This window comes from Chenopodium quinoa, unplaced genomic scaffold (assembly GCF_001683475.1).
Source record: "Chenopodium quinoa cultivar QQ74 unplaced genomic scaffold, ASM168347v1, whole genome shotgun sequence".
Classification (NCBI taxonomy): Eukaryota; Viridiplantae; Streptophyta; class Magnoliopsida; order Caryophyllales; family Amaranthaceae; genus Chenopodium; species Chenopodium quinoa.
In genome coordinates this window covers 233,799-298,502 of record NW_018742206.1, presented here as the reverse complement: position 1 = coordinate 298,502, position 64,704 = coordinate 233,799, and the positions used below count along the sequence as shown (strand labels likewise).

The following is a 64,704-nucleotide window of genomic DNA, read 5'->3' as shown; positions in this document are numbered from 1 at the left end:
TATGAGCAAAACACTAAACTCGGCCCAAAACCAACACTCTTCTACTAAAACGGCCATATCTTAAAATCTGCAACTTATTTTGACCTGATTCTAATTAGGTTGGAAAGTAGACTTGATAAGATTTCCAATGATATATTATATGCCTTATTATGAGTTATGAATCAAAAGTCATGATGATTTTTAAAACGAGTAAAAATTGGAATCACCGCGCACAGTGCAAAAGCACCGTGTCACGGGATAAGGCCCCGTCTGACGGTGCCTGGCACTAACCTCGTATTTTTATGTATTTTTATAAAGTATTTAAGTATTAATAAAATGTATTGTCAAGGGCTCAAGTATTTTAATTAAATATTTTAAAGGGTTAAAGTATTTTAAATATAAAGTTTTATAAAAGTAAAATATGTTTTGGGCCAAACGTTTATTAATTATTGGGCAATGTAAATTATTCCTACATACTCTTATTGGAATAACCCATTCCAAAACCCATAACTTAAGCCCTATCCCATAACTCAAGCCCACATTTTTATAAGCCCAAATTTAACCCTACACTCTCTACTCTATAAATACCCCATGAATCCCCAAAAATTTCCCACACAAAAAGGTTAGGGCCTGTTCATATTTACTGAACTGAACTGAACTGATTGGAGCTGAACTGAACTGATTGGAGCTGAACTGAACTGAAAAATTAAAATGCATAAAAATATATGAAAATATTTATGAAAATTAAAAACTGAGCTGAACTGAACTGAACTGATTAGAGTTAAACTGAACTGAACTAAACTGAACTGATTGGAGCTGAACTGAACTGAACTGAACTGAACTGAAAATAAGTAAATATGAACAGGCCCTTAGTCTTATTTTATCTCTCCTTTGTTTTATTAATTTGTGTAATTATAATTATTGATTTATGGGCTTTGATTTTATTGTTTGAAATTAATTTAATTAGTATCAAATTGTATTTTGATGATTAAACTTTATAATTTTCAGATTTTGTAAATTTTATAACCTAGGGTTTTTAATTATTGAAAATCATGATTTTAGGGTTTTTATGAATAATTGATTTAGGGATTTTATAGTAATTATGTTTTGAAATTTTGGTGATTATAACTACTTATTAGTTTAACTTAATTCCAGATTATTTTGAACACGTAAATTCATGTTTTAATTATTAGATTTCCGTTCGTTAATATTAATCCCGTTCTAATCCCGATCAGGTTCTGAACTCCTCTTATTTTGATAAAACAAAATAGTGTTTTTCGTGTCGAAACAACGTTTTGAGAAAAACACACCACCTTTGGTAGTGATTACCACCCTCTCGTGGCCAAATTCAGCCTCTAAATATGATTTTCGAGCAGTTTTTTGATTTTTAACGAAGTTTTTTTTTATGCTTTAAATTTTATCCTTGAGTTTAAAAGGGGTAAGAGATAATTTAATGTTTCTATGGATAATTTAAGTATAAAGGTGTATTTTGATAAAGTTTTAAAGGGTTTTTGATTAGTTTAAAATGCTGGAATTTTATTTAAAGTAGTATAATTGTGATTTTAATAGAAGGGTGTGATTACCCATTAAAAATGAATTTAATTAGGGGTTTTAAAATAAGTTTTAGATTATTTTAAGTAGTCTAAAGTAAATTTAAGTTGCTGGAAATTGTGTATATAAGGAGAATTAATGTAGTATTATTGTCCCTTTATGTAGGAGACTTAATTCGGGAATTGTTGTAGTGTAATCAGCTACTTTAAGGGCTTATTTGAGGTACGTTCGTGTACTTAGCATATTTTGATGATGTAGAATCATGCTAGGCTTGATTTCAATCAATTACAAGTAGTATCATGCTAAGGTTTATGTAAGGAATTGTGAATTAATGGTGTTGGTGATTGAATTATGAAGCATGAATTATTTGTGATGGTTTATGGATTGGAAAATTATATTTTGGGCATGTCGTGTATGAACCACACTTTTATTTATGGCATGTTAGAATGCATGATTAATTAAACTACTTGTTTAATTATGTTTGGAATATTGAAAAGGAATTTTATTATGGTTCAAATAATTTTTATTGATGCTTTAAGCATGAGGAAGGAGCTATATAAGTGTCTATGTACACAAGGGATAAATTGTATGTTGGTGCCTTTGTGCACTTAAGGTGTTTTAACACCGAGGGATAGGATTTTTGGCGCTTTATGCGTTTAAGGTGTCTTTGACACTGAGGTAGAATTAAAAAGGGTTCAACATTAAATAATATGTGGTCACTAATTATTCAAGAATTAAATTGGTATGTTTGGTTGATTGAATAATTATGGTTGATTGATTTATTATGCTTTGAGAGTCATCACCAAGTCCAATAACAGGTAAATAACGTAAAGTGAAAGAGATTACGCATTGGAACGTATATACCTTGAGTATGAACAATGGGGGGAGTTTTGGGGTTTTATATTTAACCATAACTTCTAATGGAGTACAGGACACTGTACATTCCTTTTTATTTATTATTATGCGCAGAAATTCCGCCACCTTTGAGTGGTTTTTTCGCTGGCACGGTTAGCTCCCGTGTCAGTTAACCTCAATTTATTTGGGGGAGGTATAGTTGGAAACCCGTTCCATGCGTAATCAACGCTAAATGAATTATTTAGTGTCTAGTTAATGTGTTTTGTTGATTGTTGTGTGTGCTTGTAAACAGGTGCAATGAGGTAAGTGTGTGTTGATAGGTGAAAGCATGTTAGTGTGTTTAATTACGCTTATGTACTCAGCTTTGCTGATTGTGTGTGTTTGTGTGTTTGACCATGTCTTTACTTTGGCCCTACGACGACCCATTTTCTAATGGCGAGTACTGGGACATAGAGAGGAGGTTTCAGGTGATGAAGCATATTCATGAATGGGCATGAGTGAAGAGCGAATCATGCTAGTTTCTATAAGTATATGATGTGTTTAATGCTTTAATTATTTATGATATTATTATCATGCATGACTCAACGCAAAAGTTTTAAAGTTGGTTTGGTTTTAATAAGGGCCTACAATGGTTCCAAGTTGTAGGATGGTTTTATTTTACTTCGTTTGACTTTGGTTTTGACTTTATTTTCGTTGGTTGACTTTTCAAGTTGACTTGTTTTGAATGGTTTTGAAATTAGTCTTCCGCTGTGTGTCTTTGATGGTTGCCTTAGCCGTTTTCACGGTGGCGGTAATATCTTAGATATTCCTATTTAAATTTTTAAACAGATAAAAACAGGTATTCTAAAAGAAAGGAATAGGATGTTACAAAGTGGTATCTGGGAGCTTTGGTTGAGATTTTATTACCACTAAAGCAAAAAAAAATGTATTTTAAAGTGTTTGGTTTTAAAACTTGGCCAAGTGCTTATTTAATTAAACGGTGTTAAATTAAATTGTTTTGAATTTTATTTTTGTTTTTATTTTAGGAATGACCATTTTTTTTTATGAAGAACATCCAAATTTTTTTTTATTAAGGATGTCCGAATTTTTTTAAGAAAGCCGAAAATTTTTCGGTCTTTTTCAATGCTTATTTTTGAATTTCTTTAAAAAAAAAAAGGAGTCAAAAATATTTTTAGTTTGTTCATGTTGCAGGAAAGCAAGGATTGAGGTAAGAAATATGTGTTAAAAGCTTTTATAAGCATGTTGGTGAGCTTGGGTAGGAGAAGAAAGGGCATATAGGCTAGAATTTAATTTCTTTCCTATGTGCATATATATTTTTTTAAGAGGTGTTCAAGCATGTTGTTAACTAAATGTTTATTGATGACAACATGTAATATGTGAATCATTATATGTGAGTGTAGACACCCATTTGTGTCTCCCCAAAACCAAACCCAGTGATGAGTGCCTTTCGCGTCGAATCATAATCGAATGAAACGAAAGTGTGGAAAGGTCTAGTGTTGCGGAAAGTTTTATTTCTTTTCTCTTTTTTCTGTTTTTGAAAACTTTATTTTAAGAAAACAGCCAATCCTGTTTGGTTGGTCCATGATATGGGTCCAATGGTGGTGTAGTTGGATGGCGCCAATGAGCCAGGGCTGGCGCCAAGGTGGTTTTGTGGTTTTTAGACTCTGTTTTGATAAATTATCTTTTTTGGATGATTTTCTCTATAAATATCGTATCAAATACTCCGTTTTCATCATCAATTACCATTCATTAATTCAACTATCATCATCATCTACATCTATCAATTACCAATAATCAACTATCTTCATTCACAAAATTATTCATCAATTACCATTCATTAATTCTCTTCATTCATCATCTACATCATTCATTCATCAATTTTCAATAACATTAATTCATTCTCTTCTTTCTTTTCTTTGCTTTTTAATAAAAAATTCTGCATTCACAAGATCTAGAAACACCTAGCCATATTCGAAGTTGCCTTCGCCCTAGACGTGAAAGGTTTAATTTCTGAGGGTTTGGTCCCAATTCTCTCTTTAAATTATTTAATTTGATTGTTTGTTTTATTATTTTTCCTTGAAGTTACTAACGCGTGTATTTTGTAATTAGAAAGAGGTACGAGGCATCCAAGTAAGTACTTTAAGGGATTTTATTGATTAATTGATTTATGATGTTGATATCATGCTTAGATTGTTAGTTTGATTCCTAGTATCATGTCTAGGGTATCTTTAATATTAAGTATGATTAAAAGTACGATGCTTCCTATGTTCTTCCTAATGTTAATTCATGTTAGTATCATGTTAGGGTTAAAGATTTGATTTTTATTGCTTAGTGACATGCTAGGGTTTGTTATTAATCTTGTTAGTATCATGCCTAGGATCTTGCTATGCTTTAACATGATGATTATGATTATGATTATGATTGATATTATTATTATTAATGATGATTATTTTATTATGTTGCTTGATGCATATTATTTTATTTGTTATTGCTTGATCACCTTTTATGCATGTTTAAAGGGAATTGGTACTTGCAATCGCGCTTAATAAGATAATTAATAATCTTGTTAGGGTTAATTGTGATTATAATTCAAGTGATCTCCAATAATAGTTTATTTGTGCATTAATATTCAACCAACATAGTTTAAACAGGTTTAGGGTTAATCCTATTGATTGCATGTTAGTCAGAAAGCGCACATGAATACGATTAGAATAAAGTAGAGGCCTATTATTAGGGCAGGTTCAATCTCTTTTAGGTTGGATTTGTACCATCATCCCCGAACCCTTATTTGGTTCATGACCTTATGGAGTTGACGATCTCTTGGATCGTTAAGGGGTGTAACCTTCATCCTATGAACGGTTTACAAGTTCCTAAAAAACTTGTTGGCGACTCTTTTGCTCTATCTTCTTCCCTTTTGGACGCCACCGTACTTTAGTGTATGATCACAGTGGGGTTCAAGCTAGTGAGATTTTTTAAAGGCTTGAAATTATTCCCTACAGTGAGCTATCAAGATTGTTTGATTGAACATCGAACTTAATTTTCTGCAAGAACTGTATTATATGGTTATGGGAAGGGTTTGCTATTGTTAGTTAATCCCGTTTTCTTGTAGGATCCCTAAACCTATACCCTGTGAGTTTCTATGATGACAATTTTGAGGAATGTTAAGGATTTCGAGAGTTCAATTGCTTATGTTAGGATGGTTCGCTTCAATGGTCTTATTTGAGATGTATTTTCGAAGAAATTTTGGATGCACATCATCACAGGAATATGAGTATTGTTTTTGGGATAATTTGTTGTTAAGATACGTTGTCTAGATATTAAAAATGAGTAATTTGAGTTTTGTACACTTGTGTATGGAGACACCAAGTTATAAGGATAAAGAGATTGATTTTAATGCATATGGTTAAGGAGCTTAAGGATGAAATCGTTTGGGATATTATCTATTCTGAGGAATATGTTTTGTCTTTGAGTATGAGTTTGAATTGGAATCGAAATTCAACAAGAACCCAAGAGAGGTGAGCATAGGAATTGATTAGAGATGAGTAATGATGAAAGTTATTATATGAGTTGAGGGATACTCAATGCGGATAAATTGAAGTTTGACATTTTAAGCTTAGTGACTTATCATTTCTTATGATTAAAGTTATTTAATTTGGGATGGAGAATTGAGCATATATATTTTAATATATGGTTGGAGTTTTGAGAAGTTATGATCTTGTTGGAATATTGAGGACTCTTGTTATGTTGGACCTTAAATACATTGTCACATGTTCAACCTTGAGAATATTGACATATGTTATTTAGGAGTTGTGAGTATTTATTCTTTCACTTGGGATATGAGGATAATTATTTTACTTCAAGGAGTCATTATGGGTAATAATGCTATCATTTTGGAGAAAATTCTTGAATTTATTCACCTAATCTTTTAGAGTTGTTCAACAACCTTATGATTTCTATTGTTTTCCAAGTGCTACTCATTTCTTTCTTCCTTTTGTGAGTAGCAGTTAATGGGGATATTTTTTTTTATTTTTGATTGTTTGTTTAAGTATATGAATTTTGGTTGTTTATCAATCAAGATTTTATGTATTCGAAATATTGGGAATGAGGACATAATTTTTCTTTTACCTCAAACCTTAATTCGAATTTAATGATAATTGTTTCTTGATTGAGTTTAATTTAGTGGTTGGTGTTAGTTGATTAGAATAAGAGGAAGCTAAGTGTTTCAACCCAACCTATATAGCAACCAGTTTTATCATCAAGAAAGTATGGTAATAAGAAGCAATTTTAGTAATGGAATTATTTGAACAAGGTAGTAAGGCAAGCTTGACAGATTGCCAAGGAGACAAGGATGATATAACCACCAACAATCCCATAGTGGGAAAAAGGTGAAACAAGATGGTGTTAAGAAGTGAAAACTATATATATACCAAAGGGAGATCAATTCCTGAAGTTTTGACGGTTGAGTTAAAGAGTTATACAAGTTGTTTAAAAACAATTTGTGTCTTGAGAATTTGAGAGTGAATAAAAGTTTGTATGGTAAGTACTAGAGAGAGTTGATTTTTACCATGTCAGTGGAAACGAACAAGTTATGAATACATCCAATCTTATTTGGAGATGTTTGAGATAACAAACCCGAAATAAGTTATACCAGTTTTTCATGCAGATAGAAAGAAAAGATAATGAGGTTTAATTAAGTGGAAATGAAAAGATTACTTGGTTTCAAGAAGTACTCCAAGTTGTTAAGATCTCTCGGTATTCAAGGAAATGATATTGCTTTAAACTTAAGGGAATGAGTTGAAGGATGGCGAACTATGAGTTTAAGGGTGGTTTTCAAGACATAAAGTCTTTGGGAGTTTGATTGAATTTAATTATAAATAATCAATTCATATATTAGCTAAAAGAAAGGTGAGATCAAAAATAAAGATAAGGAATCAAATCAAGATACAGTATTTTTCTCACCGTGCCACGGTGATTTTTCCGTGTAATTTCCGCGTTTTCCCATACCGTGACACGGTGTACTGTATTGTGCCACGGTGGACACTGTCGTGTCACGGTACATGTGCCGTGTCACGGAATTTTCTCGTGTCTTTTCTGCATAAACCCTTCACGCGTTTTCACTTCCCGTAGGTCAAATATGTCCCGCGTCACTCCTGTTTTCCCCCGTGTCATGGGAGTGTGCCCCGTCTGACGGTGCCTTCCCCCGTCTGACGGTGCCGGGTGCCGTGTCGCGGTGTTCTCTGCCGTGTCGCGGTGTTTTTTTTAGGGTTTTTATCTTTTTAGGGTTTCGTGTGTTCCCTCTACTCATTTTCCCTATAAATACCCCTCCTTTCTGCAGTTCGGGGCATCAAATCCTTCTCTCTTTCTCTCTTTTACACCGAAAATCATTCTCTTCTCTTTCTCTCATATTCTAAGCCTCAAACCTATATTTCTAATTACATCATTCTTTCCCTAAGCACTCCAAGGAGTCCATACTTGACCCGAGGTTTCATCGTTAAACCAAGGCGTGAAAGGTACAAATAACTGAGGGTTTGGACCAAATCAACTCTACTTTTTATTTAATTTAATTTTCATTTGATTTATATTTTTTATTGACGTTACTAACAGTTTATTCATGATGTAGCAATTTAAAGGAACGCGCAGAATGTAAGTAATTAATTAATTTAATTACTCTTATTTTATTTTTATATTGCTAGTATCATGATTAGGTTATTTTATTATTCGATTTAACTAACGCTATCATTGTTAAATTACTTCCAATATTAATGTTTATTCTATTTTTATTTTATTGATCACCATATTGCATGTTAAAGGGAATATGTAAGTGAAAATCACGCATAATAAGATAATTTGGACAACCGGTTTAGGTTCCTTTTTAATCTTCTTATTAATTCAAGTGGTCACAATATTTTAAAATAATGTGTTGCATCAATATTAAACCAATTTAGCCTAATAATACTTTGGAGCAAATTGAATATTTTGTTTGCATGCCTTTGAGATCGCAGGAATCATTTTTCACTATAAGAATCGAGTAGAGGCCAATACGGGCGAATGTGACTCCATGACTCACTTCGTACCATCATCCCCGATCCTTCTTCCGTGATTCTGAACCATATGGAGTTAGTAATCTCATGAATTATGAATGGGGTGTAACCTTCACGGGCCAATCGTTATCCCTTAATCGTGGTTGCATTTTGTGATCCGTGAACGGTTTATAAGTTCCTTAAAAACTTGTTAGCGACTCCCTACTTTATTTGTCCCTAATCGTATTATGTCAATTCCCACTTCCTAAGAGTGTCAAGCATATTCACATATGCTTTAACGTAGGAGCACTTCGAACGACGCCTACAATTTGGCGACTCCACTGGGGAGGATTCTCGGTTATTTATCGATTTGAGTGATCGGTATTTAATTAAGATGAGTGGATGAGACTTGAAAGATTCTTGAAAAATATTTTTGTGATTAATTTGGCATTTTTGCATAAGCATAGACGTTTTAACGTCGCGTTTAGGTTTGTCCCGTAGGAAAAATTGAATAACTTGATTGCGTACGAAGGAAAACATGGCACCAGTTAGATTTTCTGACTGTCGTGCCACGGTAGAATATGTCGTGTCACGGTGTAATACACCGTCTGACAGTGTGCAGCACCGTGACACGGTGCTCTCTGCCATGTCACGACAGTCCTAAAATCAGTCCGGTGGCTTGTTTTCTCTTCTCACAGTCAACTTCCTTTGATTTTTCGGAAAAAACGTGTGTGTTCTACATGCGTCTTAGCCCCGAAGGATTTAAGCTCTATCAACCCAAAAACGCTCATGGAAATAAGGTTTCATCCGAGTTATTTAATCCACCCAAACCATGGAGTCGAGTTCGATTTCATCACGAACTCACGGAGCCGCCCGCTGGCATGCACCCTCAAGGGAGGCTGCCTTGCTAACGCATCCAAACTCTTAACCATGGTACCCTTTTTGACACCAAATAAACCTGACCATAGTCGAACATAGAGCTTGACCTTAGGTTGCGAACTATTCTTTGCATCACTGTGCCTACGTGTTTTATGTGTGTATATTTGGTCGTTTTGATCCTAACCTTAACGATATTTCTTTGTCTATGGTGGATTATTTTATGACTAACGATTGCCAATGGACCGTACTCACTTAGTAATTAGCGCCAACTAAAAAAAAATCATGTGCCACGTCAGCATCCACTGTGCCACGGGAAAGTTCATCGTGTCACGGCAGTTTCCACCGTGGCACGGTGGATTTCCAGCACAACAAAAAAAAAATCTCGTGCCACGTCAGCATCCACCGTGTCACGGCAGTTTCCACCGTGGCACGGTGGATTTCCAAAAAAAACATGGAAATGGTCACCGCGTCACGGCAGCTTGTGCCGTGACACGGTATAGTTTGTCGTGTCACGGTGCCTAGGAAATAAGTCCAGTCAGTTTTTTTAGTCTTCCGTGTTAATTTGGTCCTCGCGTCAGTCATTTTGGTTACTATTCACATGTCTAGCCATACGATCATACCACGAGTCTTATAACATCACTTAATCACTCACGAGTCAAGTATAGTCCACACACTTTCTTTATGTTCCGACTTGAGTCATGCACCATGACGTTTATGATCGTATACTAGGTTCATGCACCTTTTTTTTCGTCATAATAAAAAAATGAGTGGAGTTTATTCACACCTATTTTCAAATGAATTTTTCCCCTTCCTTTCCTATCTTGAGCAATGTGTCAAACAATTAAGTGAACTTGTTTTATTTCACAGTACTTGGTCAAGGAGCAGGGGTAGATTAATACGATTTAAGTCATTACCGCATCAATCTCTTAAATCCAAGAGGCGTTCAAAGAGAACTTCGCCATCTCCACATTAATCATCACATTTCAATGACCACTAAGGAAGATATTTAAAACATCAACAAATCCAACGAGGCACTGTCTGCCGTGATGGAAACCCTTACCACTAGGGGTTACTACCATGGAACAAAACAAGGTCACTGTTTCCACCCTTCACAAATTAAAGGAACAAATGAGTAAGATTTATGAGGATTTCACTTATATGGAACAACCTCCCACTCCTTTGGATGTGAAAGACAGGCTCCCTGAAAAGTTCTCCACTGCTGATATTCCAAAGTTCAAGCCTACTAACAATCCAATATTCCATTTGAAGGCGTTCTCTGCAACCATGGATCTTAAGGGATTGGGCATAACACTCTTCCCTACGGTGCTCCCTCTCTCCTTATAACATGCTTGCCAACAATGGTTTTATTCCCTAGATTCCAAGCGTACTGCAACTTGGCAAGATGTCACCGACAGTTTGATGAATCGTTACAAGTGTAACATTCAAACTAAAACTTCTGAAAGTGAACTCTCCATTCTCAAACAGAAAGAGAATGAAGGCTTCACCGTTTATCTGAACGGGTGGAGGGAAATGGCTTCACTCTTGGTAGATCCTCCCAAAGAAAGAGAGATGGTTCGCCTCTTTATTCAAAATCTGACTTACAAGTATAGGGAACATCTCAAATTTCTTCCACTGAACACTTTCGAAGCTGTATACGACATCGGCATCAATATTGAGGATGAGCTAATAAAGACTGCTGGTAGTAACAATAATAACACTTGGAAAAACAAGAAGAACAACCATCCTTCTTCTTCATCTTCTAAGAACGAAAATATTACCAACAATATAAGCCAAGTTGATCTCAATGAAGTGTTAGCTCTTGATGCTCCATTGCCCAAGAAAAAAAGAACTTACACTCCTTTAGGAATGACTTATGATGCGGCCTTTGATCGCCTTTATGGTCAAGGCTTGATCACACCTATTAGACCATTTCTAGAGCCAAAACCTAAAAAAAGGAGCGCCAAATGGAATCCCAATGCCCATTGCAAGTACCATCAAGGAAGGGGCCACACTACGGAGCAATGTTGGAATTTGAAGGACGTCATTCAAGACTTGGTGGATGCAAACAAACTTCATGTCCCTCAAGGCGGCAAGAAGTAATGAACACAAGGCGCACAACAGATCCTTTGTGCAAGATTTCATGATTTTTTTTTTATCATTCATCTCCATTCCCCCATTCATGTCTAGCATATGTTTCCCATTTTGAATTTTTATATGTGTTTCGTTCATCTTTTCCATTAATAAAATAAGCAAATTTTCTTTACATCTCGATCATAGCATTTTTCATTCACTCATTCTAAAAAAAAAAATCAATTACCGAACTAAACCCAAGGTACACCAATGACTTAAGGCACCTTTGCAACCCTGTCATTCCCTGTTAACCGTTCAATCACATTCCATTTCTTTATCAACCATTTTGAGCCTCGTCTAACGTTTGGCCTTCATTTCTTCAACCCACATTCACTTAACCCTGGGATTGGAAGATATGTATAACATTCAAAAAGAAAGTAAAAAAAAAAAAAAAAAAGCAGCAAAACAACAATAAAACAATGTCTAAATGCAAGTGTTCCAATGTCTTTGATATGAACACGTCTCAAATTGCGTCTCTCATCGAGTGCTTGGTACCGTGCTTGAGAAACATGAATGCTAAGTGAGTGATGGACCGCATGATTTGATATTGCCTACATTGATTCAAAAAAAAAAATTCAAAATAAACTTGCAAAATTCAAAATTTTCAAATTCACAATTACACATCTTGGGGATTCTCTCGGGTCTTGAGCCTTGTACCCTTTTCTTCTTTAAACCATCAGCTTAACCACATTACAACCCTTGGAAGACCTATTTGAGGTGTACATACACTTGTGCAAAGTTCGGTTAGAGCTACGTTTGGCCTGATTCCTAACGGATACGTAGGCAACCTCACATCGAGGTGCGGCCACATTCATATGCATGATCGAGTCAAAGAATATCCAATGCTTATCCCTATGACCCTATCCATATAGAGCTAGACTTGGGGGCTTGAACCTACGTAATTTAGCCTACCTAGCCTAAAGAGTCACCATCTCGACTCTTCTCACAGCTGTTTCCCTCACCATAGCCTTTGCAGCCTCACCTTAGTATCACTTTCACACACTTCTTTCACACATATATAGCCATATTATCTTTCCCTTAGGAACCCTTTATCATGAAACCTTGTTTCCCTACCATGCATGTTTTATCATCTTTCAAGACAACATTCATTAAAAGAAACATTGTATACTTGCTTAGCTTCCTGACCTGAGCAATGTTCATTGTTTCACGCATCGCATAATGTGCTGAGCAATATTTATATATCAATGATTTTTAATCATACAAATCATATCGCGCTTAGCTCCTTGACCTAAGCAACATTCATAATCACTTCATCTATATATGTGCTTAGCTTCCAGACCTAAGTGACGTTCAAGATCGTTTCTTTACACCATATATAATGCTTAGCTCCATGACCTTAGTTCATTCATCTATCGTGTCACATGATGTAATTGTCCTTAGCCTCCTAGCCTAAGAACATGCATCATGCATACAATCCATGCGATTCATTTCATCTTCCTCAAGGAGGAAGTTCAAAACTTCTTCCCTTTTTCATCATTTTCTTTTGGGGAAGCTCAAAAAAAATTTCAAAATTTTTTCTCAACGAGGGAAGTTCGAAAATAAAAGTTCAGTTTTCACATCTTTATTTTTCGGGAGAAAGTCGGCACCCTTCACTCGTCTCACGACAAAATTGACGGAAAATTTTTGCTTTTTGCATTGTTGATTGCTTGTGTTTGCCCATACATTCAAATCATACTTATACATACACAATTACAAGTCATACACATGTCATGTCGTGTCAAGTCAAAGCTTGGTCAAGTCAGTTGGTCAAGTCAATCATAGTCTATACGAGTCCCTTGGCAAATTTTATTTTGCAGGTCTCAATTACAGCCCACGTTCGGGGACAAGTGGACCATCTACAGCCCATGTTCGGGGACAAGCGAACCAACTACAGCCCACGTTCGGGGACAATCGAACCTTCCAAAATCAGACAAGTCTTTCCTCAAGCATGGAAAGTGTCATCTGGTGGATTTCTTCAAGCATAGAAACCCGCCAATTTCATATGTCGACTTTCCTCAAGCATGGAAAGTATTATCCGGTGGATTTTTTCAAGCATAGAAAGCCACTAAATTCATATGTCGACTTTCCTCAAGCATGGAAAGTATCATCCGGTAGGTTTCTTCAGGCTTAGAAAGCTATCAAACTCATTAGTCGACTTTCTTCAAGCATAGATCGGAAAGTATTTCAACAAAGCGTCATTCGGCCGATTCCTTCAAGCATATGAAGCTACCAAACTCATTTGTCACCGATACACTGGTGTCAGATAAACATTCTATTCCTTTACTCTTTTATCTGTGGAACTAACATTTTTCTGCAGGTATCGGCGTATATAGAGTGATTTAGAATCGCAAAACGTCTTAAATCATTCTCCTTCCCTATCGACTACTTTGACTATTGTTTTCGAAACTGACGTTTCTACAAACTCAGTCAAAGTGGGGGCTTCTGTAGACACCTAAAAATGTCTCCCCAAAACCAAACCCAATGATGAACACCTTTCACCGCCATTATTGTTGGGTTTGAGTATTTAATATTTGGAGTGCTTAAATCCATGTTTTATCCAATACATTTCATAAACCAATACATTTCCTAGGTCATTTCCCTAAACCATAACTTGTTATCCAGTTTTCGTGTCCACGTCGCAAAACCGAGAGAAACTGATTTTATGGGTATATAATTTTGATCCAATTATTATTTGGTCGGATATGACTTGAAATAATCTTTCCAACCATATATCATAAGCCCAATTCCGAGCTATAACGAAAAAGATATGAGCAAAACACTAAACTCGGCCCAAAACCAACACTCTTCTACTAAAACGGCCATATCTTAAAACCTACAAATCATTTTTACTGATTCTAATTGGGCTGGAAAGTAGACTTGATAAGCTTTCCAATGATATATTATATGTCTTATTCCGAGTTACGGATCAAAAGTTATGATGATTTTAAAAATAGGTAAAAATTGAAATCACCACGCACAGTGCAAAAGCACCGTGTCACGGGATTGGGCCCCATCTAACGGTGTCACGGTGATGAACATCGTGTCACAAAGCTATTTTAGAAGCTTTTTCGCTTCAAATTCCACCGTGGCACGGTACCTGTTGCCGTGACACGGTACCTGCTGTCGTGACACTGTATTTCTCACTGTGTCACGGTGCTTTTTCCGTGTAATTTCCGCGCTTTCCCATACCGTGACACGGTGTACTGTATAGTGCCACGGTGGACACTGCCGTTTCACGGAATTTTCTCGTGTCTTTTCCGCGTAAACCCTTCACGCGTTTTCACTTCCCGTAGGTCAAATATGTCCCGCGTCATTCCTGTTTTCCTCCATGTCACAGGAGTGTGCCCCGTCTAACGGTGTCTTCCCCCGTCTGACAGTGCCTAGCACCGTGTCGCGGTGTTATTTTTAGGGTTTTTATCTTTTTAGGGTTCCGTGTGTTCCCTCTACTCATTTTCCCTATAAATACCCCCTCATTTTTGCAGTTCGGGGCATCAAATCCTTCTCTTTCTCTCTTTTACACCAAAAATCATTCTCTTCTCTTTCTCTCATATTTTAAGCCTCAAACCTATATTTCTAATTACATCATTCTTCCCCTAAGCACTCCAAGGAGTCCATACTTGACCCGAGGTTTCATCCTTAAACCAAGGCGTGAAAGGTACAAATAACCGAGGGTTTGGACCAAATCAACTCTACTTTTTATTTAATTTAATTTTCATTTGATTTATATTTTTTATTGACGTTACTAACATTTTATTCATGATGTGGCAATTTAAAGGAATGCGCAGAATGTGAGTAATTAACTAATTTAATTACTCTTATTTTATTTTTATATTGCTATTATCATGATTAGGTTATTTTATTATTCGATTTAACTAACGCTATCATTGTTAAATTGCTTCCAATATAAGTTTTTATTCTATTTTTATTTTATTGTGCACAATATTGCATGATAAAGGGAATATGTAATTGAAAATCACGCCTAATAAGATAATTTGGACAACCGGTTTAGGTTCCTTTTTAATCTTCTTATTAATTCAAGTGGTCAAAATATTTTAGAATAATGTGTTGCATCAATATTAAACCAATTTAGCCTAATAATACTTTGGAGCAAATTGAATATTTTGTTTGCATGCCTTTGAGATCGCAGGAATCATTTTTCACTATAAGAATCAAGTAGAGGCCAATACGGGCGAATGTGACTCCATGACTCACTTCGTACCATCATCCCCGACCTTCTTTCGTGGTTCCGAACCATATGGAGTTAGTAATCTTATGGATTATGAATGGGGTGTAACCTTCACGGGTCAATCGTTGTTGTCTATCGTTGTCCCTTAATCGTGGTTGCCTTTTGTGATCCGTGAACGATTTACAAGTTCCTTAAAAACTTGTTGGCGGCTCCCTACTTTATTTGTCCCTAATCGTATTATGTCAATTCCCACTTCCTAAGAGTGCCAAGCATATTCACATATGCTTTAACGTAGGCGCACTTCGAACGACGCCTACAGTAAGAGTATTACTTGCTTGAGGCTATTTGTTAATGCATGCAATGTAGGAGTAGTGAAGACTTTTATACCTTAGCACAATAAGGAGAAATGAACTTGGAGCCAAGTGAGTTTGCCACGTTGACTGGACCCTTGACTTGACTTGGCATGGATTGGAGAGTTGAACATTTGACCTTGGGCCCTAATTGAAGCATTTATGGACTGGCCCAATTAGGCTTGATTGGACCCGAACACATACATTCATATCAATTGAATCCTAAAAAACAACAAAAAATGGCAAGAAAAAATCACACTACTAATCAGCGACATATGTCATCTTTAGCAAGTATTATTGAAGTTTTCATGGATTGCTAATTGATTGAAATTCTAATCATAAATTATTCAAGGAAATAACAAAAGTATCGTTTGTTAATTTGATATTCGCATTTCATTGTTTAAGCTTGTAACTTATATTACATAATTAAAAAAAATCAAGAAAAAAAATTATATAATATTGTTGTAATCAACGTATGTTGTACATAATTTATATCTTTCCTAAAAAAAATAGTACATAATAAATGATGTTAAGAATATTATTTTCCATATTTTTGCTTAAGTTTATAGTTATTAATATATTTATTTTTGGAAAGATACATCAAATCTTCAATTATAATTATTACCTTATAAATATATGTAAAAAGATTTATTTTTGAAATTGAATTTTTTTCCAAAAAAAAAAAAAACACTAGGAGATGACATGTGTCATTGTTGGTGTGTCTTTTAGTATATAATAATTATTGATTGATTATTGATTGATTGATTGATGGGTTGATTTTATCAAGCCTACATTCATATTAAATACTTTCTCCGTTCTTTTTTACTTGATCCGCTTTGACTTTAACACTATTCACCACCTCTCCTTTGACCGTCTTTTGTGAATGATATGTAAGAGAAAATATATTCATATGATATCTTTTTTAATTCATCTCAATAGGTACTATCGTAATACACAACTTTTATAATTTTTACTTATGAAGAATTAAAGTTATTGATTGCTAAAATTTTGCATTGACAAGCGTAATAAAGGAATCAGATCAAGTAAAAAAGAATAGAGGAAATACAGTATAATCGAAACAACTCCGTTTCCAGCTTCATAAAGTCATTTGATTAAGTTGGCTAGAAAGCCTAGAATCATATTAGGTCCATGATAAATGAAAGTGGGTACTAGTGAAAGACCAACCATAATGGGCTGATAATACAATGTGGGTTTTGATAGTTGTGTTTGGTCCAATTTAAATAACCAAGAAGAAGAAGCCACTAGGGTTTTGTGATAGTATAAAATGGAATCTAATGAAGTCATTTGTCACTGCGCACTCATAGTAGCAGCAGTAGCCGCTAATGTTTCCATATTTGTCGATCCATTATAATTTATAATCAATCATTTTTCTCTCTCTAAAATTATGCATCAATTTTCATTGAAATTGTTTATTAAAAATAGTGGCAAGTTGAGGAGTTGAAAACTGGCAAATGATGAGAAATCTTATTATAAAATGGCGAAGCTTTGCAAAAAATCTCAATTATTATTGAGATTGCTAAGCCATGTTGCTTCTTACTTCCATGACTCTGATGCCTTTGCTCCCTTTTTATTTTTCTTCTGTTTTATTACTTTTATTTAATTTGTCTGTAATTAATCCTTTTGTTTTGATTTTTAATCGGTAGTCTAAGATTTACCTGTATAATGTTGATTGTCATTTACTAAAGATTTTTTCCCTTAAAAAAAAAAAAAAATCGAAAGATTTTTTTAATGTTTTAATTTGTGAAGAGACTGGTATCAGGTTTTTTTGAAAGATGAGACTGATAGTCTGATACCAGTTGATTAACTCGTTAATGTGAATTAAGTTGCGCAGTATTATTTGAAAACCCCATCTAGCAAGTACGGAGTAGCAACCAAATATTGTTATTGGGCGTGACAGCACTTGCTACTACTCCGTATCATTTTTGGCTTGGGCCGATCTATTGTTTTGGACTTGTCGTAATTAATTACTGGTACAAACGTACAAATAGTGGTTGTCTTAAGGCTCTACTATAGTACTATCCCTAATTAATACGGATTAATCACCCAATTTTGCCTTAACTCAACCCAAAACTAGGTTGTGTTCTTTTCGTTTAAAACAGTTTTGGGGGCTTTGGTTTTATCCAAAAAAAATGATTAGATTGAGAATGAGAGAGCAGAGAGATGAGGATGAACTTTTGATAGTGACTAGTGAGTGGAATCACTCAAGTAGTGGTGTTTCTAATTTAACCGCCATCTCAGATAGCGGTTTTGCCAATACATAGAAAAATTAACATAAATTTATTAAACGGCTGACATGGACAGCAAATCGGGAATTAGAAAAAAAAGTAGCTGTATTACTGTATATATGGAATTATAATTCTTCCCAATAATATTAAGGGAAAGCACCCTAAGAACACAAACCATGTCACCTCATTTAATTTTATTTTTTTTTTAGCATACGGAAATCAAAAATTTGGATGCTACTCCGGATAAATAAAAAATGGTCAAGTAGCAACCAAATATTGTTAATGGGCGTGACAACATTCAATGGATATGTATATAGCATACGGAAATCAAAAATTTTGATAGTATTAATTTAAAAAATTGTTAATTAAAATTACTGTGCATGACATAGCTTTATGATCCAAAAAAATACAAAAACTTTTGTATATATCCGGTTTACACTAACATCAAGCTAAGGGTAACTTTGAATCAATTTAGGGTAACTTTTTGCGTTTTTTGAGTAATTTTGAACATAATATGTTTTTTTTTTTAATAAATTAACAAGAAAGTTTTACAAGGGTAACATTTAAAATGTGATTCTTTACCAATAAAGCGTAAATTATTTTTATTGAATAAAGTAAGTTTTATTCATTTAAGGGTAACTTTTGATAACCAGATCTTTATAATGGATGTAAATATTGTACACCTGTTTTTTTTTTTAAAGTTTGTGAAAATAATGTTTCATCAAAACCACAAATTCACTAATCCATGAATCATGATTGATTCCATAAGAAGTATTTACTAAAACAAAATAGGTTAATCTTTGACCGCATATATGTTTAATATGATATGAGTGAAAATTAAAAAAAAAAATTGATAGAGCAATTGTGGCCTATTGGTAATTATGTATACTCGAATTATATATTAGTTGGAACTTTTTATGCAATTAATAAAAATAAAACCTTACTCTGTATTTTATAATATAGTAAATTAGGAGCGGAGCTGAGCAGTGTCAAAGGTGGGGTGAGAATCAATCCCAGGACCTCCTGCAATCGGAAGGGAATCTCTAACCACTTGAGCCATCCCTCACTCTCTACTTTTGTTAAGTTTAAATAGCAACAAAGTAGTAGGTTTTTATTTATTTATTTATTTATTTATTTATTTTTTTAAATGTTTCACAAGTCACAAGTAATATCTCTTTTATCACAACTAAAAATTAACAAGTAGTAATATAAATAATATTTACTCGTTTTTCAAAAAAATAAATAACATTTGCTGTCATTATAATCTATAATACTCAATTGTAAATACTCCGTAATACAAGTATAGTTAATTTGTTAATTTCTAATATTTAGAAACAAATAGAGTACTTTGTTTGGATCCTCCCCCACAGGCTCACCCCAAAAGATGTATAGGTTTCCTGCCAGTTTAGAATTGTGTGAGATAGAATTTTGTTTGCCAATCCAACTCCATCCAAAATTCATGTTCCAAACCCATGTTCACCCTGTCCAACTCAAATTGTCCAACAATTAAGGTGACTAATAAGATAAGTTTAAACTACGGAGTGATAAATCGTTGGCAATTGAAATAGACATGATTTAATTACTATCGAATCTAACAAGCTTGACAAAAAAAATGTTCAATCAGAATGTGAACTTTATTTGAAATTATATAAATTAAATTTTGGGTCAAACCCATGCTCACTCTACCAACTCATTGTTAAACAATGTATCTAATATGGAGTATATTATAATAATGATAATGTCAAACATCTATTTATGATTCAATTCATCAACTCGAACTTGAAATCAACCAATTGTAAACAATCAACTCAACCTGAACTCAATCCAAATGACATGATTGCCGGGCAAGACAACTGGCCAATGGATGGAGGTTGATTTTAGCTTGCCAATTCCACCCACTATCATCATCCCCATATCAGCATCTATTGAACCAGTCTCACCATCCTCAACAGTCTCTCACCTCAATAAGCACGTCTTCCTTAACAAAGTAGCAGTTACCATATTGTTAATGAGAGTATGAGTTACAATCACTGTATTAAACGACAAGGCCCATTAATAAATCAGGTAGAAATAGTACTATCTCACAAATAATATCCCAAAGTTGCACATAACATTTAACGGAGGTAGTAGAATACTATGATGCATCATTGCATCCATTAACATGGAAAATAGTAGAAAATAGTCTTCACAGACTGTGACATTGAGATATACTCCGAAGATAATCTTTAACATTGGGGAGTAGGAGCTGTGTCTGCTCTGTCATATGTAGGCAGATCAGACAGTTTTTGTCTTAGTCGAAAACGTTTCGAGAAATTATTTGTACGAATCAAGGGGAGAAATTATTATTTAGAATACTAACAAAACAATCCAAGAATGAACAAAAAGCTAATCTTCACTGAGATGCAAAGATATTAAGATGGTGTAAAAATGGTACAATTTCACTTAATACAAGATATACTTCAAGAAGCATACAAACCAAGAACAACAAATTAATATAATGCAAGTAATATTTTCAATTACGAGTGATCAAGATGGAAAAAGGAAATTGAAAGAGAAGCATATGACAACAGTTTGTGTATCACTAGCCCTCGTAAGCCTCCTCAGCTTCATTCTCATAGTCTTCCTCATAATCGGCAGTTGCATCCTGATATTGTTGATACTCCGCCACAAGATCATTCATGTTACTCTCAGCCTCGGTGAATTCCATTTCATCCATACCTTCCCCAGTGTACCAATGCAAGAAAGCCTTGCGCCTAAACATAGCAGTAAATTGCTCGCTCACCCTCCTAAACATCTCTTGGATGGAAGTTGAGTTACCAACGAATGTGGAGGACATCTTTAGACCAGTGGGTGGGATGTCACACACACTTGACTTCACATTGTTTGGGATCCACTCTACAAAGTAGGACGAGTTCTTGTTCTGGACATTGATCATCTGCTCATCTACTTCCTTTGTGCTCATCTTACCACGGAACATGGCAGAGGCAGTGAGGTACCTTCCATGTCGGGGATCAGCAGCGCACATCATGTTCTTGGCATCCCACATTTGCTGAGTTAGCTCTGGGACAGTGAGGGAGACATACTGCTGGGACCCACGAGAGGTAAGTGGGGCAAAACCCACCATGAAGAAGTGAAGCCTGGGGAATGGGATGAGATTCACTGCAAGCTTCCTGAGGTCGGAGTTCAATTGACCAGGGAATCGGAGACAGCATGTCACTCCACTCATTGTGGCCGAGATCAAGTGGTTCAAGTCACCAACTGTCGTGCCAAGCAGACATCAACCACATTAATAAACCAGTCAACCTTTTCAGTACATTAAAGAAGTTGCAAAACAACTGACTCCAGATGAAACATTAAATTATGAGCATGTTCTTAAGATGCGATCATGAATCAACTTGGCACGAATTTGTCCTGACCGAACTTTTTTGACAAATAATTAAGATGCGATCATGAATCAACTAGCAAGAGATCCTAACAAATCATCAAATCAAAAGAACCGAAAAATGCTTACAGCTAGGGTTGCTGAGCTTCAAGGTCCTAAAGCAAATATCATACAACGCCTCATTGTCCAAAACCATACACTCATCAGCATTTTCGACCAACTGATGAACCGAAAGAGTAGCATTGTAAGGCTCAACAACGGTATCAGAGACTTTCGGAGATGGAAAAACCGAGAAGGTAAGCATCATCCGATCAGGGTACTCCTCTCTGACCTTGGAAATCAAGAGAGTACCCATACCAGAACCTGTACCACCTCCAAGAGAGTGACATACTTGAAAACCTGCCGCCAAAATATAAATACACAATCTTAAGTAAGTAAGATCATAACTTAACACATAAGGTACATATATAGTACATGGTCCTTACTTTTAGAGCATATAATTAACAAGTCAAAACCAAAAAGTCTCAACTTTTTATTTTTAGTCTAACCCATAAAGTCTTCTTTATGTTTTTTGTGCCAATATGATCAATTACTATACATACACCAAAGTGTTATAATCCTATCCATTTCCGATCTTCAGATTAGAACACCTCGCTACCAAAATAAATTTTAAAAACCCTTTTTTTTTTTTTCCCCTTCATGCAATTCCCAACCGTTCATTTAAGATATCGACTGGTCATTTCATGAATAAAATAGAGGGGATCTCGTTCATAACAATAATGATCACCGACAATAAAAATTAGTAGAAAAGTCATTTACAAAGCAAACCCACGTATGTAATAATGTAGATCAACAGTGTTATAGCATTATTAAATTAATACATACAAAGTATAACAAAATTAACAACAACAATGAGAATTAAAATCAGATTATTAACACAACAGATTTAAATCCTAAAACCTTGACTAAATCTAATCAAATACCCACCAAAAAAAACTGATCAAACAAATATTACACATAATGAATAACATAAACATGATCATATCTCATTAAAAACAATTCTTATAAATTAACATGAAATACACAATCTAATTAATATAAATTACATTGATAAAAATAAAAAAAAAAATACCTTGAAGGCAATCACAATTCTCAGCCTCTTTACGAACAACATCAAGAACAGAGTCAATAAGTTCAGCACCTTCGGTGTAATGACCTTTAGCCCAATTATTACCAGCACCAGACTGACCAAAGACAAAGTTATCGGGCCTAAAGATTTGGCCCAATGGGCCGGATCTGATACTATCCATGGTACCGGGTTCAAGATCCATGAGGACAGCACGGGGGACGTATCGGCCCCCGGCCGCCTCATTGAAATAAACATTAATACGTTCTAACTGAGTATCAGCTGAACCACCTTCAACAAGGCTAAACCTCCCAGTTTGATCAACACCATGTTCATCACAAATTACCTCCCAAAATTTTGAACCTATTTGGTTACCACATTGCCCTCCTTGAATGTGCAAGATTTCCCTCATTTTGTTTTTTTTTTTTTTTTTTTTTTAGTTTTTTGAAATTTTGCTAAAAGGAAATAAAAATGAAGATCTGAAAAACAAAAATGGTTGCACAAAAAATAGAGAAATGTTTTGTTTGCAGGGGAGTTGAGGGGGTGTAGGAGAGAGAATATATGGGGGAAGAGTTTTTGGAGGGTAGAGGGGAGAGTGCTGACAGTTGGCACCAGGGGTAAGAGGTGGAATTTTTTTTTTTTTTTTGTTATCCTTTAATTACAGCATTATATTTGTCAATGCACAATTTGTAAGAGTAATGTTTCATCTTAATTACTCCGCATATGTTTTTTTTTTTAATATTGTATTTCAAAATTATATGTCTTCCATTTTCTTATGTTATACAGCTTATACTGTAATCCGTAGCAATCATCATTTTAGTAATTTTCATAAATATTGCAACATTTTTTATTTGCGTATACTTACTCTCTGTCTCTTAAATTTTATGTCTTTCTATATCTCTTTTCATGTTAAGATCCTTACAATACCCTGATGTTACAAATTTGTAATAAACTAGCCTAAAATAAAAAGTTCAACACTTCAATCTAAAGAAAATAGAAAAGTATTTTAACTTTAAAAAAAAAATTGTTTGGGGTGATAAATTAAAAAAAAAAAAAAAAAAACAATAAATGAAGAGGCGGGATATTTTTGAAGAGTAACCGCTTGGTTTATTTGGCAGTTGTAATTTTATTTTTTTTTTAAATTTTTTGGTTGTTGATTAAGGAAGGTGAGGATGAGGGTGAGAGTGTGGGTGTGGGGTCCCACGTTTTAATATTGAAGTATTGATTGATTTTGATATTCATGGGTTGTATGGCTGACCAAATTGGACAATTTCAATGGAAATTGTAGCAAGAGTACAAATTATTAGCAGATTGGATCTACCTTTTGCCAGATGCATACATATTTTCATAGTTTTATCACTGTTTTTGAGAATTATTATTACTCTTTAATCATTGATCGTAGAGTACTTCACCCGTTTTACATCATTGTGCATTGTTCACAGGTTGGGCTGTCAAGCTGGATGTTTGAAGTCGGGTTATACGTAGTTGGGTTCTTTTTGTTCGGGTTATAGTTGGGTTCATATTGGTCTACAGTTTTATTCGGATCCCTTCTAGAATTTGTCATATTACTTACATACACTCGAGTGTACCATTCAACCGAGATCATTTGCTCGTTTAATCAACAAATAAGCATTTAACTTAATTTTTTTTTTGGTGTTTAAAGAGCCACCAAGGCGGGTGATGAGAATCGATCCCAAAATCTCTTGTAATCGGGAGGGGAGCTCTAACCACTTGAGATATCCCTCACTCTCAGCATTTAACTCATTTGTTGATTGAATGAAAAAATTAGACCTGGTGTACAATGCACCTGGATGTACATACTTCGTATTAGGTTCTCGATCTCTTCTAGTTATCCTTTCGAGATTTAAACGATTTAGTTCAAGTAAAATATGAGTCAATGAAAGTCAAATGTCTATTAATCACTAACAAAAGATCAATTTTATAACAGTGATTTAGATCTATAACAAGTTAAATTGAATTGAAGTTGGGTTAATAAGTTGAGTTGGTCAAATAACAAATTGGATGGAATGCCTCAAGTCAACAAGTGAATTTAGGCCCCATTCATTTCACCTTATTTTTGCTGAACTGAAATTATTTTTAGTAAATTGAATTATTTATACTGATTTTCTTTTATATTTCTTCTTTAAAATTACTGATTTTTGCTAAACTAAAATTAATTTTAATGAACTGAAATTATTTTTACTGAACGTGGCATGTTTACTTAAATAACTCTAATGTTGGGCAAATTTTAGGAAGGCTTGTTTAGCTGCTAGAGTAAATTAATAATTTCCAATGGAATCATGGTAATTATCAAGTCAATATTACATTGTCATATAATTCCACCTAAAGAATCACTCGTCAATTTAAACAAAAGCACATATGTGAAATTCATTGTTTGAAGATTTGATAAAGATTCCGAAATAAATTTGACATACAAATTAACTCTATTATGAGTAAATTGGAGTAGCACGATGAAAATAGAAAGGAGGTAACCACTTATAAATTTGACATAACTACTCGGTTTAAATAATGAAATTTTGATAATAACCTCTAAGTAGGGATTTGATATTTCGTACGAGATTAAGGGGGCATATCTCGTATTAGAAGTACTCCATTTGTCCCTTATTTTTTGCTTCTTATGACTCATAAAGCTCTCATAAACAAGTGGGTCATGGAGCAAACAAAAAGAGATTGAAAAAGTAGTAGAGTAGAGGGTATTTGGTTCATAAACGAGAAAGGAAAAGAATCTAAGAAATAAAATTGAGGATAATGGAAAACAAGATCCACCCCCCCCCCCCCCCCTCCTTCCCCTTCTTAAACATCATCACTTTTTCTTTATGTTCTCACCGCTTGTGCACAGCCTCTCTGACCAACCACCACCTCCCTCCTTCCTCCACCATCATCATTCCTCACGGCAGTCTCCTATTTCCTTCTCTCATCAATGATCTCCTTCAACTTCAACACCTTGCCTCTACCCGTATTTGAACACTCACTGATTTTAACGGTTTAACACGACCATGCAAAGTTTGGATCTAGAGTTAAGTTTTCATAATCGAATTCAACCACCTGACCTCTTAATTATCAATATAAAAAAGATATCTTTCCTTTTATTTTGTACTCCGTAATAAATTTATAACTAATACTACCTCCGGTCCATATTACTCGCAACTTTGGGTATTATTTATGAGATATAAAATATTCCAAAGTTGCGTGTAATTTGGACCGGAGGTAGTATAAGTATAAAATTACATATTTTCAGTATTCCTTTTCATTTGTCAGGTCTGATCTTGAACAACTAAATTTATTATTTTTAAGTCAATATTACCTAAATGTTCAAAGGTTGACCCGACCCTAAATGACCTGGTTCGAATTGAGTCCGAAGTCTTGACCAGAAACTCGACTCACCACAAATGAATCAACCAAAAATGACTTAATTCGAAATTGACCCGAAATCTCTACCTAATCCAAAATAACCTAATCAGAATTTGACCTCAACAATTAACCCAAAGCCCAACCCGATTGTCAATTGACAGGAACATATACAAAACCCAAAACCCGAGTTGAACCAACCAAACCCACCTCAAACCCAAAGGCGGCCCAAAAGAACCCACCTCCCGGAATTTGGTGAAAATTCTTACACCCTGGCCATGGTTATTTGTTGCTCATTTGATGATTAAATGAGCAAAATAATCAACATGAAGAAAAAAATACCCTCCTGGTTATTTGTTGCTCATTTGACTGACACCTTATACTCGCTTCCCTTTATCCTCCCTCGCATCTTCTTCTCATCTCAATATCCTTTTCTATTTTGTCCCCCTCTTTCTTGCTATTTGAACTCTAATCATTCACAATTTTGGTCACAACCCAAGCTCTTGTTGCAAAATTGCAAAAGAGAAATGAGTCAGATGACATCTCTTTCCCTTAAATTTTGATCTGATGCAAACCCTGTTACTCTTTCAATAATCAAGCCACCAATGTGTGAAATGGATAGAGCAACTAGCTACTAACCAAAACATAGCTTAGTAACCAAAATTTACCCAGAATAATATTGATCAAAATCAACATTTATGCTTTCGTATTTATGTATAACCAAGAAAAAATTGCAATCAATCAATTAATCATGATAGCCCAACCCGATCCCTCAAGAGAATCAAAAGTAGAGAGGTACAACTCTTTAACTCATAACATAGAATGCTCCAGTCATACTCAACAACTCAACACAACCATAAGAGCTAACACATCAAAGGTACTGAGGCAGACCTGATAACCTCAATACAAGACTAAAAATCAACATCAAATGACAGTAAAAAAAATTTGAAGGGAAAAAAAAAAAGAAAAATGATCAAACCTCTAGTCCTCTACCATTTATAACAATACCAAGAAAAAGATGAGATTTGCACACATAAATTTTGGGCGAACCTAAATGATACCCGCAAGGGAATCATTCTCAAACAAACCAACCTAATCAACCAAGACGAAGTAACTACACAAGAACTCCAATCTATTTTTCTAACCTGGGTCGCCATGGAAGGATTGATTTGTTTAGATAAAGGTTCTTTTGAATCCACCAAAATATATGATTTCTCCCCCACTGCTAAAATACGAATGCTGATTGCTTCGCTAACCACTGAGAACGAAATTAAAGATAGAAACTGCTACTAACACAATACCATCAACAAATGCATTATTTTTCAACCGAAAGGGAGAAAATTTTGCACAAGGGAAAATTAATCGAAAACAATTACCAAATTGGGAATAGCTGAAAATCTAAACTAATTAGTACCATCTTCAATTTCTGAAAAACTCTATGGCTTAACGTTGAAGAGCATCATTGCAAATCTTCTTGAAATTGGAAGACTCTTCTACCACGAAATCGCTGTTCCATGAGATCCAAAAGGCACAAATGCAGATAAAATTAGTAACATAGGAGTAAAGCAGTAAACTTCAATAGAAATAGAAAAAGGGCAAACGAAGACTACAGGGAACATTACAATATCCGTGAAGCCATTTCTGAAAGTTCCCATCTAGGACTCCATGGGTACTCAGACATAACAGGTGACCTGACTGGGACCCCTTGTGTGTTGAAATGCTGCAAAGATAAATGTTGAAACAGCATATCAATAACAAATCCTGGTGCTGTGCAAGAAGATATTTAAATGAGCTTTGTCTCATCTCAAAATGACTGATATTAATATTAACCCACCTATTTTAACGACACACGATAAGATTGTTACAAGTAGATAACCGCAAGTTGAAAATTTGATAGCAAAAGAAATTAATATATATAAATAAAGAGGAAGACATCATTTATTTCAAGGATCAAAATATCTGTCCGGAAAGAAATTGATATCTTGTTTCGACAAATGCTCAATTTCCAATAAAAACATGGTACTCTATCTACTACCTCCGTTACAGGTTATGTGCAACGATTTGACAAAAAGTAGAGAGGGAAAATGTCTAATCGTTGCACATAACCTGTAACGGAGGTAGTATTACATACATCAAACTCTAACTCTTAGATATAGCTCTATAGCCTTTATGTACTCACACAAGAGAACAAATTCCCCCTAAGCCTAAGTTTAAACTTCTAAAAGGCTCTGATAGCTTCATGTAGATGAATATCCAATTTATTCTAACACCTAAAATTCCATTTAAAGGTTTATACTATTGTAGATCAGACGATGTCAGCACAGGGGCTGTGATAATGAACCGAGCTCAAGCTTAGGTAAGCTCAGCTCAGCTTGCAACAACTCATAATGTGAGTTGGGTGGGCCAAGCCCAAGTAACTTAAACAAGGGTTACAAACTCCAACCGAGCAAACACTACAAGTAACAGAAACCCTTTTAAAATAATCTGTTAATACTTTAAGGTCCTTGACAATTAAAAGTATGATCGAGATTCTTCATACTACCTCCGCTTCAGGTTACTCGCAACAAAGGACATGTCTGCGGACTCCTAGGCAAAAGATTGAAAACATGATTTTTAAAAAATAAGGGTATATGCTTAACTATTAATCCAACCCAAATATATATATATATATATATATATATATATATATATATATATATATATATATATATATTCAATCTTAATTAAATTAAATAACCCACCACCACCGACACCACCAAGCATCACCGAAACCAGCCACCACCCACTCACCCAGCATCACCGAAACCACCCAACACCGAAACTGATGAACTTAGCACCACCATCACCACCGACACACCAAGCACCACCCACCACCCTTGAACCAAGCAAAACCCAGCCGCCGCAACCCACCGTACCACCCTAGAAAACCCGTAGATCTGGAAAACACACAAAACCAAGAAAACCCTTGAACCCACTACCACCACCAACACAGCGAAACCACTCAACCTCAAACCCACCAACCCACCCAGCAAAACAACTCACGATCCTGCACAATCAAAACCCAGAACCCCAATCAAACCCACAACCGAAACCAAAACCAAACCCACATTCGAAACCAAAACCGAACCCTCAATCAAACCCACGATGCCACCGCACCCACGAACCTAGCATGGCTAGCAACCACGAATAAACCTTCGACGAACCCACAAACCTTTCTCTATCATCAGTTAAAGCTTTAATTGGTCAAATTTAACCATCAAAACACTAGATCTAGAGTTTTAATGGTTAAATTTGACAATAAAACCTTCGACAAAAAGCAAAGGAAGAGAGAGAAAACTGAGGCGGTGATGTAGGTGGTGGTGGTGGTGGTCGGTGGTAGTGGCGGTGGTTATGGTGGTGATTGCCATTAAAGTTGGGTGGATTATGAAGGAAGAGAGCAAAAAACTTATGAAGGAAGATGTTGAATGTAGATGGAGGGGAATGAATTAGGATGAATGTGGTGGTAAGGTAAAATTAATTAACCTTAGGGATTAATGTAATAAGAATAGATTTATAATTTAATTAGGATGTTTAAAAAAAAACTAAGGGTAAAATTGTCATTTCGTAGCCAAAAACTTACTAAATAAGGAAAGAAAAATATTTGTTGTGAGTAATGTGAAGCGGCCCTTTTAGGAAATTGTTGCGAGTAATATGAAGTGGAGGTAGTATCTAGAAGTGAAAATGACTGACCTAAAATACACAATCAACTTATACTCATGAACTTTTCAAATTTCAAGTCGTTCAGTTCAGTTTGGCAAGGTCTCAGGATGAGACCAAACTTGAGTCAATCTTGCTTGATCCAAGCTTTGACAGAACTAAACTCAGGTAACTAGAGCAAACTCAGCTTATTATTACCCATAACTCTTTACACAGTTAACGCATTAAACAGAGACAGAATTTTTACTTTTTAGAAACCATGATAACTCCAACATCCATCAATAGCAGGAATTATAAAATCATCAACCATGACAGTGTCACATGATACACACAGTAAAGCTAAATTCTTAAAGCATGTGGATAAATTTTTGCATTCGTCAACTTAACTGCTCCGGTGCTAGTAAAACACACTCAAATCATGCCAATATTTTCCACTTAGGCTTCAGCATACATATTAAGAAAAGTAGCAAAGGTGGGATAAAATGTGATTACTTTATATATAAATGTTCTTAAAAAAATAATAAAAAGAAAGAAAAAAAAAGGTAGAAAGAGAAAGTGTAAAAATTGAGAATAGAGAAGGATTGGTTCGACACATAGTAGTACAGAAAAGTGGAGCCTTCACAAGGGACGAGGGAATAGTATAACTGTAAAAGAGAGCTGAAACTGATCAAAATAGCTAAATGGAAGAATGTTGGATCGGAGGAGAAACAGAAATGTAATAAGATAATTACCTGTGAGCTTTGAAGGATCAAAGTTGGTTTTTGCTTGGGGAAGTGGATGGGTAGGAAAATATGCACCTGCAATAGAAGAAAAACTAAACATCAAATGATAGACTGGTTGATGACTGAAAAGTTGAAATATTAGACTTAATCCACAACCTAAAAAAGCAAAGAAACACAAATAACAGAAGTGGGGGCTCTGAAGGGGGTGTTTAAACACAAGCAGATAAACACGCATATGAACAAAAGAACAAGAAGAATCCAATATATGAAATTAAGTGCTTTGTTTTAAAAAAATATTCAGACATAATGTTCAACTCAACCATACAGCAGCCATACATCTCCAGTTCTTCAATATCACTTAAGAAAAAAAAAGTTTAAAAAGGAAAACCTATCATACCAAAAATGTAAATACTCCATTAGCAACAAGAAATGTTGCCTCTCTGCAAAATATCTGCAAAGAAGTATAAAAAAATTAATTGGTGAATATATTCAAAACACAGTAGTGGATTTTAACATTTATTGCACATACTGGATCAGCTTCTAAAGGCCTTCCAAAGAAGGTTGATAATGTCTCAATAAAGTGCCTCCTGACTCCAATAAGAGAAACTGCCTCCAGGATCTTGATTATAAAATTATACATCAGTCAGCTATAAGCGACATAATGGGGATCAAACTGAAAATTCATAGAAAGGACAGGGGAAGGGGAACCTGCATCTGCAAAGTCTCTTCTAAAGCAGGAAGATACTCAGCCATGCACCTGAGGATAAGGAACGGATATTAACAGAGGTATGATGGACTTGATGGTGGCAAGAGAAACAAAGGCACACCATCTCTGAACATGGTCCTTTTGAAGTTTCACATGACTTACATTCCATTTAACCAAGTCGGAAGTTTGATATCTTCAACAGAGAATAGAGACTTCAGCTCTAAAGTTGATATTAACTTCAAACGTGGAGCTGAAGGAGCAGATTGATACTTTCTACCAATTGGATATATTACCTGTAACCAAGACATTATCAGTATGGGCCCTGGGGAACTAGGGAAGACTCAAGATAGAGAATGTAGAACCAATATGTTTCTGATATGATTAGAAACTGACTTTTAATAAGAATTGTAATCGTAGCTGCACTATATGTGTCCTCAGACCTTAATCACCTTATTTTAATTGCTTATATATAATCATAAAAACAAATTTTTTTTTTCTTCCACAAAAAACAGAAACCCTTGATATCTTCTGGGAGAGACATTTAGCTTTAAAAAATATTTCTCGCTTCGCAAGATGGCCATGTATCTTTAGACCTTTTGTTATATATAGGTGCTATACTACTTATCTTCAGTTCACTATGCCGAAGATGAGCAAAATAAAGGACTTCATTCCTCTCATTTGAGAAACTTTAACAGCAAAGCAGGGTAACCTAGTATGTCCAGTTTGCAAATGTACTTCAGGCACACAATATGTATCCCATTAGGTACTACACCATAATTTCCAATGCAACAAAGGCAAAATAGCTTTAGCAAAAAGACTATGAAGATAAAATTTAGGAAGGGAAACCTAGTTTAATAGCTTTAGTGTATTACTTGTATGGGCAACTAAATGCTACAGGGTATTACATGTCATCACATCCACAAGTAGTTCAGATATTGAGTAATGACTAAAGAGCTAGCCAATAAGTACAATACTGAAGTAGCACTTCCTCTAACCTAAAATAAAGATATTCTTCACTTTTAGCAAGAAAATTAAAAAGTGTGCCTGTGATTAGAAGACTTTCATCCAATTGCACCAATCTACCCCAAAAAGCATTTATCATTCCATATACTCCGTAATCAACTGTAGAGGAAAATTTGAGAATCTATATAGCTTTACTGCCATTAACAACAAAATTTAACATCATTTGAGGACATTTCAAAATTTGCAAAAGTATTCATAGGCTTATAGTTGTTTGAGCTCTAATACTTGTCTTTGCAACTTATTTGTATCTATAGCCTGCCCTAAAGATATCAAAGGCAACACTCTTTGATGCTCCTAAATGTCAAATGAGTTAAATATTCATTAATCTTCTCCCTCATATATAGATCTCATCCCACAGTTTTTTTTTTTTTTTTTTTTTTTTTTTTTTTTTTTTTTTTTTTGGGGGGGGGGGGGTCCTTTACCAAAATACCAGGAGAAGAGATTATCAAGTAAAAACTCTCCAGCTAAAATGATGAAGGGAATAAAAGCGGTAAACTCAAACCAATTATCATTTATTAGGTGCAGACACTGAAACAGCAACCACCTTCCATGCAATGATGGAAACCAAACATCAAATTAACCACACGCCAAAGCAAATATCATATTATTGCCAATTTAACTTTCAATAAGCAATTCAACAGCTCTAGATTCACCCCCCCCCCCCCCAAATTTAATCAATTGCACCTTTAATGGACATTGACATGGTTCATGTTTGAGCTTGGTTTCAGAACATGATCACATTGTACTCAAAACATACCAAGAATATATTAAACCTACTCCGTAACATATATATGGATCACATTAATCAGAGTTCAGGCCATTTATATCACGTCATATTAATCAGAGTTCAGGTCATTTATATAACATCAGGTTTGAATCATGCCGTCATCTCAAGTTAACGTCTCAAAGATAGCCACACCTAGTATGCTGATTGGAGCCAGCAATCCCCAAGCCATATGCATATAACAAAAAGCGGTAATCATAGGGGGACAAATTATTCATTCTTGCTGCAGCATATTCTACATCACACATAGATGCAAGGTGCAAACTGCAAAGTACAAGGCAACTAGCGAAACCCATGAACAACTTGGAATAGAATATGATCACTCATGAACTATCCCCACACAAAAATGCAGGGAGTTAAGGCTGGCAGGACAAAATAAACAGCAAGTAATTGTTCAAAGGTCCTCTAGACAAATCCCCCAAAATTAAAAATTATAGGTTAGGCGAGAGCTAAAGCTTAAGGCCTCATTCAGAGATTCTTTTCACCTTGTATCTACACTTGATAGAACTTTTCCTTAATATAACAGTATCTACTTTAATTTAGTGGTGAACTGAATTTGGGTAGCCCAATTGTAACCTTTTTTTCCTTATCTAAGCTTGTTGGCTTTACTTTTCCTGAAACGGTTTTATTAAGTATAAAAAACCAAAGCCTATGTTTTATGACTAAATGTAACTTGAAAATTTGGCAAGTTTCACCAATTTGTGGGAAACAGAATGGCTAAATGCGTGTTGGAATGCCATAATGAGATCATTTCCTTAGAATAATGAGATCTAACAAGCCCCTGTTTGACAATAGAGGGTGAGTACATTGACATACCTGAAGATAAATCTTTTGCTGTTGTCTCCAGGGGCAAGCAGGGACCATATTATTTATGCTAGTGTCAAGCAATGGTACAGCAAATTTAACCTCCTCTGGCTATGCTAAAGTTTAAAAAAATAGGAAATAATAGTATTATGATACTATCAGAATAAACTCTGACCTAACAAAACTTTAATTGAATAAAAACAATCATTCTTATGCGGAAATACCTTTTCAACTCCAGAACTCAAAGACATCTCAATCCCCTGAAACAAGAAACGATGACAATTAGAATGTATACGCTGACGAACTAATAGTTATTTAGATAAATCTGTCCAATTACATCCCCTAGTCTCTTGCTTAAAATGAATGTCAAGGGGACATGTTGCGATTGTTAAGATAGGAGGAAGTACAACTTATTTGACTCCATCATGCCTTCCCAAATCGAGTAATTTGAATGATCTCCCCACATCTAGTTATTTGGATAGGAATCTAATAAACACAACTTCCTTCCTCCATTTAAACATTATCACCATGTACACTCACTATGGATCGCCTTTGAGTAAAAAATTTAGGAGAAAAACATTTTCAAAGATTGATACTGAATCTATTACATTACCACGACCCCTAAAACCAACACAAAGGCACAGTCTCAGACAAGATAAAGGTATGAAGAGGCATACCTCCCTGGACAGCATAGTGCTAATTTCAAACTTCACCCGATCATCATCAACACCTCCAACACGCTTCCATTGATAAGCTGAATATAATTCCCTGGAGGATCAATTCAAACAAAGTATTACTCCCAACTCAAACAATCGAACTTGTTGATTTAAAATTTATGAATTCGATGAACCTGAGTTGAAGAATGAGAGACAATAATCTAGAAGGGTCCTTGCTGTTCCAGTTGCTTAAATTATGCATAGGTGATTTGCTAGGATCACTTGATAAAACAAAGGGGAGAAACTTATCATCTTCTGCCCCGAATATAACGTCCGGCGGAGCCAACGGACTCTCCACATTGTATATAATATCCCCTGTATATCCATATCCATCAACAAACAAATGAATTATAAAGCTAAAAAGTTACTGGTAATATATTGGGGAAAAAAAACATAGCATAGAGCTCACATTTGATAAAATCGAGGCAGAAGGGAATGAGCAAGGTAAATCGATCATTCCATACATTTTTCTTGGAGCCAGACCACATTTGATCAACCTAAAATTAATCCAAATACATAAATTTAGGGTTTCCGATGAATCAAATTGATAAGCTTAGGGTTTCTGACGATTCAAATTCATTAATTTAGAGATGCTAAATTTGAAATCCATAAAATTAGGGTTTTTGATCATTCAAAATCCTAAATTCAGTGTTTGTGATAATTCAAATTGAAGAACCCTAGAAATTGAAGAATTCGAGAAGAGAGAGAAAAGAGGGAAGAGGATTACCTTGATAGAGAAAGGAGAATGAGAAAGAAGGTGGTTTAGCTGAGCAGCGATGATAGGTGGAACTCCGTCGACCGCCATTGTTGTAGACTGAGAGAAGCTTTGTTGTCGGAAATTCGTTGACAAAGAAGAGTCATCAAACTGATGCCAAACCAGATTTTTTTTTTTTTTTTTTAGCTGAGTTGTAGTTTGGGTCTTTGGTACTTTGGATACTGCAAAAGTCGCTGGATAATTTACTCGGTAATAATTGTACAGAATATACATTACTATTTCGTCTACACTTTATTTGGATGGAAGAAAATGAAGAAAAAGTAAGGAAAGAAAAATGAAGAGATAATATGGATGAATTAAATTTTACTTGTGAGAAACTGAGAAATTAATCTTTCCAACTATTTTTCCTCCCCTTCTTTTTCTTCCTTGTTCTCTATCCACAATTCCACATACACCGGCCAACACGACTAGTATAAATTTCTTTCTTTCATTTTACCTAACAGTATGTTAGGATTGAAGGAAATGGGGAAAAAGGAAGGGAAGAGAGGAAATTTTGCTAACAACTACTTATTATGACCACTTTTGAGAACAACTACTATTTAAAAATATCTTTTTAAAAAAACTACCACAAAGTCACAAAAACTTTGAGTAGCACTATCACGTTTTATTTTACGGGAAGAATTTCCGGTTGAGAAAACCTAGTTTATAAAATTTCAATCAATTGTGGTATAGAAAACAATATATTTCGATAGTAAAACACAATTACAGGTCAATTATCTTTAATTTTGCATTATAGTTTATTTAATTTCTCAATTAAATCTTAAAATTAGGGTTTATGGTCAAAAAATTGAATTAAGGGCTTTACAAAATTGGGGGTTTTGGGGCAATTGAAGTGTATAATCCAATTAAAGGTTAATGTAGTGCAATATTATCATTTAATTTTGGTTTTTTTAGGGAAATTTATAAAATATGCCCCAAAACAGAGATTATTACCAGAAACAATAAATGTGGTAGTACTACTCAAACTTTTTGCGTTTTTGTGGTAATTTTTTCAAAAGAAAATTCTAAATGGTAATTGTTCTCAAAAGTGGTCATTTAAATGGTAGTTATTTGCAAAATTTCCGAAGAGAAATATAAGGATAAAATATCTTTCATTTGAATAATAAATGAGAAAAGAAGAAAATTAAAGGGGTGAGAAAATGAAGGATAAAACTGTACTAAATTAATATTTCCAACAATAGAGATGTTTGAAAGGAAATCTCATTTTTCTTCCCTCCTCTCCTTTTCTCCTCCCTATCCTTCTTTTCTTTTATATTTCTTTATTTATCCAAACACATCGTAAGTAAACTCTAAATCATTTCAAGTTACTTTTTAAGATAAGTTACTTTTTCTTTTTTTTTTTCTTTTTTTTTTTGAACGGGAAGGTAAGTTACTTTACAATTTTGAGTTTTGGCTCTATTTAATTGTGTGTCTTGTGTCAAAGACTCTAAGAGTGGCCATAACAATACAACTTGATTTGGCCCATATTTTCACATATGAGTAAGTTTTTAGAAAGAAACTCAAAAACTTAGCATTATTTAGGTACTAATGAAGTCCGTACGATGTACTAATCGTCTGAGTAATAATCGGTACACAACCCCATCAAAAAATCATGAAGACGAATAGGGGCAGAGCCAGAATTTTTAAGCTAGGGGGGCCGGTGGTTGAATCAATATATAAATATGTGATCATTATCATAACAATTAATTTTTTTTTCTAAATTGCTATTTATGGTTTTTCATATTTAAAAAAAATATCAATAATAGATTACATGTTAAAATTATTGGCAATCTTATTTTCTATGTATAAAATTGTTGTAAATCAACTTGTTGACTATCAACCGTACCACTCACTTTAAAATTAAGAGTTTCTTTTTCATGATTATACCAATCATATCATATATATATAAAAAAGTGATTTATAGACAAATTATTACTAAACAAATAGATAAAAGTAAAAATTTGAATTTTTATACTATAAAGGCGGTAATTTAAATTTTTATACAATAAATACGATAATTTATAAAACTAAAAACTACCCGATTGAAAGATTGAAAGATAAATCACTTTTATTAGAATTGAAGAAGTTTAGTATAGATTTTTTTATTTTTTTGGAACAAAGTTTAGTATAGAATTTAGGTAGAAAAAAAAAAGAGTAAAAAAATAATATGAAAGATAAATTAAAAAAAAAATGAACGATCTACTAAAGTACTAGTGTGACTTAGTAGGATCGAACCTCAAAACAAAGAAGAGAATTATCAGCCTACTAACAACTAAACCACATGAGTTTCTTCTTAATTTAAGTGAAATAGTTAGTACATATACTAAAAAACAGCAGGGGCCAATTAATAAAAGTAAGGGAAACGAGTTTGGGCTACACGGGTCATGCCTATGCCACCCCCATGTAGCTCTGCCCCTGAAGACGAGCTTGGGCTCTACATTCTTCATGTAACTTCCTTGCCGAGCACTTAGGCCCCGTTCTTTAGAACTGCTCTGATCTGCTTTGATCTGCTCTGCTCTGCTAAGCCCTGCCTGCTCTGCTCAAATCAAATCTGTTCTGCTCTGCTCAGCTCAAAAGAAATTTGCTCTACTCTGCTCTACTTTATTTTCAAATAATAATTAGGAAAAATGGAAAAGAAAAATCCAACTTTTGCACTTTTTCCTCCTAAAAATCCAACCTTGATTTTATTCCTCAAAAATCCAACCTTTATACTCCTCCTTCTCTAACAGATCCATTTTACCTTTAACCTGTTAAACAGGTTAATTTTTTTTTTTTAAATTCTCTCAAATTCTTTTCTCACTCCTCTTTCTCTCTCCTCTCTCTCCTCAAAATCAGAAACAACCCAACACCACCAGTACACCACCAACACCACTAGTACACCACCAGAACACCGTACCACCAGTGCACCGCCAGAACACCACCGACCAGCCCCTCCACGCCGATGACCAGCCCCTCCTCGTCATCATCTCTCGTTTCTCCTTTCACTGTTGATACCTTGGAACCCTCCCCTGAATCTCTCATAAAAGGGGTTTTTTTTTTTAATAAATTTGATTGTTAAATTTGTGGGTTTTGTTCAATTTGGCTTGTTTTGTGTTACTACTGACTGATTGAGCTGAATTTCAATTTTGTAAATAATTGTGCTGTTGAATTTTCATGTCGGTGTTGCGGCTGAAGGTTTATGGTGGTGGTGATGGTGGTTGTATGGACGTATGGTATTGTGGGCTACACTGTGTGTGCAATTGTTTGGGCTGAGCAAGGAAGTATAGCGGTTTGGAGTTGGTGGATGTGCGGTTTGGAGTTGGTGGCTGGGCGGTTTGGAGTTGGTGGTTGCGGTTTGCGGGGCTGCTGAAATGGAGGTGGAAACGAGTTGGGTAGTGGTGCGAGCTAGGTTATGGCCGGAAAAGCAGGGTGGCTGGATAGGGAGGGTAAGGAGAGGATGGTCGGAAAGGGAGGTGGTGAGGAATAGTGGCCATATTTAATGGAGGTGGTGAGGATGGTGGCTGGAATTTTTTTTTTTAAAATTTTTTTTTAATTATTTTTGTTTTTTAATAATTAAAAAAAAAAATAATTGACCTATTAACAGCTGACACGTGACATCTAACTTATAAAAACCGGTCATCAACAGGTAATGGACCTTTAGATGAAGAAGGGGTATAAAGGTTGGATTTTTTGAGTAATAAAATAAATGTTAGATTTTTAGGAGGAAAAAGTGCAAAGGTTGGATTTTTAATTTCCATTTTTCCTAATAATTAATAATAACAACAATAATAATTAATATTCAATAATAATAATTAATATTTTATTGATGATAATAATTTATTATTTTTGAATAATTATAATAATTATTAATATTAAATATAATTTTAATAATTATTAATACGCCAAATTCCTGATCATCATGATGAACGAAATTCGTTCATCTTGAGGATAGGATGGCCATTATAATATTTTTTAGGGATACCAATGTAAAATACATCAATGCTACGTGTTCTTTTTTGCCACATTAGAATGGTCTAGTCATTCGCAATCGACTAACGTCGTTAAATGCTTTTGTTTTTTTTCTTTCTTTACCGTTTGATGGTAGGTGGGAACCATTATTGGTGGAATTAATGTGGTCTACTGTTTGTGATTTCAAGGGTTTTGACTTTGGTTTCTCAGATTGATACCACCTTCAATTTTTGGTTATTATTCCGGATTCTATTTTGAAGTTAAGCTGCGGTGGGAATTGCTTTGTCACACCATACAATTGTAAGTGAATACAAATTGTCTACTCTAATATCTCAATTATTTCTATAATTTTGGTTTTCCTTGTTTATTAAATATGAATCGAGCTTTTTTTTCGTTGTATACTTTCTTGTAGTGTTGAATGTAATAATGGGCAAGCGTGACTTGAAATCTTTACAAGTTGAAAACAAAGAAGTAAGCAGGAAAAAATATGTTAATTGTGTATATCACTGTTTATTTATTCGTTAAATTTGATTAAGTCTACAAAAATATGGCGAGATTAATGCAAATAACTGGTGACAGGTTTGGGTCGGCTTCTCTTATAAGAATTTAATTGAATTGAATCCAGATCTATTCAAGGTACAAAACTTTACTTTTGCATACGGCGTTGATGGTGGATACTATGAATTGATGTCATTTTTAACAAGTCATTCCTCATTTTTGTAGGATAATAGGTTGAGTCCTGGGGGTGTGGTGAAGGCAGCCGGGCGAGTATTGAAGGAGCAATCTGATTCAATTTGTCGAGTAAGGGCACGCTAAACCTTTGTCCTTGTTTTGTCTACTTCACGCCTTAGTTAAGAGGATGGATTGGATAGATTGTGATTCTATAATCTCCGATTCAATAGCATTGTTGTGTGTTTTGTTTTTTCATAGTATTTTATTTGAAGTTCTTATTTTATGTAGTCCATATGTTGGTTATAAGAACCTAGTACGTAGGGGCTAATTATCAGATTTCCTCTCCTGAAATGTGTTGGTTAATACAAGATAATGCAAAGTTGAAACTAAAAAACATTTGGTTAGATGAAAGAGATGGTGTTCATGTAGGTTCATTTAAATTTTTAATATTTAACTTTCAATGCTCTCGATATACAAGTCTGAAATTGTCCATGACTAATTTGGGAAATGTATCCAGCCTCCTAATATGAGTTGCCGCATCCACTACTTTGGGCGCATATGTAAGAAGTTTGACGTTAAAAGAACTAGGTGGGTTACCGAGATGGGATTTGGGGGACTACTCCATTTAGTATCAGACATGCATTTACCAAGACAATTAGCATATTGGATAATGACAAGGATAGACCCTTTGAATAGAAGCATAATTGCCCCAGATGGGCGTGTGTTTTCGTTTTCGAATAATCAAGTTCGATGGATACTAGGAATTCCGAACGGCAGCAAGCCTGTTCCAACTTCCAAAATGATGAGTTCCGACGAGCGTGATAAAGTACAGCATGTGCTTATGAAATATGGTAGTTCATGGAAAACCAAATCGAGCAGAGGTTCAGGAAATGTTTACACATCCATAGGTATCCAGTTAACAACCCAAATGATGGATAGGCTACAGGAAAACTTTGGGGACGAATATGAAGAGGAATTCAAGACATTATTTCTTATTGTTGTGCTGCATATGGTGCTTTGTCCAACCCAATCACCTCGACTCGGTTCAGATTTGTTACCTGCCTTAAGTTGTGCAATGGATTGGGTAAACTATTATTGGTGTGATTTGGTGTTGAAGAAATTGATGGACAGTGTATCCAGTTTTAAACGTCGATTTTATGCAAATGGCTTTGCAGGAGGATGTGGTGGTTGTGCCATATTTGCTGTGGTGAGGAACGATATTTCATTGGATGCATGTATTATGTGTTTGTCTTTTTTCTGAATGTAAAACCAAATATATTTATGTTCTAATTTAGTAGTTTATGGATGTACATATTTTCTACCTTGATCGATTAGACAGACATCCAGTACAATGGGATGAGTACCCTAGGATCAAGGTCTGGACCATGACGGAAATAGGCAAGGCGACGAAGGAAGATCGCAACCGTTTAGGTGATTTTGGGATGTTAGGGGTAAGGAATTGCGAAGTGTTGCCTTTATGTGTGCATATAATGATTTTCACAAACATGTTTAATATTGTGTGTTACAACTATTAAATAATTGAAGTATGATGTTTAAACCAATTTTATGGTTAATCAGATGTGTGATTTTGCTTATGGCGAAAAGCACAGGAGAATAGCAAGAGACAAGGAACCTCCCAGCGGGATAGTTGTTCATGAAGTGTGTAGGCCTGTCAAACTGATCGTATTCTTTTTGTTTTAAAAAAATAGAGTATAGATCAGTTAAAGGTTTGGTACATTTTGTTAAAAGTCCTGTGTTTTGTGTCTACAGGATGTTTCCACCTTGATTGTATCATCAAGTGAGCGATGGAGTAGATCAACATTTCGAGCAAATAGGAAGCAACAACGACTCTGCCATACAGTGAAGTTGAAGTACAACAATGTTGATGACTCTGCAAACGATACATAGATAGTGGTGAAATGTACTCCATGCCAAACAAGTGAAAAAACTCCAGTCCAGTATGCTTTGGAAACTTTTTTGAAGCCCTTTGTTAAAATTTGTACCATTTGATTACATGTAGTAGCTTATCCTATATATCTGTGCTCGGTGGCTGCACAATCTAGTCTACCTTTGGATACAATTAGTTCTTTACCTTCAAATGATTCGGATAACACGCCCAAATTGTAGTTAGCTAAAAAATTATAAAGGATATTTGAGTGTATTGAGGACCCTGATATGGGGCTATCAACTCATGTTGTGATTTGTTATTTTGATTCATAAGGTCTCAGAGTTCGTAATTTGATGGATTGGTGGGTACATACGCTTATATGTAGGGCCCATTCGACGTATTGTGATAAATCTACAGGGTTAATATTTAGTAACAAGATGGGCCATGTAATTGAATATGTAATATGTATGGAACTTAATGGGCTTTTGATTTTGCAGACGAGACCAAATAAGATGGCCAATTCATTTGATGATATAGTCAGTTCTATTTTAATATAAATTGATTCTTATATATTATACTATTATAAACGATTTACACTCAATCTTTTTATACAAATGGGAAAATGTAAATAAAACATATATGTTTATTTAATTTAAGGACAAATAAAACAGTTAATTAAAACCTGTTTTGTGATATGTAAGTGTATATTTTTGTGGCTGAATATACATTGACCTCGGACTAGTAGCATTTCAGATTCTGAAAAGCACTAGTTGTATAAAAATTAAAAAAGAAGGCTGAGTATGATCAAAAAAGTTTCTTGTTGTTCGGATGGGATACTCCAGGTTTATTTAGTGTTAGTTCAAGGATTTACAAAGCAATTGTAGGTTTATTCATCATCATGGAATCGTTAACAAATGAGGAACATATAATTTAAATCGGTGTTTAGTAAGTCTTCATGGGATGCTTTAAGGTTTTGCATTGAGCAAAATGATTTTGAATCGCAATTATGCCTTAACAAGTGATCCTCGAAAATACTGGACTGGGTGTATTGGACGTTTGGGCTGGCCCATTACTGACACAGGTATGAACACCTTTTCATTACATTAGCGACACTTATTTTCATTCTCTATTACAGCAAATTTGAATGGTAGTAACGATAATTTTTATATCTTAATATAAGTGTTTTAAGGATAACTGCACAAACAAAGATAATTTGATAATAATGATACTTTCACATTTGATAGTTAATATTTTATAATCAATCTTCGTTTTTTGGAAACTCTAATATAACTTAGTTTAAGTTAATTATACTTCCTCCGTTCTTTATTACTCCACTCGCTTTGACTTTTACACTATTCACCACTCCTCCTTTTACCGTCTTTAGAGAATAACATGTAAGAAAAAATAGATTCATGTATGATTGTAGGGAATACTTAAAATAGCAGCCCAAACTTGAACCCCACTGTGTTCATACACTTAAGCAAGGTGGGGTCCAAAGGAAAGGAAGCTAAAGCAAAAGAATCGGCAACAAGTTTTAGGAACTTATACACCGTTCACAGGGTAAAGGTTACGCCCCTTAACGATCCAGGAGATCGTTAATTCCAATAAGTCTGGAACCATGACTGGAAGTTCGGGGATGAATGTACAAATTCAACCTAAAATAGATTGAACTTGTCCTAATAATAGACCTCTACTTTATTCTTCTCGTATGCATGTGCGCTTTCTAACTAAAATGCAATCAATAGGAGTAACCATAAACCTGTTTGTCTATGTGTTGGTTGAATTTTAATGCACAAATAAAACTATTATTGGCGATCACTTGAATTATAATCATATTAACCCTAAACAAGATTATTAATTATCTTATTAAGCGTGATTACAAGTAACAATTCCCTTTAAACATGCATAAAAGGTATGATCAAGCAATAATTTAAATAAATATAATCAAGAAACATAATAATCATCATATTAACCATGACATTACTTATAAAAATTAATAGTATGGATCATAATTAAAATAATCACGACAATCATGTTAAAATTAAAGCATAATAATAGCAAGATCCTAGGCATGATACTAAAAAGATTAATAACAAACCCTAGCATGTCACTAAACAATAAAGATCAAAGTTTTAACCCTAAAACGATACTAACATGCTGTTAGAAAAGATAAAGGAAGCATCCTTTTAATCATATATTTGATATTAGAAATAACCCTAAAGATGTTACTAGGTGTGTCTAGTGCTAATGTATGAGGAATTGTGTTTGTAAAAGGGTAGGCTAGAAAGCGACAATCACGAAATTCTTGGTGAGAGTTGGTGAGAATTGATGAGAAGATTTGAGAATTGATGATCGAAAACGGAGGTTTTAGGAGGCTATTTATTGAGAAAATCAGTCGGATATGATAAAACAACGAATCAGAAGGAATATAGTGGCCCTGCGACTTGTGTTATTTTGTTTTGCTACTTGTGTTTGCGGCCATGTCTTTTTCTTATGGTGGCCCTGCGACAATCTATTTTTGAATTTGTCCTTAATGGTGAGCAGTCAAGTTTGTATAAGCAGGTTTGATCAAGTGATCGTAGCTAAAGGGAGCTAAAGTGATCGATTAGTATGCTATAACGTTTTGTAAAGTTGTAAATAACTCACCTAGATTATTGGGTTGTATTTATTGGGATTTTTGTAAGCCTTAACGCTCGCTGGGTTGTTGAGTGTGGCGGTAATACCTCCGATTTAGGAGTATGCTTCCGCAATTTTATTTAAAGGTTGTTTATTTTTCCTTTAATTCTTATTTATTTTCAGTTAGTAAATCGGGGGTGTTACAACACTGTCTATCGGGTTTGATTTATATGTAGAAATATACTCGCCCAATTAATCTACTAAGTGTTAATCTAATGTAATCCACGTGCATTTTTAATAAGATGTACGTTCTTTTATTGGCTGAAAGCTACATTGCATACATATAATTACATTGTATATCTCCGATCATGTTTTGTCTCCACCCTTAACCACTTCTACTTTTGTTTATTTTCTATCTTCTAAAGTTGTTAATTCTCAAAATTTTTTGAATCGACCCTTAATATTTCCTCCATTATTTTACTACTCTATCCACCCAAGTTACCTTGAATTATGTTAAAGTGAATTAATCGCCTCATAAAACCCAATAGCACTTACTTTATCTTGATTTATTAATATCTCTACGATTTACAAATAATTTGACTTGATATTTTTAGAACTTCTCATATCTTATAAGACCTATTTAATTGACATTAGTGTCCCTTTTAAGTCGCACGTGCAGTCTAACCCTTTTAGTATATATTTCTTAGCGCACTCATTTACTAATTACATCTCTTTTTTCTTATAACAACAAGATTTACCTTATTATTGAGATATGTCGACATGTATTGGATTGAGGGGTGTCTTGTGTGGTTAGTAATGATAGCAAAGTGCCAACTACTACCCTAATCTTAAATGATTTTGTTTGGCGATGGCAAATTTTTCAACTTCTATATATAACGCATGGAAAGCTCCTTTATCATGAAAAAAGACTTTTCATCTTGAATTCCTTTTTATCATCATCCTACACGAAAAAACAAAACCATTTCTCAGAAGCTAACATGCCTCGTCGTGCCATTACCAAATGCTTCAGTCCCGCGTTGTTGTGTTTCGATCCTCCTATGGGAAATATTCATGAGTTGGACTTCACACAATATGAGTATTTGTTTGTCGATGATGACGGTGAAATTTTAGCTACATTATCACATGAAACTATAGCTGCCCTTATACTCCTCCCTAAAAGTCGTAACAATGACTTTTTCACCACACTCCAAATGCGTCCAGTCGGATCTAATAATCCGCCTAAACCTGCCCATTTTCCTAATATTTTTGACACTTACCCAGTTCGTGATGAATTTCAGGTTTACCTGAAATGGTGTTTGGGTACCTTACCTCCATCAACCTACAATCCTCATAAAATAGAAAATGCAATGCATGTTTTGGATCCTAGACCTCAATTGAACTTTGACTGCCCTACATGGGAACTAGACCATGTGTCTATCCGGGTGTGTGTAGGGGCGTACACAGACTCTTTTCAGGTCTTTAAGGTTCCCACATTTCCTCATATCCTTTATTTAAGGGTTATGAATGTAGCCTTTCGTGAAAACGTACCTGGGTATCATAATGTGGATTTTACTCCATTTACAGCCAAGGAGGCTGAATATGTCATTTCGGGCCATTACTCCCCCATCCCTGCAGAGTCTCGTGTCTGTTGTTGGAAAGTTAGAGGCATAGGTAGACCTTCACTCATTGAAAACTTTATTGCAATGCATAGGATTCATAAGCCAACTGTCGTTGTTTTATTAGAGACTAGACATGGCTATGAAACAATTCGAATGCTTGTTAAAGAACTTCCTGGTAATTATTGTTTTGGGTATTCGGCTCCAAAAAATGGTCTTTGTGGTGGTACAGTTTATTTATGGAATGATAATGTGGTCACTACTGAGCCAAAGCGATGCTATTCCTCATCCACCGTCGCAAATGTTTACTTTAAGGTTTTTTTTACTAAATTTTATATAAGTCCCTAATTTCATATTATTAGGATTTTAATGTCATTACTAACCCTTGTTTTTAATCAATGCACAGGGTCATCCCGGATCAAGGAGATGTTTGTTTTAATCGGCAGTTGGTGGGCTCTTGCTTTTCTACCATATTTTCATTTCCTTGTTGTTATTTGCAATTTTATGAATTTCGTCTAGTACTTGTAACCCAACTCTGCATGCGTGCATGACCTTCTCTATCAGAATTAATAAAAAAAATTCTGGTTTGATTGTTAACCTTTTTGTGAAATAATTGGTAAAATGATACTACAACAAACCATTTATTTAAACGAAATAGCAAACACTCTCAATACATATGATAATTAAACAACACATTAGCTTGATACAGATGACACAATAGATAATACTGTTAGTGCTACCACTACAACCATTTAACCTTTGCGATCTTCAAATTTGAGTTGCAACCCAAGCCGCTATCTATGAACAAATCATAATGAAGGTTAGGATGTTGTTCCTCCTGATGAGTGACATGTTTTTTTCACATAAGTTTGCATTAACCGCGGATGATTTGATTAATTCGGACTTAAGAGCATGGTTCTCCTCAATTAATTCCACGTTACGGGATATGGTTTTTTGCAAATTACTTTGCAAATCATACATAGTATTGTTGTAGGGAAAAGCATCACTAGATTCCCATTTAAAAAATCCACAATCTTTAGTCCTATCCTGTATTAAAATGAACGAAATTATCAACAAGGTAGTTCAATTTGTATTTACTGTAAATCAATTACACATAAACTTTATTAACAAATATACCTGCCAATATGGACAGCCGAGAAACGACCTTCCCGCGTTGATACCTTTTCTAACCACTGAAACCTTTGCTGGAATTCCATGTCTACACTCTACTTGTTGAGTGCTACTTCCAGTTGATAAGGAAGGAGACGCCATAGCTTAATCACTTTGTTTCACTAGAATTCCTTTTGTGATTGGATGTAATGTAGTGTTACGATATTCTTAAACCCCTTTACCTTCTTATATTGCTCATGTTCCACTCAACACATGTTAGTTGTTTCATGTTTAAAAAAAAAAAAATTGTGATAACACAATAAATATTACCATGCTTATTCGTAGGTGTCACTAAAATTGATTTCAGAGGTTGGCATTTCCAACTACCTATTTGACTAATTTTCTCAACAATGGTGGACTTTATCTTATTTTTTATCTTTTGTACTTGCACTAGATATTATTCAATTGAAAAATCGATCGAATCCGATCCGAATTGATACGTACATAATAATATATTGTGAATTATTTCCGTATATAAATTTGAAAATAAAATTTATAACTAGTTTAAGGAAAATAATCTTGAATCTACAATGAAAACAACCAAATAACATATCAACATTTTTAAGAAACTTAAAAAAAAACATATAAAATAACACTTAACAGGGAAAAAAAATTAACAATCTTGAATCTGCAATTTAATCAATCAAATAACTTTATCTTTTAATTAAAAAAAATTAAAAAACAAACAAATGTCATATCAGCATATTTAAGAAAATTGAAAAAACCTAAAAAAAATAAAATACGAACGCATCCTAGTAATCATCGAACTAGGGACCTTCCATGCGTCCATTGTTTATTTAACCAACTAAGCTCGGCGCCGAATATTGTATATATTTGTTTTGAACTTAATATATCATGTTAAAATAGCACATGTCACCTTTTAATTTGTTAAATGAAAAATTAAAAAAATGGATATCATGTTAAAATATCACATGTCATCTTTTAATAGGTTAAATAAAAAATTAAAAAAATGGAGGTGACAATATTGTAATGTAAATAACTTAAGTACATATTCTAGGGAAAAGAAAGCATTTGTGCTTCAAGTAAGTGCGAGTACTCCAATATTGTAAATGACGACATCGAAATCCAACCAAGCTGTAATGGGACCACCTTAATTACAGGAAACCTACCCCATAAATACACCTGCAACGATATCCTTCACTTGAAAAAATATATCTATATCTACGTTATTTATTTTTCTACAAACATAGAGTTTGAAGGAATATAGAGATATATAAACTCTGCAAATAAAATCTATCATGTATTGGTAGGGACCATTCTCCTTTTTTTGTGAGTATCCAGAACTAATAGATATATTGATGCAACCCCATTATTTCAATATGTCTTAGATAGTGATAGTCCAATAAAGATTTTTGGTGGTAACTTACTCATATTGATTGAGCATCATTCTTGGCAATCAATATGCACATATGGCGTATGTTCTTAAGTTTGTAAAAAAATTATTTTATACTGCATTTGGCTATTGTAAAAGAATATAGTCCTAATTTTGTAATAATTACCAATACATAATATGAGGTTTGTTATTAGACGTAGTTTGTTATTTAACCAAATATGAATTTGTCACCTTCATCATTTTGCGTGTCCGGTGAATAAGGGACAAGGTAGATCTCATACTCGTCAAAACGTCACATAAAATTAAAATTGAAGGTAGATACCATTAATTTCTACATCCTTTTTTCATATAAAAAAAATCATATGCTTATAATAACTTTTAAAACAAGATCATATCATGATTTTTGTTAAGTACTCGTAATGCAAAACAATATTTGAGTGAATAATGTTCTAGAAATTTGTTCAATGAAAAAACTTATAGCACTTGACTTTTGGGTGTAAATAAAAGATAGTAGAAAACCATCCTATCAAAGTAATAAAAAATTAAATATTGCAGCTTTGGGTAAATACGGGTAATAAATTCATTGTAGGAGTTGAGCTTCTAATAAATTCTAGATAACCATCAAATCATAATTTAGAGATGGTACATAAAATCTATGATTTTAATTTTAGTAAAACCATATCTTTTAACAGCTGGAAGTACCTCCACAAACTAAATTAGGGGTGTGCATGATGAATATTTTTATTTTGCGCTCAATAGATAGGATTTTTCTTTTGGTTTTCGGAGCAAAAGTAGTCATAATTTGATCCAATCCGATATATTAGTGAAGTGCTATTTTTCCTTACGATTTGATACTAGCTTCTTTCTTAGACTAATCGTACAACAATCTAGGTTGTTCGAGTCGGATAGTTGAATCGAAAATACGATACTTTAGGCCTTGTTTGGCTATGTTATCAACTAATATGATATTGATATGTTGTTTTAAAAACAAAGAATTAAGAAAATATAACAACAAATAATAATTAACATATTTTTGTGGTAAGTTTACAAACTTGTAATGATTTTTATAAGGTATTATGTCTCCATTCATAGCATGTAATACACAGATTAGAGAGAGAAATAAAAAACCAAAAAAAAAAATTAAATTCCACAGATATGCCTTAATAATCCTTAATTTATGTAAATGCTTGTTTCTTTTACGGAAAAAAGTAACCCTTAACTAATACGATTAGAATAGTCAAGATTAATACGAGTACAAAAATTCCAACATCAATTCAATAATATCCCAATGCAAAGTCTAGGATATAACTTAATTGTGGTATTAACGTTGTTAGAGGATATGTGTTAATTAAATAAATCGAATGTTAACCATGTTAAAGTCTTCAGATAATTTTTTTGTTTAGATGTATGTTAAAACCAATTAAATCTTCATCCACAAACGTTAGTAATCCAAATTATAAACTAGCAAACTTTAATAGCTTGGCTAAACTTGTGCGGAGGATCTTTAATCCCTCAACATCTCCTACTTAACTCCCTGACATCTTTAACTTTGTATTAATAGTAGCGCCGCGTATAAACAGTTCTCTGAGGCAAGTAATTATTATAGTTGAAACTTATAGATAACTGCTTTCAAAGCGCCACATACGGATTTCATTTTGATTTCCTTCGCCCAAAAGTTTGTAGCTTATGGTGAATGCTTAGCTCAAATTGCGGACCTCTGGACAATTGACATATAATAAAATCACATATACAAGCAACATTAGTCAGATGTGATATATACGGGCTCTTATAAATCAATTTTTTTAAAGCAAAACATTTTTTTTGGATAAAATGATGTAATTGAAAAATATAATTACAATTCCACAACTAAATATAGTAAAATGAGGCCAAATGGTAAGATATATAATTGTGCTTGCTTATTTTATTCGTGTCGAGAGTTTTTTTTTAAAAAAATTTTATAAATGCCACGTCTGATCTTTTACGTACTATTATTTAAACAATGTAATTAATCATTACATTAAAAGTGAGTTAAAGTAATAAAGCGACAGGACTTGATACAATTTACATAGTTTTTATGATCTGGATTAATTCCTTAGTAACGAAAATCAATCTAAATCAAACATAATGGTTTTTAAAAACGTAGAAGGTAAAAATTAAGCATTATTGGAAATTTAAGAGGATTGTCGGTCACATTTTAAAATTTTAAAGAAAATAATTAAGGAATAATGGGTTTTTTGTGAATCCCAATTTTATAATTTGTATAAAAATAAGTAGGGAATATATGTTCATTCCATTTTTATAGTCTTTCATACCTTGTATTATTATTTTCTCATAATTTGTTGACTCCGTCAACGGCAAAATTATTCACCCGGTCATTGTCTAATACTTTCAAGTTAAGCTACTTAACAATGTTTTAAAAAAATAGGGTCAAAATTGCACAACCATTTAAATCAATTGTGCACACTCAATGTCACTCATGTCATGCACTCCTAGGGTTTTATTTCTATATAAAGCGATCAAAATTCACCTAATTTCATCACACAAATCTCAACTTTCCTTCTCCACAAAGAACAAATTTTAAAATGACCCCGAAGAGAAACAATTACTTTCCTCCCCCCTTCCCTGGTGGCTACCTTGCCTTTCCTGTGAGGAGGCCAAGAAGTGGTAGGCATTTCCCCCCACCAAGGGGAACCATTCGAGCTCTTGCCATGCTTGCTGAAGCCGCATCCGTGAGAACTACAAGATCTCCTACCCCTGCTAGGAATGAAAACCAATATCAAGTCGTTAGAAACGACGTTGTAAGAGTTTCAGAAGTTGTGAATCCTGATCTCAACTTACCTCCAGAAGAGGAAGATGAGAATCCCCCGGAACCTGTTCAGTCATTGCCGCCAAACGAAGGGCACCATCACCGCCAACTACTGCATCCTTTACCAGTCCTTCCGAATGGTGGTGTGCCGGAAGTTTATTATGCTCTCCCCCGAGTGAATGGTCGAGGGTTCCCTTTCAACTTCGTGGAGGGAGATCCACTGTACACCATCAGGGTACGTAGCACAAATCTACATGATGTTGGTATTCGCTATTCTCTTCGTGCAACAGAATCCATGTATCATATATTCCAAGATTATTCTCAAAGAGTGGACCTCGAATCGGGGGAGATTGTTATTAAGCGGTACAACAATGTTGTTTCTCGCTTTGAAACCGCGTTTTCAGCTGGACTCCAAGACGGAGACACCCTCTCCGTAGAACCTCAGGTATATATACTATATATCCCTTACATATTAATTTTAATTGGTAGATAACGAGTAATATTATAAAGTGCAGTTGAGTAGATGGAAAATTGTTGTTAATTCATTTAAATGATAATTTCCGTTGCAGTTACTCCTACAAATAGAAACAAAATTCGTTTAAATAAACATACGAATTCCGCATGTGATGTACAACATTATATTTCTATACATAAATTGAAATAAACGTGATAGTATTGCAAGTATATAACTTGGTTTTGATGTTGTAGTGATTTTATTGGTCAACAATTCTTATGAAAATCCTTGTTAATAAATGGATTAGATGAAATCATGAGTATTCAGAAATTAATGAAACATAAATAAAAAACTTACATTCATCTATTTTTCCAATTAACGTTTGAACGAAATGCTTATTAATAATGCTTAGAAAACAGATGTTTTTTTTTTTAATAAATCCATATATATGTTACAAAAGGGTGATGTAATAATTTCTTTCAAAAAAAGGGTGTTGTGATAATTATGTTTGACTAGAATAAAATAACGAATTATTTCAATGATATTGTTTAAAGCATTTAATGAGATAATGGTCATGGTTTCTTTACATTTGTGAAAGATAAAACTTATATGTTGAATAAAACAGGGTCTAGTCAACTAAGGGTTGCATACAAGTATAAACATTTAGTGTGTCATATAATGAAGTAGACATGTAAGTGATTTAACTTATGTATTTCGAAGTATAATAAAAAAGGAACAAAAAAGATTTATCTACTTAAATATAAAAAATAATAAACGATGTAATATTGTTCATGATTAATATCTATCTACGAGTATATAATCATGGAATATGAGTGACTAAGCGATGGTGTTTCGATGTTGAATAAGCAGAAATGTTCTAATAACAGAGTTAATAAGATGTGATAACTGTGTTGTAGGAGAATGGTAACAATGTTGACACCCGGTTTAAGGAATTCATGATACAAGACTTGGGTTCAATTCCTAAAGAGCTTAAAGTTAGGGCAGTCCCTAATGATACACTGTATGGTGTGTGCCAACTCTGGGCAAATCGAAACAATATCCATCCTCGTAAAATTATTACTTTTTATGATAATGGAGTTGTCACTTCTCTCGACACCGTCGCTGAAGCCGGAATCAAGAATCAAGGCCGCCTATACTTATTGTCAAATGACTGGAGGAACCCCTGGTTGATTTTAATCAATGCTGAAAAATGGTGTAGGCATCTAGTGCTATTAAAATAATAGTTTTACTTATGGTGTGTTAAGCTAAGCAATATGTGGTTTTGCGACTAGTATTTAGTCTAATCTCTCGAGCTGCATTATGAATTTTTCTCCACCCCTCACCAACCCACTAGTGTTATGTAGGCGAGAGTATACGTTAGTATTTAAGTGTGACTATAATGTAGTAGCTTGTTATTGCATTCTTAGAGGAACTTGTTATGTATTAAGGGTATGTACTCGATGTTATTAACTTGGTAATGTACTTCATCTTAGTTTGTGGGACTAGATATAAATGAGTCAAATGTTTAATTACATTATGATTAATCAATGGTGTTTTTAACTTAAACCAAATTGAATTTTGTGATGCCAATTACAAATAAAGTAACAATACTAGAAGTTATATAAAGTTATTTTCTCACAAAAATATAAGTAGTTATATAGGGGTGACAAATAAATCAATAGACAAATTATTATGCGTGTGCACATCATTCGTATGAAATCCGAATTCCAATCCAATCAAAACCTAATTATTAAGTCGGAGCAAATCTTAAACTCAATTCGTTTGTAAAATATTTGACACATGGCTCTAACAGTTACTTCTACATAAACTATGTTAGTGGGACTATCTAATAATTAATTAATGAGGTGATGTTAAATTATTGAAATTAATAATGATTTAGATGATTTTAATAATAGTACATATCTATTTTAATAATCGTTTTAGACGCGATTTTTTATTGTATTATAATTTAGATATTCTGATCGAACCCAAGTAATTAAATTAAAATTCGGATTGGATTGGGAGGCATAAACAAATCATATCGGTTTGGAGAATTAGTAAACCATATTATATTTCGGATTATAGCTGATATGTGCTGCATCCAAGTCTATCTTGGTACTTTGATCGACTACAAATTATTACAATATCCCTGATTGATAAGCTGCCTATACGTACCAATCTTAGCACTTCTGACGATTGTTCGAACATATAATCCCATTTCACATTTATTTAAAATGAAATGAAAAATGTACAACAATAGCCGAAAAGAGGTTCAAAAAGGGTTGAGATTGTCAATTTAAACTTATTTTTTACTGGTGAAATTAGCGAAAAACATAGTTGATCCAATTCATGCTCATGTTATAGATGTTGCTGGCTACCCAATGGTTTTTGACCAATAGATCCTGAGGAAGAGGATTTAAGGGAACTGCCTGGGTAAATTGTTCTTTTACTTTTGTTCTGGGCATGACAGTAATGTTATTGCAGCCCAACCACTTTCATGAGTCCTAAGGGCCTATATAAAAAGGTGACCAAAGAAGTTAAGCAGGCATTCCTTTCTCAAAATAACAAAGTTTTGTAAGTAATTAGTTGAGCTTGGGGAAAACTTCATGGAAGGTTCATCCTACAACAGTGTTGAAAGAACTACCTATGTGAAGTCCAATGTTTTCGTTGGACCAAGAGATCGGTTGACGACTCCTGTGTTCACTGGATACGATCCAATTAGAGCTTGGGGTTCTAGGCAAACGTCATTGGACTTTGACGAAATCCTGAGGGAACGTGAGGAAGAAGAGTATGAGATAGGTGAATCAGAAATTGGAGAAGGGGAGGAGGAACATGGGGATATGATTTCACTAAGAAACCTATTGTTGCTCCTTCCATATTTATCTCCAACAACTGATTTGCCGATTTGTAGTATGGATGAACGTGACTGGGAATTGAAGATGTCTCCAAATTTAGAGGGACCAAAAACAAATTGGAAATGGGTCGCTTCATACAAGAGTATGTGGTCAAGTGTCACTAGGAAACTAAAGAAAGTGCGTGTTGGTATGGGGTGGATGTTTAACCCTTGGTTGAAGAGGTCTCATAAGTGGAAGGAGTTGGAACATGTTGCCGAAGACGAAGACGGCGTTGCTAAATGCAAAAATACTGGTGGACATGGTCATAAGGCAAATGGTTTGGGTTTCCGCGTATGTTTCAAGGCTTGATATCGCGTCTCTCATTAAAAAAAATGTAAGCTATCTAAAGTCTTTAAAGTCGCACCTATTAAACATATTAGCATCATGTATGCGTTTGAAAAATAGTGCTTTATTCTATATGTGAAAATTAGCGTAGTATTTTTTTAGCATTGTATTAAGGTTCTATGGGCTAAACTATCTTCAATTTGTGTGGTTTATTTATGAAAATCAAGTTTGTGATTTAATTTTTTTTTTGTTATCAGATTTAACTAATGGTATTTTCTATTACGTTAATTATGTTTAAATGGTTGTGTACGCTTGGGAACAGCTGCGTTCCTGGTTAATTGGACATACAATTCAACAATATTAATTAGGATTTTTAGCATTTTGGGCGGTGACGCAAAATATGAACTTCCTTTAGAACAAGATCATATCCATATAACACAAACAGATGAATTGGTCTGTCATGCTATTTCATTTTACGCCCTGGTCTGTTGTGGTGGACTAACTGGATTGGGCCCAATGCAATGCAATGCAATGCGTTAAATAGGTTTACAGTCAAGCAATTGTAACACATAAACAACCAATTTGAGTTTTACAGCCAGTTCATTTGATTACATAAATTAAACCAAAGAGTAGAGTCTATACATAGGCTTGAGATAAACAGCGTAAAGAAGTTAAAGGTGATTACAATAAGCATTAGCGCAACAACGTAAAGAGATTAAAGGTGCATTACATAAATTCAAAGTCGTAACACTGTTGTCTGTGGTCGCTTAAGAACGCTTGCTACTCCTTCCTTTTGGCCTCCCTCTGCCCTTATTCGATGGCACCGGGTCTTTAGTTAGGGAGACCGTATAATTAATCTCATTCGCTGACGAACAACTAGCATTTGGCACCTGTATTGTAAAATATTAATGTACATATTTGTTTTAAATTGTGAGGTTTTGTATGAAATGTTTTTGCTAATAATGACAAATAATCACAAACTACCTGTCCATTGTTGTGTCTAGCCTTTTTGTATCCCATACTAGCTAGGCCCTTGTTACATGATCCTTTTGGCCTCCCTCGGCCTCTCTTATTAGGCACCGGGTGTAAAGGAGCAGTGCTAGGTAAGAATGTATCAGGATTTGGATTATGCACCGTAGAAGTAGTCCTATTCTGAGACGAGCATCCAGCGTTCTGCACATGTAATCCAAAATAGTTTGAAAAATGTTGTTATAAATTGTGATGTTATGTAAGAAAATTTAATGCTAAAAATAAAAAATGATCACAAACTACCTGTCCAAAGTTGTTGCTAGCCTTTTTGTAACCACTACTTGGTAGGCCCTTGTTACGCGATCCTTTCGGCCTCCCTCTGCCTCTCTTATTAGGAACCGGTTTTATAGGAGCAATGTTAGGTAAAAATATATTATGAAGTGGATTATGCATCATGTAAGTAGTCCCATTCTCAGTCGAGGATCCAGCATTCTGCACATGTATTCGAAAATATTTAGGAAAAAATTGTTGTACATTGTGAGTTATGTATGAAAATTAAAAACAAAATAATCTAAAACTACCTGTCAATTGTAGTTGTTAGCCTTTTTGTATCCAATCTCAGCTAGTCCCTTGTTACGCGATCCTTTTGGCCTCCCTCTGCCTCTCTTTTTAGTCACCGGGTCTTTAGGAAAGACTAGGTTAGGATTTGAAGTATGCACTGTAGAATTAGTCCCATTCTCATCCGACCGCGTATGCTCAATATTGGCGGCACAATCGCCCGGTATTGTATTAGGGCCCGTTTGGTCCCTCTTGCGCTTACTACAGGCGCTAACCTTGGATTGAAGTTGATCTAGTGTTGTGAGAACGTTCTTAACCATACCATCATCCACCATTGCAGCCTCCTCGCAGCTTTGCTCAAATGCATTCATCATCATGTTATACCTTTTCCACACCCCAACCTTTGAAGGATTATGGTAGGAAGCCTTAACTCTTGTGTGCTTCCTCAACAAGTCTTTTTGCCAGCGTTTTAGAACATACCTTTCTGGAATGTCAACAACTTGATTAAGGTCAAGAATACGAATGATGTGCCTGCAAATTATCCCGTCAGTTTCAAATTTTCGGCAATCACAGCAAACTACTTTCGTTTCAGTATGGAACGTAGCCGAATAAAACCTCCTCCTATCTGTGAGAACAGCCTCACTCTTTCCCTCTGGAACAATCCAAACCCGACCTTCGATCAGATACTGAACTAGGGTCTCAGAGAGTATATTCTCTTCACGAGGGTAGCAATACATTAATCTGCGACACTCTATTCGGACTTCTTGGAACTTTGTGTCTGTATATATTTTTTGGAATAACTTTTCAACCGCAAAACCGGTGACTAGTCTTCTAATGTACTTTCCACATTTAGCATCAGCATCAGTCTCATCATCAATTCGCTTCTCCATTGCTTTGTCGTATTTCTGTGGAAACTCAAAAAGCTTTGTTTTTCGATTCAGAAATCCATCAAAAAAGCTGTTGATGCTCTCTACCCGTTGTGTTGTCTTCATATCAGCCCAGAAAAAGTCCCTCATAAAGGCCGGTACCCACATATGTCGTTCCTTGTACAATATTTGTAGCCACTCATTGGTTTCCAATTTGTATTTAACAACAAATTCACTCCATCTATTCTCAAAGTCCTGAATGGTAAAGCTTTCATATATCAAATACTTTAGCTTGCTTTTAAAATCTTGATACCTGCAATAAAAAACACATAATTCAACCATGAATACACATACATTTATTAGTAATAAACACTATATTAACCAATTTAATCTACTATGTTAGATCAACAATTACCCATCACATTTCCCTAGCTTTTCCGGAAGTTTTCTCATTATGTGCCATATGCACCAACGGTGTCTCGTTGTTGGCATGACCTCCTCCAGTGGTTGCCTCATCGCAGCTGCCTGATCAGTCAAAATTGCTTTTGGAGCATTTTCATTCATATAATGTAGCCATTGCTGAAATACCCATCGGAAAGTATCACAGTCTTCGTGTGATACTAAAGCACAACCAAGCAGAATTGATTGACCATGGTGATTAACACCTACAAAATTGGCAAACGGGAGATCATAGTTGTTTGTCAGATACGTTGCATCAAAACATATAACATCACCAAACTCTTCATAGGAAGCCCGACTCCGAGCATCCACCCAAAGAACGTCCTTTAACCGTCCCTCAGCATCTAACCGATGTGCATAGTAAAAATTCTGATTCCCGCCTTGCATTTGTTGAAAAAAATTTCATTATTGCAACTGAGTCTCCTCCCTCCATTTCCAGCTTCCTACGCTTGTAGACCTCATGCTCAAGGTCCTTTACTGTGTACGATAGAGGGTCAGAGCCAGCCAGCTCCGTGCCCATACACCCATGAATTTGCTTCACAGGAACCCCTTTGTCAAAATAGTTATATAGCGTCTTCCTGTCTCTTGTATTAAAGTGTTTCATTCGATACTCTTTGACAAGACAAGTATCGGAAGGAATAGGAGCGTGGCCTGTATGCTCCAACTGCACTCTCCTAATTACCCATTGACCTTCCCGATTAATACTAGCATAAATATTATCTTGACACTCACATTTCTTCGACCTTCGTTTACTACGACTAAGCTCATCATCCCCCACAACTCCACCAATGACTCCACCTGAACCACTCGCCTCCATAGCTTTTGCTCTCTTTTTGGCTTCTCGTTGCGCCCTCATATCAGGTCTGCCATAACACTCACACCTCCATGTCATAGATATCCGATCCCTCACCTCACCCTTGGAATAGACACCTTGCACCCTACTTACTCCAAATCCCTTTTGCTCAGCATACTCCATATAATATTCTTCGACCTCTTCCCATTTCCTAAATATCATCCCAATCTTTGGTTCTTCCAAATAACTAACTACACAGTCATGATTACTTTCTACTACTATTTGTACTGACTCAAATGTTTTGGTTGGTGATACGTATTGCATCCCATCATCATTGACTTCATTGGGTTGTGTTATCTCACCATCGACAGAAGGAACCAACACACGACAGTTATCTTGATACTCGATCAAATCATCCTCCTGAACCAAACCCCTACGACCCCGAACACCACTACCCTTATCTTGGACTCCTACTTCATTGCCACCACCAATAGGAGGAGATTGTACACAATTCTCCATGTAACCAATTACTTGTATATTTCTGCACCTACAATGAATCACAACCATTTATATAAAACACACATGCTTGTTAGATTTTAGCAAAATACAAATGAAAGAATGGCATAGCACTAAACAAGCAAATACTACATCAATAATCACAATTTCAAACCAAAGTACTAACCCTCGTCCATAGTATATATGGTCCAATTTAATAATTGAGTATATCAACATAATAATCTTGTTCAAAGTCACTGAATATTAGACACTGGCATGATTACTTAATATACTTGTTTATTAAAATTATTTAATAAAAAATTAAACTAGAATTATCCATATGATATTGCAACTTGTAAATAAGAGCTTTACCCTCCAGACCCTACAACATTATACGTCTAACTCTATAAGTAAGAAGTTAATTCAAGCAAGCACTTAAAATGAAGACACGAATGGCATCCACGAAAATGAAATTCATCGTATCGATTCACTTCAGATAATAACACTAATTTGCATTGAAACTTCCCAACATCATCAGCATACAATAATGGCTACCACATAATCTACACGTTGATATGGCAGTCTCTACCCAAATAATCTTTTACTCCATAAATTTTAAGACACCTTTCACCCGAATAAAAACTAGCTATTTATTTGACAAATTTCAAATAATTTGTATATTCATAATAGTAGTCAGCTCATTATAAAATTACATAAATCGAGGTGTAATTCAGCTATATCCTTGCAATGTGAGTTAAAACTGATTAACAAGTTGCACAATTCAAATTATATCCGAATATAACCTTCACTAATGCACAATTACGAACAAATGTTGTAGATCTTACCAGCAAACCCGACTACACGTTTACAAAGCCATCTTTGCGAAAATGTTCATGCCACCTTCCTCCTTAAGTATCGTTCGATCTTCTAACACCCATAGGCATTGATAATCTTTAAGCTTTCCCCCCTTTCACCCGGATTTAGGAGACAACTACTAACCATCTTACCATGTGCTAATGACTTTTAGCAATTAATGAGACGTTTCACAATGTCAACGAAAGGCAAACAACCTTTACAAAATATTTGTGACGGAGTTTTATTAAACGTTTGCACATGAGTCACCACCACCTGCCTTAGTGTCCTCCAACATCTCCATTAGACATCCTACTTGTACATGTCACTGTTTGCATTAATTACGAGCATGCCACAAGATGAACAAGCCCCGTTCATCATAAAGATGAATGGGGGCGCCCTCTTATTAATATTAATAATAATAAATATTTATTAATCATAATAATATTATTAATAATAATTATAAATAATAATATTTAATAATTCAAACTATTAAGAATTAATATTTAATAATATTATTAATTGATAATTTCTAATAATTATAACAATTCTTTCAAAAAAAGAAATAATAATAAAAATAATAATAACAATTAATAACAATTTCTTTTATAAACATTTGATATTAGAATCACAAATTGTAGAAACATTTTATGTGGGTATTAATTGTTAGTTCATTGAGTTGAATTATTTTTCAAATATTTCCAAACATTTTAAGATTTTTTTTTTAAAAAAGAGATTGTTTTTAAGTAGTACTTTGTATATTATTATTATTATTATTATTATTATTATTATTATTATTATTAGGGTAAAAAAAAATATGATTAAGACAAAATTATAAGTAAAATCATTATTACTCATTAAATCATTTTATTTTAAAATTTTTGTGAAAAAAATATAAGTAAACCATTGTTTTTTTTATCTTTCTACTATGAACATATGTTAAATATGGTACACATATATTTATGTTTTCACTCACCTAAATCGTGTGTGCACTTAATAATAATAATAATAGTAGTAGTAGTAGTAGTAGTAGTAGTAGTAGTAGTAACAACAACAACAACAACAACAACAACAACAACAACAATAACAACAACAACAACAACAACAACATTAATAATAGTATTAATATTAATGTTGAAATCTGCTCGGCTCGGCTTTGCTCTGCTATCCTGAAATCTGCTCTGCTCTACTGACCCTTGCTCTGCTCTACCCAAGAGCTCAAAAGAACAGGGCCTTAGTACAGCAAGAGCATGAGATTAGAGGTTCATGACGATCCAATTCCTGCCACAGAGTATGAAGTTTTCCATAATAAACGGAGACAAGTATTAATTTAGTCAGCTCACAATTTGTAATTGAAGATTGCAATTGTTGAATGCGAGGACCATTAGTTTGAGCAAATCTTTACTTTAGGTGATCCTAAAAAGGCTTTGCTTCTCTGAATTTTAATAAGGTTAATTTCAAATCAGGGTCTATTATGTTCGTTATCCGGGAAACATTGCGTTAATCGTCGTCCAATCAGACTTTGTGTAAGGAGGTGATGGTTCATTGATCGAGCCATCTAAAAATTTGAAATTTCGTCGAGCTTCCAACGCTGTTTGAATATAGTCCGCCCAAGATTCATAATTATCAGCACAAGGCGTGTAGGAGTGATGAAATCCCCTGGTCGATTTTGCGAACTGAGGTAATAAGGAGAATTGGGTTCAATTTTTGTAAGTGGTGGTGGTGGTGTTTCATCACCGCCAACCATGATTAAGAAGAGGAAATCATAACTTTTGTCCTGATACCATGTAAAGAGAAGAACTTTTAGCTTACTTTCATTGGCCTCATAGGCTGAATATTTATAATACATGCAGTTAGAGTCCTAAGCTTACACAAATTCGTGTACCACTAGCTTTAGGAAATAAAGATAGACATGGAAATAAATATTATCCTAGGAAATCTAAATATTCACCAAATCTTAGGATTTCACCTAAACATATCTTAATAGATTGGCCATCATCAAAATTTGTAATCCTACTTGGCGCGTTAAGAAAATTTAATCCAAAGTGGCTCTCTAAAAACTCGGAAAAAAAGTTATATATTTAGATAAAAATTCCTAATTTAAAAAATAATATATTATATTGAAGGAAATTTTGTCTAAAACTACCCATTAAATAACACTTTTTGTCTAAAACCACCCACAATAAAAATTGTTGCCTAGGACCACCCAAATTAAAATTTATGTTGTCAAATGCCACCTATCACTAGAAATTAGACCTTGATTAAATTTTCCGGCGTTGACCCTAACACGTGCCTTGATTTCATTTTTTTCCCCTTTTCTTTTTCTTCTCTTCTCTCTCCTTATTCTAAAACCCATCCTCTAAACTTCATCATTCCATGGCCTGATTCCTAACCTTTCTTCATCTTCTACTCCTCTCCCCTTTGTTTGTCTTTAATTTGTTAATCAATTTCATGTTCATTGTTTCTTTTTTGCCCCAAATTAAAGGGGTTGATTTCGTGTGGGTGACATGTTTTATCAAGGTGGGATATGAATTAGGGATAATTCAAAGGATGTTGCTGCTATTGAACAATGGGTGATAAGAATTTCAGAACTTAAGAAGTAAAAATGGAGATTGAAAAGAGAATAGGGAAGAAGAGAAAGCACCCAAAAATATTGAAGGAAAAAAAAAGGAAGGGGGATCATGTGCAAGTCATGTGCCTTAAGTCAACGCCAAAGTTTATGGTAAATGCCTGCGAAATGTTGAGTCAGGTGGTCATTGACAACAAATATTTTAATTTGGGTGGTGTTGGGCAACATATTTTTTAAGTGGGTGGTTTTTGATAAAAAAATATTTTTAACGGGTGGTTTTAGACAAAATTTCCTATATTTAATTAATTTAAACATTCGCCAATTTTGCTTTGTGGCATTTGAATTAATTAATTTGAAAAGAAATTACAAATCTCTTCTTTGATTGGCTATCATTAAAATTTATAATAAGTGTGGCGCATTAAGAAAATTTAATCTTAGGTGTCTCTCTAAAAACTCGGAAAAAAACACCCTTTTATATATACTAGTTTTGCATCCAGGCGATGTACAAATTGTTGATAAAATTTTTGGATAAACTTTTTGACTTTTGATAATGAAGGATATTTAAATTAAACATACGATATTCTATCTCTTATTTATAGAACAAAAACTTTTATTTATATCAGGGTAAAATAAACTTTATAATGGATATACACTAATTTACTACACATCCGATGTTTTTAAATGTTTGTTTTAATAGAATAGTGTATTTTTTGTAGTTTTGTTTGTAAATAGATATGTGTGTTATTATTGACTTGAAATTATTGTTATTAAACTTAAATTATTTTTACTAAAATGAAATTATTTTTACCAAACCAAAATTATTTTTACTAACTCTCTATTATTTTTTTAACTAAATTAAATATAGGAAATATACACTTTAATAATCCCAACTATTAACAATTTACTTCTAATAATCTCAACTAAGGTTTACTCCCTCCGTTTTTAAATACTTGCTCCATTTCTATTTTTTTCACTATTCATTTATCCTACTTTGACTAGTGTTTGTGATTTATACATAAGAAAAAATATAGTCGTTTGGGTACTTGTTATTAGAATCATCTCAATGAATAGATTATTAATTTTGGGGGTTGTTAAACGTCGCTCCCCTTTTATTAAGCATCGCTCGCATTTTTTTTAGGATTTTCTATTTTTACCCCTATCAAACAAATACCCACGACTCATTCCACGGCACTCAGAACTCTCATACTTCACTCTCATACTAATATACAAAGGTTACAATAATAATATACAAAGATTAATAATATACAAAGATTCTAATATATATAAAGATTACTAATATACAAAGATTAATAATATACAAAGATTACTAATATACAAAGATTACAATAATAATAATAAAATAAAAAAAAAACTAAAAAAAAAAAACCAAACATGACATCCGCCCAAAAATTTAGGATCCACCTAGGTGGATCCTAAATTTTTAGGTGGATTTTTTATTTCAAATTTTATTTTAAAAATGTACGACGACTTACATAATTCTTCGACGAAGCTTCCGGTGTCCGAACGTTGTCGTCATCCATGGTCCTATACCCGTCGTTAATGCTTAATAATTTTTTTTTTTTTAAAAAAACAGATTTTTTTGTGGTAGATCGAATGTGGTGGGGTCGGATGTGGTAGTGTCGGGATTTTTTTTACCACGTGGTAGTAAGTGGAGGGGTCGGGAATGATATTATACCATTATACACTACAACTTACACAAAGGGAAATATCGTCCTTCCATGTCAAAAAGGGAGTGTTAGTATGTAAAATGGGAGCGACGTTTAGCAGTTCACTTAATTTTCAATTGTTAGAAGTTATACCTGTTGATAAATAAAGATATTAGTGATCAAATATTAGCATCGGCATGCGTGTCCAAGAGAAATGGAGCAAGTATTTAAAAACAGAGGGAGTATTTTTTTAATAATCCTAACTATGGGGTCAGTTTGCCACTAGTAGACCCGAATAACCAGTAACTTGATAATCAAGTTAATTTTTTTTTTTAATTTTTATTTACATGTGTCGCATTTCTATTTGTCTAGAAAAAAAAGAAAAAGTAAAAAAAAAATTAAACAAAAAAGTTTAAAAGAACCCTAAAACACCAGCCCCTCCCCCTTACCCTTCCCCTTCCCCCAGTGGCACCTCCACCGCCCAATCTCGCTGGA

The 64,704-nt window shown here is 34.3% G+C and overlaps 7 protein-coding genes across 13 annotated transcripts; 3 read left to right on the top strand and 4 right to left on the bottom strand.

Moving 5' to 3' along the window:
- Positions 1 to 20,570: 20,570 nt before the first annotated feature.
- Positions 20,571 to 23,346, bottom strand: LOC110733409 (tubulin beta chain-like). Its single transcript, XM_021913457.1, has 3 exons — positions 22,711 to 23,346; positions 21,708 to 21,977; positions 20,571 to 21,454 (listed from the first exon to the last, which is right to left on the bottom strand). Exons 1-3 carry the CDS (start codon positions 23,114 to 23,116, stop codon positions 20,778 to 20,780), a joined length of 1,353 nt encoding a protein of 450 aa, XP_021769149.1. The 5' UTR covers positions 23,117 to 23,346; the 3' UTR covers positions 20,571 to 20,777.
- Positions 23,347 to 27,043: 3,697 nt separating this feature from the next.
- Positions 27,044 to 35,635, bottom strand: LOC110733420 (BRISC and BRCA1-A complex member 2-like). Of its 2 annotated transcripts, none has more exons than XM_021913476.1 (13): positions 35,252 to 35,635; positions 34,934 to 35,021; positions 34,659 to 34,839; positions 34,486 to 34,576; positions 34,033 to 34,068; positions 33,821 to 33,919; positions 31,360 to 31,490; positions 31,200 to 31,248; positions 31,021 to 31,110; positions 30,889 to 30,942; positions 30,501 to 30,566; positions 27,684 to 27,793; positions 27,044 to 27,580 (listed from the first exon to the last, which is right to left on the bottom strand). In XM_021913476.1, the coding sequence occupies exons 1-12, from the start codon at positions 35,510 to 35,512 to the stop codon at positions 27,692 to 27,694; spliced, it is 1,248 nt and encodes a 415-aa protein (XP_021769168.1). In that variant the 5' UTR covers positions 35,513 to 35,635; the 3' UTR covers positions 27,044 to 27,580; positions 27,684 to 27,691. The 2 variants fall into 2 exon arrangements, with proteins under 2 accessions (XP_021769168.1, XP_021769159.1); XM_021913467.1 differs by having other exon boundaries at positions 27,696 to 27,793.
- Positions 35,636 to 39,128: 3,493 nt separating this feature from the next.
- Positions 39,129 to 42,113, top strand: LOC110733378. 6 transcript variants are annotated; one of them, XM_021913427.1, is made up of 8 exons: positions 39,134 to 39,526; positions 39,639 to 39,697; positions 39,806 to 39,862; positions 39,950 to 40,027; positions 40,416 to 41,105; positions 41,238 to 41,349; positions 41,477 to 41,557; positions 41,669 to 42,113. In XM_021913427.1, exons 2-6 carry the CDS (start codon positions 39,653 to 39,655, stop codon positions 41,256 to 41,258), a joined length of 891 nt encoding a protein of 296 aa, XP_021769119.1. In that variant the 5' UTR covers positions 39,134 to 39,526; positions 39,639 to 39,652; the 3' UTR covers positions 41,259 to 41,349; positions 41,477 to 41,557; positions 41,669 to 42,113. The 6 variants fall into 6 exon arrangements, 3 of the variants coding, with proteins under 3 accessions (XP_021769119.1, XP_021769111.1, XP_021769127.1); XM_021913419.1 differs by having other exon boundaries at positions 39,135 to 39,526; positions 41,234 to 41,349; XR_002513629.1 differs by lacking the exon at positions 40,416 to 41,105 and having other exon boundaries at positions 39,140 to 39,526.
- A 3,169-nt stretch (positions 42,114 to 45,282) lies between these two features.
- On the top strand, positions 45,283 to 46,565 carry LOC110733278. Its single transcript, XM_021913294.1, has 2 exons — positions 45,283 to 46,333; positions 46,425 to 46,565. The coding sequence occupies exons 1-2, from the start codon at positions 45,401 to 45,403 to the stop codon at positions 46,455 to 46,457; spliced, it is 966 nt and encodes a 321-aa protein (XP_021768986.1). The 5' UTR covers positions 45,283 to 45,400; the 3' UTR covers positions 46,458 to 46,565.
- Positions 46,566 to 46,688: 123 nt separating this feature from the next.
- On the bottom strand, positions 46,689 to 47,453 carry LOC110733267. Its single transcript, XM_021913287.1, has 2 exons — positions 47,156 to 47,453; positions 46,689 to 47,065 (listed from the first exon to the last, which is right to left on the bottom strand). The coding sequence occupies exons 1-2, from the start codon at positions 47,288 to 47,290 to the stop codon at positions 46,817 to 46,819; spliced, it is 384 nt and encodes a 127-aa protein (XP_021768979.1). The 5' UTR covers positions 47,291 to 47,453; the 3' UTR covers positions 46,689 to 46,816.
- Positions 47,454 to 51,004: 3,551 nt separating this feature from the next.
- Positions 51,005 to 53,310, top strand: LOC110733257. Its single transcript, XM_021913276.1, has 2 exons — positions 51,005 to 51,793; positions 52,720 to 53,310. The coding sequence occupies exons 1-2, from the start codon at positions 51,125 to 51,127 to the stop codon at positions 53,041 to 53,043; spliced, it is 993 nt and encodes a 330-aa protein (XP_021768968.1). The 5' UTR covers positions 51,005 to 51,124; the 3' UTR covers positions 53,044 to 53,310.
- Positions 53,311 to 55,748: 2,438 nt separating this feature from the next.
- LOC110733178 (protein FAR-RED IMPAIRED RESPONSE 1-like) lies at positions 55,749 to 59,193 on the bottom strand. The gene is made up of 6 exons (XM_021913191.1): positions 58,281 to 59,193; positions 57,790 to 58,213; positions 56,784 to 57,687; positions 56,254 to 56,442; positions 55,966 to 56,154; positions 55,749 to 55,871 (listed from the first exon to the last, which is right to left on the bottom strand). The coding sequence occupies exons 1-6, from the start codon at positions 59,191 to 59,193 to the stop codon at positions 55,749 to 55,751; spliced, it is 2,742 nt and encodes a 913-aa protein (XP_021768883.1).
- Between the last annotated feature and the right edge of the window lie 5,511 nt (positions 59,194 to 64,704).

Excerpts from the sequence above, each read along its gene's own strand:
- LOC110733409 (XM_021913457.1), bottom strand. The coding sequence starts at position 23,116 with ATGAGGGAAATCTTGCACATTCAAGGAGGGCAATGTGGTAACCAAATA. Across the intron at positions 21,978-22,710 it reads GAATTGTGATTGCCTTCAAG|GTTTTCAAGTATGTCACTCT; the intron begins GTATTTTTTTTT and ends TTTTGGCGGCAG. Across the intron at positions 21,455-21,707 it reads GAAGCTCAGCAACCCTAGCT|TTGGTGACTTGAACCACTTG; the intron begins GTAAGCATTTTT and ends TTGGCACGACAG.
- LOC110733420 (XM_021913467.1), bottom strand. The coding sequence starts at position 35,512 with ATGTATATTCTGTACAATTATTACCGAGTAAATTATCCAGCGACTTTT. Across the intron at positions 35,022-35,251 it reads ATTCTCCTTTCTCTATCAAG|GTTGATCAAATGTGGTCTGG; the intron begins GTAATCCTCTTC and ends GATTAATTTTAG. Across the intron at positions 34,840-34,933 it reads CTGCCTCGATTTTATCAAAT|GGGATATTATATACAATGTG; the intron begins GTGAGCTCTATG and ends ATGGATATACAG.
- LOC110733257 (XM_021913276.1), top strand. The coding sequence starts at position 51,125 with ATGACCCCGAAGAGAAACAATTACTTTCCTCCCCCCTTCCCTGGTGGC. Across the intron at positions 51,794-52,719 it reads CCCTCTCCGTAGAACCTCAG|GAGAATGGTAACAATGTTGA; the intron begins GTATATATACTA and ends ACTGTGTTGTAG.
- LOC110733378 (XM_021913419.1), top strand. The coding sequence starts at position 39,653 with ATGGGCAAGCGTGACTTGAAATCTTTACAAGTTGAAAACAAAGAA. Across the intron at positions 40,028-40,415 it reads AATCTGATTCAATTTGTCGA|CCTCCTAATATGAGTTGCCG; the intron begins GTAAGGGCACGC and ends AAATGTATCCAG. Across the intron at positions 41,106-41,233 it reads GTTGTGCCATATTTGCTGTG|ACAGACATCCAGTACAATGG; the intron begins GTGAGGAACGAT and ends TTGATCGATTAG.
- LOC110733178 (XM_021913191.1), bottom strand. The coding sequence starts at position 59,193 with ATGGTTGTGATTCATTGTAGGTGCAGAAATATACAAGTAATTGGTTAC. Across the intron at positions 57,688-57,789 it reads AAGCTAGGGAAATGTGATGG|GTATCAAGATTTTAAAAGCA; the intron begins GTAATTGTTGAT and ends TTTTTATTGCAG. Across the intron at positions 56,155-56,253 it reads CTAGCAACAACTTTGGACAG|AACGCTGGATGCTCGTCTCA; the intron begins GTAGTTTGTGAT and ends TTACATGTGCAG.
- LOC110733267 (XM_021913287.1), bottom strand. The coding sequence starts at position 47,290 with ATGGCGTCTCCTTCCTTATCAACTGGAAGTAGCACTCAACAAGTAGAG. Across the intron at positions 47,066-47,155 it reads TCGGCTGTCCATATTGGCAG|GATAGGACTAAAGATTGTGG; the intron begins GTATATTTGTTA and ends ATTTTAATACAG.
- LOC110733278 (XM_021913294.1), top strand. The coding sequence starts at position 45,401 with ATGCCTCGTCGTGCCATTACCAAATGCTTCAGTCCCGCGTTGTTGTGT. Across the intron at positions 46,334-46,424 it reads TCGCAAATGTTTACTTTAAG|GGTCATCCCGGATCAAGGAG; the intron begins GTTTTTTTTACT and ends ATCAATGCACAG.